Source organism: Grampus griseus, assembly GCF_964374135.1.
Source record: "Grampus griseus genome assembly, chromosome: 8".
NCBI lineage: Eukaryota > Metazoa > Chordata > Mammalia > Artiodactyla > Delphinidae > Grampus > Grampus griseus.
Genome location: NC_139002.1, coordinates 4,332,659 through 4,404,168, shown reverse-complemented (window position 1 = coordinate 4,404,168; position 71,510 = coordinate 4,332,659). Strand labels below are relative to the sequence as shown.

At 46.7% G+C, this 71,510-nt stretch overlaps 1 protein-coding gene across 6 annotated transcripts; it reads right to left on the bottom strand.

The window, feature by feature from the left end:
* Positions 1-19,944: 19,944 nt before the first annotated feature.
* Positions 19,945-56,055, bottom strand: SNX19 (sorting nexin 19). 6 transcript variants are annotated; one of them, XM_082660620.1, is made up of 12 exons: positions 53,938-56,055; positions 52,009-52,147; positions 50,780-50,880; positions 50,555-50,674; positions 48,178-48,308; positions 46,885-46,981; positions 46,229-46,409; positions 43,650-43,779; positions 23,444-23,628; positions 22,578-22,665; positions 21,481-21,643; positions 19,945-20,515 (listed from the first exon to the last, which is right to left on the bottom strand). In XM_082660620.1, the coding sequence occupies exons 1-11, from the start codon at positions 55,648-55,650 to the stop codon at positions 21,511-21,513; spliced, it is 3,018 nt and encodes a 1,005-aa protein (XP_082516746.1). In that variant the 5' UTR covers positions 55,651-56,055; the 3' UTR covers positions 19,945-20,515; positions 21,481-21,510. The 6 variants fall into 6 exon arrangements, with proteins under 6 accessions (XP_082516746.1, XP_082516747.1, XP_082516745.1 ...); XM_082660621.1 differs by having other exon boundaries at positions 21,505-21,643; XM_082660619.1 differs by lacking the exon at positions 19,945-20,515 and having other exon boundaries at positions 21,372-21,643.
* Between the last annotated feature and the right edge of the window lie 15,455 nt (positions 56,056-71,510).

Genomic DNA, 71,510 nt, shown 5'->3' with positions numbered 1-71,510 from the left:
AGGCCTTAATCGGAAGAAGAGAGAGTTGAGATGCTGTTACTGTCCCTTCTTTCTCTTTCTCCCCTTTTATTGACTCCTCCCCCTGCTGGTCTCCACCTGCTCCTGGGGCCCCAGGACCTTCATTTTAACACATCTTCCAAAGAAGTAGCAGGGAAGCCCATCTGATCCGGAGAAACTTGTTCCTGGTTCTGGAAGCAGCGATGCAAGAAGCAGCCGAACTGCACAGAGCGAATCCGCTGAGAATCTCAAGAGGGAGGCATCTGACAGAGTCATACTAACAATGACAGTATTTTGCTTCCTTTAGAAGCACTCCAAGTGCTTCACCCGTATTAGCTAATCTCGTGTGGTGAGGAGGTGTGATTACACCTAGCCAGGGGGTTATTGTCAAAGCCATCAGGCCACAGGAATTCCGTTGGTCACAGTATTTATAGTGGCTTCTTTTCCGTGTCTGATTCCCCACCCCTTCCTCTTTTTTTTTCTTTTCTTTTTTTTTTTTTTTGCGGTACGCGGGCCTCTCACTGCTGTGGCCTCTCCCGTTGTGGAGCACAGGCTCCGGACGTGCAGGCTCAGCGGCCACGGCTCACGGGCCCAGCCGCTCTGCGGCATGTGGGAACCTCCCGGACCGGGGCACGAACCCGCGTCCCCTGCATTGGCAGGCGGACTCTCAACCACTGCGCCACCAGGGAAGCCCCTCCACCCCCTTCCTCTTAAAGAGCCTCAGTATTGGTGAGAATGCATTTGTATCCTCACTCTTTAAAAACTAAACACGAGGGCTTCCCTGGATTCCCAGGCCCCCAGTGCCCTCCTGACTTCCCAGAGCCGTGGTGCCCTGACAAAGCTTCTGTTTTCCAGGGAATAGCTGGTATTCCCATTGTCCTATTCCTTGTGTATTTAATAAAGATTTGGAAGCGAGAGTAAAAGCAGGTGAAAGTTATGTGTTTGAGCATCAGACACACCTGAGTTCCATTCTTGCCTCTGTCACTTATTAGATGTGTCATCTCAGGAAAATCGTTTAATAACTCAGAGCCTGTTCTTTATCTGCACAACGATGACAGCACAGACCACCCCCAAAGAGTGCTGTGCAGAGACTGGGGACATGGGGCCCCTGCTCCACATCGTCACTCAGGGCCTCAGGCTGAGGTTGCCGGGTGGCTGAACCAAAAGGGAAAGAGAGCTCCCAAGCGTCTCTCGTTAGCATTTTAAATGGGTAACAGGCCCACCTACATCGGATGGGCTAGGACCAGTCACACGGTGCCACCTACCCACCCACAAAGGTTCTGGGAAGTGCAGTCCCCACGGGTGCCAGGAAAGCTGAGAGCCAGAAACAGCTGGCACCCCGTGCAGCGTGTAAAGCGGCTGGCACTGTGATGGGTGCGCTCTAAGGGCTGCATCCAGGCTAGCTAGATTTTAGTTTGGATCTGTTATATATAAAATGTTGTTTACGTACTATCTTAGTACATTCAGGAGTGTCCACGGCTGATAATTCATTGACGTATTACGTTCTCCCTTTCAGACGTACCCACAGTTGAAGAGAAGATTCATGGAGATGTGAGAGTAAACCTCGAGGAATGAGTCTCATCGGTAGCTCAGATGGTGGAAGGATTCAGGTTTCCAGAGGAGGCAGCATCTGGCCTGGTTTGGGCGTGTGGGTAGCATCTCAGACACAAGGAGCCAAGGGCGACCTCAGCATGGGGCACGGAGCACCCGAGTTCTCCGCTTCAGGCCTGGGAATTTATCTACAACTTGCTCATTTGTTTATTCATTGACTGGTTACTGAACGCTCCTGTGTGCCGGGCACCGGGGCTGTGGCCCTGAGAACAACAGACACTGCCTTCAGATGATGCGTTTTAGGGGAGAAGACACATGAAGCACAAGTAGGTGGTGGTAACTGCAGAGCCAAGGGTGTCGGGTGTGCCGGGGTGCGCAGGGTGGGAGGGTGTAGCTGCTTTATCTGGGGTGGTCAGAGAAGGAATTGAGGGAGCAGGCCCTTGGGGAGCTGGGTGAAGAGCATCCCGGACAGAGGGGCTGCAGGACCAGGGAAGAGTGCCACGGTGGAGAGAACAGGATCTAGGAGTGGAGTATCAGAGCTTCGTTGGTTCTGCTACTGATTTGCCCTGGTTCTTGGACCCAGTGACAAAGCAACGTGATTGTGAGGGTGGGCTAGGAGCTGGACCACGTGGATGTGAATCCCAGCTCTGCCACTTATGACTAGATGAGCTGGCAAGTTACTTAACCTTCCCAAGCTTCCATTTCGCCATCTGAAAATATGGGGGAAACCCCCGTCCTCCAGGCCCTCTTTGGGAGGATTAAATGAGTTAATTCATATAGAGCACAGAAACCAGGGCCGGACCTGCTGTGAGCCCAAGCTGACAGCAGCTATTTCTATGAGAGCAAGTTGTTTGCCCTCTATGGGGTGCAGTACTGTCATCCCAGATTGTGAGCTTCGGAGAGGTGGTCTTTTAAGTGCTCAACCCAAAGATTCTTGGAAATCTGATGTTAATTTACATGTTATTTTATGGACCATTTCATGTCATTTGTTAACTGCTTTTTTTTTTTTTTACGGTCTGCCCCCATCACTGTCCTCTTGCAGGGTTTAGCTTCCTTCCAGTGATGTTGAGTATGGGGTCCTTCACTTGTCTTTGCTAGAATTCCACTTCTCTCTGCCTCACTGGTGGGCTTTATTCCTTCCGGGATCTTTACACAGCACTCAGTGCACTTAGTTGATTAAAAACATTTTCTCTATTAATTTCAATACACTGGCAAGGGATCTCTGTAGCAGAAACTTCAAAAAATGAAATTTCATTAGGTCCCAAATTGAGCTATTTGTAATGAGGTGGATGGACCTAAAGTCTGTCATACAGAGTGAAGTAAGTCAGAAAGAGAAAGACAAATACCGCATGCTAACACATATATATGGAATTTAAGGGGAAAAAAATGTCGTAAAGAACCTAGGGGTAAGACAGGAATAAAGATGCAGACCTACTGTGGATAATGGACTTGAGGATATGGGAAGGGGGAAGGGTAAGCTGTGACAAAGCGAGAGAGAGGCATGGATATATATACACTACCAAACGTAAAGTAGATAGCTAGTGGGAAGCAGCTGCATAGCACAGGGAGATCAGCTCGGGGCTTTGTGACCGCCTGGAGGGGTGGGATAGGGAGGGTGGGAGGGAGGGAGACACAAGAGGGAAGAGATACGGGAACATGTGTATATGTATAACTGATTCACTTTGTTATAAAGCAGAAACTAACACACCATTGTAAAGCAATTATACTCCAATAAAGATGTAAAAAAAAAAAAAAGAAAATGAAATTTCAGGCCTGTTTTCTGTTTGGAGACCAAGTGTCTGGGTCCACAAAATCACAGACACTCATGGATGACCCTCCCTCCAACACTGTCCTGGATGCCAACAAAGCTTTGTACGGCCCACCTGACTACTGCCCTGGCCACGGTGCCCCATACAGTGGGACACTTGAAAATCCCTCCAGTCTCTCCAGAACTCATGGTGCAGTGCGATCCTCAGTGCTGGGGACCAGCTGGTGCTCATATTGGATGGAAAGGGGGTTTAGAATGAAAACTGAAACCAGGGATCCGATATCTCTGGGTACCAGAGACGCCAGACTTCACTTCCCCAGCTGGGTGGTCAATTCCATAAGGACCCTGGTGAGGAGGGATCGGAAAGCCCGGACGGGAGTGCCAGTGCCACCATTTATGAACTCTGTGACCTGAGTCTCACATTTCTTATCTATAAAATGTGGGTCTGCACCTTTGTTTTGATGAATAAATGACAATATGTGGCTTTATAAATTCTTTACTTATTATCCTGCATAAATAATGAATGTGCATATTTATCTTGCTAAATAAATAGATGGTGGCTCTTCAGTTTTAGATCCTGACAAGTCCACAACCTACTGAGTCTATTGTATTTCTTGGTCGGGTTGGAAGCAGAGAGAACAGTGCCTGGAGAGGGCTCTGGGTCCAGGTAAACCCAGCAGAGGGTGGACCTTGTGAGGGTGTCTCCCCCTTCTCCTTCACCCTGGGGATTACTTATTTATCAACTAGTGAGTGCAGGTTCATGCACCTGTAAATAAATCATGCTCTCAGCGATTCTCCCTTGCCCAGAGCGTGTGGACCCTGACACCCAGGGAGGGACATCTGGACCCAGCCTGAAGCCCCCGTCTGGTTCCGCGTCCTCACCCGGCTCCTTTCCTGCCACCTGTCACTCACACGCGCCCGCTCAGCCTGCAGGCTGCCTTGGCCGCCTCTGCCCTGGCTGCCCCTCTGCCCACATCAGCTTGCAGGCCGTCTAGAATCTCCCCACACCCCTCCCCATCCTGCCCACCAAGACGCCGTCTAGCACAGGGATTGTCCTTTTCATTCCTAAGTCCTGAGCCCACCTGGTCCCACAGTATGGCTTTAATTTATGTTGGGCGAACACATGGAAGGTCGAAGAAGCTGCGGGGAGAGAGAATGAATGGACTTCCTACCAGGCCTCCCGGCAACAGCTGCGCAGCTAGAACCCCAAACCGAGAATCCAGTTCCTACCTGGAGCTTTCCATCGAGTCAGGCTAGCTGGGGCCTGGCTGTGCTTCTGGGGCGGGGAAGCCGCGTTTGGCGGGGCCGCGGCGTCATCTCCTTTAGGATCGCCCTCCGCCCTCAGGGGCGCCACCTGCTCGCCACGGGGACGCTGCCCTCGCGCCCAGCTGGGACCGCTCGCCCTGCTTGTGGATGAGGCAACAGCGCCACCTGCTGGCCTTGAGGCCCCGGACGCGGCCTGCCTCCGGAAGTCTCGGGCGCCCTCTGGTGGGCATTCAGAAGATGCAGCGCAAAAGTGGCCTGGTTACCCCCAGGGCGCCGAGAACCATGATGTCCCTGGGGCCTTTTCCACCTTTGATGTTTGAGCCATGCTATGGGCCCGCACTGGAACCAAGCCTAGAAAGCAAGGCTTTATAGCAACTTAGGATGCAGACGACCAGAGCCGTATGATGGAACAAGTTTCCAGACACAGATGACATGGCATGCTCTCTGGTGACAGAAGGTCCACACAGCTCCCCCAAGTGGCACATAGAGCCGTGGGAAAGGCGGTGGTGGTGAGAAAGAATTGTGGAGGAATTGGGAAGTAAAAAGAAGTGGAGGGAAAGGAAGGGGTGCTATTCTGACCTCCACACCCCTCCTCCAGGACTGAAATCACCAAGGAGGCCATTTGAGAAGAGCAGGCTGCAGTGTAGACAGCCTCTCCCCAGGAGGAGGTCTGCAGCATGTCCAGTTACCCTTGTCTGAGCCCTTCAGGAACACACCCGGCCCTGAGTGTCCCCTTGTCGCTGTCCTATTACTGCCGATCATTGTTGGCTCTGCTGGAGCTCAGCAGAGCTGAGCCGCCCTCGGCTCCTGTGTCAGCCATGTAAGCATCTCAGAGGCTTGGGAACGCGAGCCCAGCTTGAAATATACTTCCCTGAAGGGCTTATTTTGTTTTGGGACAAGTCTCATGCCAGTCTGTTCTGCCAAGAAATGATTGGTGTTGAACCGTTGGTTTCCATTGCTGTCAAACACAATCTTACACGGAGAGTAAGGGGGCAGTCACTCTGGAGGGCCAGCTGGGAAGGAAGGCTTCTGACTGGCTGGGACTTTCTTAGAAGCCCCTGGAGAATTTTTTTTTTAAAGGAACATCTGGAATGGCTGATGTCCGATGAGCAGGACACTTTTCCAGTGGGTCCTGTCCATCTAAAGTGGCTGCAGTCAGATTCCACAGGTGTCCAGGGAGAAGGGTGAATAGAGGCCCAGAGCCCCAGCTTAGCTTTGGGCACAGGCTTGGATTTCCTCTATTCCAAATGCAGACAGTCCTGCAGGGTCCCGCCTAGCACACAAAGGTCGGGAAGAATGCAGAAGCAATGTCCCAGTGTTTGTGCAGGTCTTAGGTGACTGAAGGGAGTCTGGACAACATTGGTAGAGAAGCTTGCTTTCCATTCATGCCTCTTAAGACACCTGAAGGTGTGAGGAGGTGAAATTTGACGCTGCTGGCCTTGTTCTCGTGTTTGTTTTGTTTTTCATCCTCATACAACTTAATTGAATGCAAAACTAGTAGAAAATTCATAGCTCAGAATCTGTTCAGATGAATCGTCCCGTCAGACCCTGTTTTAGGAAGAGCTGACAGTTGGTTAGAAGTCAAAGACACTGACTTTGTGAGTGTTCACTGCATTCATTCTCCCTCCCTGGGCCTCAGTTTCCTACTCTGTACAGTTGGGGGTTGACTGACTTTCAAGGACCTTTATAGTTCTGATGCTCTTTGGTTCTTTAAAATGAAGCCTCATGTCATGCCGTGGTTGACTACCCATCACATTATCATGCACAATGGCCCTTACTTTACCAAGGAATGTTCATCTGCTCATGCATTTCCCCACCCATTCATTCAGCAAACGGTGAGTGCCTGCAACGTTCTGGCACTGCTGTGGGCACCAAGGACAAGCTGGGAATAAAGCGAGGTCCTGGCTCACCTGGAGCTTGCAGTCTTGTGCGGGTCAGTCACACACAATAAAAAAAACAATCTAAAAATGTGTAGCGTCGTGTACTGTCCTACAGCGTGAGACAACGTGATGACAGCCAGCTGGTAAGAAGTGCTAGGAAGACAAAGCGGGCAGGGGCCGTGGGATGAGGAAAGCTGTTTTCTAGACAGCGTGACCAGGAAAGTCCTCTCTGAGAAGAGAAGGTGGCATTTGGCCAGAGACGATGGATGAGGGCGTGAGAACTGCACGTCCGGGCAGGCACGCGGGCAGGAGGGCCGCACAGAGGCCGGACGTGAGTGTGCTGGGCCTGGCGGGGGGAGGTAAGGAGGCTGCACGTGGGAAAGGAGGCTGCATCCCTGGATCCCATCTTGGGTTTTGATACCAAGTGTGATGGATGCCATTGGAGCTGGTGTGTTCTTGAGTCAGTGTTGTGAGCACGCCTCCCGGCACTGGGGGCGCCGAGAGGTAAACTACAGTCTCCGCGTGCAAGGGCCTCGAAGGCACCTGGGTGCCCACATGTGGCGGTAACGGGCGGTGGCAGGAACTGTGTGCGGGATGGAAGCAGCGGTGCAGGCTCCCGCCCTCGAGGAGCTCCGCCTAGGGCCTGGAGGCTGGGCGCTCCGTGCTGTGCCCATCAGGAGGCATGGCCCGGACCACCGAGAAGCGGCTCGAGCAGCCGTCTGGAAGGAGTCAGTGGGGCAGAGGCAGGAGTGGGAGGGACCCGTGTGGGCAATGGCTGGGCTGCCACAGCAGTTCTCACGGCAGAGGTGGCGGAGTGAGTGAGTAAGCAGGCTGGCCAAGGAGGCCAGGGCCCGCCCGCACTCCTCCCCGAGCTGCATGGGAAGGGGCAGATCCCCACCCAGAAGTTCATCACGACTGAGCGGCCAGGCCCTGCTGCCCTCTCTTGTGCACAAGCGGTGCATGGTCCCCCTTGAGGCCTCGGCCCCTTCAAGTGCTGAAAGGGATGGTTCCTCATAGACCACCAGGCCCCACCTGCCCTGCGGGTGAAGCCGTCGCCCCCAGGGGCCCAGCTAAGGAAGGATAGCATCTCAGCGTGGCCGTGAGCCCACGCATTTCATCGTGTGACCGGCCGCTCCCTGCATCTGACTGAGCCCTCCAGATGCTCAAGGGCCTCCCGACCAGGGACCGCCTTTCTGTGAACCAACGTGATTGTCCAAAAGTGAGCCTGTCTGCACCTAGGCCTGTGTTTCCCCGTGTCTGCTTCTGGGCGGGAAGAGTTGCAGGACCCCAACTTACTGGGCACAGATCGGAGCCTAGGGCCTCCGGCCGTCTGTCCGCTGAGAGTTGGGACATGCAACACTCCCGGGACCAGCCGCCTTGAGCCGGGGCTGCCAGCAGCACGCCGGTGCCTGCCTGCTGCCACCGGCCATGAGATAATGTCTCTCCATTTTGGGACTGTGACATAGTTACATCAGACCTCAACGGCCAGTGCGCACATTCCAGGCCTGAGACCAGGGTGGCAGCAGAGAAACCTGAGCTGTGAGGAGACATTCTTAGGCTCAAAAATCACAAACCCGAGAGGGAAAGGCACTTGATCAGAAAACAACACCATTCAGGTTATTTTAATGCCCTGGATTTGCGCTGCCCTTTAAGTGGAGCCCCTTCTGTTGCGGGACTTTGGTGCCGAGTGACCCTGGGTCAGATGACTTTCCCTTGTCGTTAACTGAAGAATAAGGTCACGTCTGGCTGGGTGCGCTCCCCGAGTTGTGGTTCCGTCTGCGTTTTCCGTGAGCACACCTTGCTCTCAGACGGTGGCACAGCCCAGGTTCTGAGGCTCAGCGGCAGCCGGCCTGGTGTGAGTATACAGAGAACTCTCTTCCCTCCCCCAAGACAACTCCTGAAACTTCTCCCCTTTTCAAGCACTGTGGTGTTGAACGCCACCTGGGCAAGTTCTCTGACCACCTGAACTTGCAGCCAAGGCGTGGGGATGATTGTCACCTACTCGGAGAGTCCACCGCCAATCCCTCAGACAGTCCGTCCATTCGTGAATTAAGCACTGTTTATGTCCCTGCTGAGTCCTGAGCATTTGCTACGTGCAACGTAGAGTACAAAGCCACAGACAACATAGGTCGTACTCGCAAGAGGCACATAATAAAAGTGCAAAAGACAAAACTTGTACGCAGAGAGTCAGAAACCAATGGTCCAGAATCAACTAGTCTGGCACCAACGAAAATGGCAAGAGGAAGGAAGAGAAGAGAGACTTTTCCAGTGGACACTTGGCCTGAGCGAATGCTGGGAGGTAGGAGGGAGAATCACCATAGCAACAAGTCACCCTGAGCCTTGTCTCTTAAGACTGAAGGAAGAAGGCCTTTCCCCAGGACAGTGGGAGTGTCTGCCTTCAGGCTGTCAGTAATACTGGATGAGAGAGCTTGGTTTATACACTTTTGAAACTTTAGAGGGTTGACACCCTGCCCAGAGCAACGGGAAGCAGCTTTGTTTAATGGAGTTCCAGGAGATGTTAGCTCTGGACCCAATAAACGGAGACTTGGATGAGCTTTTCACTGAAACGCGGATGGCCTTAGGTTCTGGTCTGCACGCTGAGGATGACACCCGTGGGGGCAGTGGAAATATCCCTGAGCTGGAAGCTGGGGGACTCGGGTTCTAGTCTTGGCTTCGGCAATGAAAACGACAAACATTTATTATGCACTGGTGCTAGAGCTTGTACTAAGGGTCCTAAGTGTAACCCCTTCTCCCGCCTGTTCTCTGTGAGGAGAGCTCCATGTCATTCCCATTTAATGAATGAAAAAACTAAGGCGCGGAGATTTTAAATCACCTACCGAAGGACACAGAGCTAAATCAGTGGTGGGGCTGGGATTCACACCTGCTTGTCGGTCGGCAGAACTATTTAATCCCTGTGCTGCTGCCTCTTGAAAAAATGGGTGACTGACCTTGGGCAAAAGTTTCTTTTTCAGTAAAATGAAGACACTAATAACTCCCCCAAATTACCTTAAAAAGTGATTGTCAAGATCTAAATAAAACATTGGATATGAAATACTTCATAATTGAGAAAGTCCTATACATGTGTAAAGTATTACATTCCTCAGAGGAATGATGAAAAGATAAAATGGAAGAAGAGCTGATGGAAAAGACTCTAGAAAAATGAAAAGCAGAAGTGTGTACTTTGATGATCAACCCGAGACAGGCTAATTGGGGATGAATAGGTCCTTGGACTCCATGGAAGTCTGGGGGTGTGGCTTATTCCTCAAAGCTGTATGGTAGCCTTAATCCATGTGCTTTTGGAAGGTTTAGAGAGGGAGAATGGAGGACAGGGACTTTTACTCTAGGAGCCCAGAGAAAGTCAAGACAGTCCTTCAGAGTCAAAGCTACATTCTTTCCTCCCTCACTTTCATCATGCTTCGTTCCTTCCTTCCTTCTTTCCTCAAACTGAGACCCAAATGAAGTGGAAGAAAATCTCTACTGAGATAAGAGTCAAGATGAAATATAATCATTCATTCGTTTTGATGACAAACATTCAGAAAGCATCATCACTGTTCCAGAAATTGGCCAGGAACTGGAAGGCACAGTCTTTGCTCTCTATCTGATGTGACAGAGCTGGACAGGGTTTCATCCAATATCCAGCCCATCCTCTGTATGGAAAGAAAGAAAGAAAAGTCCAGGGAAGTGAAGAGGTTTGTTCAAGGTCACCGTGCCCAGGCAGATGTGTGTTTCCTCCCCATTTCAGACATTCCCTTCTGGGTGGATTTGGGGTGAGGGAGGGGGAATTTGTTCACAATCCATATACTGCCCTGTGACAACAGTTCCAAAGAATGCCAGGTGATGTTTTTAAAGCTCACCTTTGAAATGGTTCTTTCTCTGCCTGTATACGCCTGAAGAGTTGAATAGGAACAATCTACATAGGGGTCTCATGGACTATCGATCGCCTGCTTTCCCGTGTCAAGGAGTGCTTCCCTGTAAGACTGAGATCAGCACCCACGTACACGGAGTTGTGTGTTCCTGTGAGGTGAAACAGTCAGTTACGGCCACTGAACACCTAAGCGGTCCCCGTGGAGCTGACTCTCCGCTCCTCTCCCGTCTCACCTTCCCTTATCACGTGCTGGTGGCCGAATCTCCCCCCCTGACTGCAAGATAATTCACATCCTCTGGTGTGACCGCTCCCTCCCATTTCAGCTCAGCATTATAAACAAGACAAGATGTAATAAAAAGGTAAAAAAGACAAACAAAAATACCTTTCACCAGGGGCTGGGTTGGGGACTAGAGAGTACCTCTCTCATTGGGGGAAAACAACACCCCTTTTTAGTCCAGAATTCATCAGATTCCTCCTATGGTGATAGAGAGGTCCTTTCACCCCAGCAACCAGGAGGCTCCAGCTGGGCATGTGCTTCTGAGATGGGTCCTGGCTAAGGGCCGCCAGTCTGGGGCCTGCTTCTGGGGACGTCGGCACCTCCGATGAGACGGTCAGCCTGAGAGGCATGGGAGGTGGGGCCCGGTGTTACTGCTGCAGCTCTGAAACCTACTCAGACAGCCTCCTCCCACACTGATCTGAGAAGCTGGCAGATCTTTACAGCGGGGGTGCTGACAGACGTCTAAGGCTTCACCTCTGCTCAGTGGAAGGTTCCTGCTGTCATCTGGCATTTAAGGGGGGTTGCAGGGGTGTGGCTCCATTGTGGGCAGGAAGATGGAGAGAAAATTGCCAGATGGTGTTGAGGATTCCAAGTCTACCAGAAGAGAAAGAAAGACATTACTCACTGACACAAGAAGGCTGCCAACTCCACTTACAGATGCAGGCCTTTGTGTGCAGGCAAAGTCTGTCCCTAGCCCGTGTGAGAGGATGAAGGAACCAGCCATGGCCTCTGAGAATTTGTGAGACGACAGAATATTTAAGGGGAAACTAGGGAGATGCCACGGTGTAGTAGTTGGAGAAATCACAGTACGCAAGACAATCTGCCCCCAAGGGCTCTACAGCTGCTGGAGAGGACAGACAGGCACGTCCTCAGGGGCAGGTCAGGACAGACCTACTCCAGGTGCAGCTCCATGAGCACAGCTGGATACAGTCCAAGCAAGGTGTGCTGAGCCCAGCCAATTCAAGGGAAACTTCTGTTTCATTACGTTTCAGTTCTTAAAAAGGAACCTCTTCATTACACATTGCTTCTCAGGGCAGCAGGTAAAAGGCACGCAGAACTATGAACAGATACAATCAGCAACCACTTCTGCTTTTACATTGCATCTTTCCCACTTGAGCATTAATTATTTGGCATTTTCTCCCTGCTTTTCAGAAAGTTTTCTCTAGGAGGTTGAACTTACAGAGATGATTTAAGGGAGAGGAAAGCTTCAGCAGTATCTCCAGAGGCTGTTTTGCATTTTCTAATGTCTGAAGTTTTTACAACAGGTTTTCCATGGAAAACTCAACAAGTCACTAAAGTCTCTGAGTCTCAGAACCCAGACTTAAAGTCAGGGGAAGAGATTCCCATGGCTAACCTTTCTAGTCATCTGTCCTGTCAGTTTGGACTGCCATAACAAAATCCCACAGGCTGGGTGGCTTCAACAGAAATTTATTTCTCGTGGTTCTGGAGGCTGAGAAGTCCAAGATCAAGATGCTGGCAAGGTAGGTTTCATCCTGAGGCCGTTTCTCTTGGTTTGTAGGTGGCCACCTTCTCACTGGGGGCCCACGTGACCTCTTCATGTGCGTGAGGAGAGGAAGCTCTGGTGTCTCTTCATGCAAGGGCACTAATTTCATCATGGGGGCTTCCACCCTCATGACCTCGTCTAAACCTAACTACCTCCCCCTGGCTCACCTCCTGATACCATCACACTGGGGGCTAGGGCTTCAACATAAAAATTCTGCGCTGGGAGGGACACAAGCATTTTGTCTACAACATTGTGCGAATAGTTTGGAACATGTAAAGAAAGCATTTATGAAAATGTTTAATCTTAGGGTCGATGGTTATTCTGATTTCACAGAAGGGAATACTAGGGCAATCTTCCTCACAGAATATCAAATATGGAGTCAAGTATAAGAAATATCATACATTTAAGGTTTACCTGTAATTTTAAGTTGATGTCCATATTAATTTATCATAGAGACAATTAGACTAGTGGGACAGCCGAGTCAACCCACAAAGACTGGTAAGCTGATACAGGAGAAAAATTTAAGGAATAAAGAGACAGCAATTTTTGAGTTGCATAAGAAAGGAAAAATGACAGAGCTATGAAGTCTTTATAAAATTTTTTTTTCCTGTTATTATTTACTTAGTTTGGTTTTTAAGAAAAGGGTTTCAGAAATAAACACAGGAAAGGATTGGGTGAAGCAAACTATTGGTCCAAGGCTGCCTGCTATGAACAAGACTAGATGAGGAAAATTTCTATCACTTGGGAAACCTCTACAGAAACCCTAATCTTATATAGATCTCAGGTCACTCCACTCCAGCAGTGGGCATTCTCCACATCCCAAACCTCAGGACGCGGAGCCTGCTGAAAGACAAGCTCTCACTCACCTCAATCCTCTCCAGACTGCTAGAAGGAGGTGCACAGCCCTGCTCTCCAAGCACTGAGGCCATGAGTATTACTGCCGTCTCCACACATGCATACTTATCTCCCCTCTTATCCGTCCAGACAAGCTCTCGCCTTGTAAGCAAATGCTGTATGCCACTCACAAGCCCATATCTGTGCAAGGCACACACCTGTACATGGGGGAAAATTCTGTTTCAAACATTAAAACAACAGCTTCTATCTCATCCAAACAGATCGTTGAAAAGGAAACTTTCTGGGTCCTCACCCATATGCAGGATATACAAAGCTGTCTGGAACAGATCTGGTATTAATTACCTAGTGCTCTACACTGGAATAAGTGCTTAATCCCAAGGAGGTTTACACTGGAGACTGACCAACCTGCCCTGGGGTGGATACACAACCAATCTTGGCTCCAGAGACTATTCCACATCATGTGTTGTGCAAATGTGCACTGGCACAGGAATGGACTTCATTCCTCAGCAGATGGGATCCTTCTTCCGTGGGCCGACTCTTAAGATAATATATGACCCAAGCACTACATTGTCTAGAGCTTCCTACTTTTCACGAAATGCATCACTGTCTTAATTCTCAGACTGAACTTCTTCCTCCTTTACCTGCAGTTGCCCTTTTTCAAGTCATGGCCTGGAGGCTCCTTCTGGGGCCCAGAAACAGCAGGCGACTTTCATGTTGACCTGCAGCTAATTTGGATGTCTTAGGTTCCTAAGTTTTCATTCTGATGGCAGCTGCCCAGTTTTGATCTGTGTTTGGGCAAAGAGTTGCAGCAACAAACCTGTTGGGGAAGATAGCAAACACCTGTGAGAGTGAAGCGGCATTTATGCTAGGCTTCCTTTTCTTCATGGTTATTACTGTGTCTCTGAAGAGCTTTCCTTGCCGTATCTTAGACATGACTTAAACTATTAGAGAAGGTGTGAAATAGAGAATTTTGGATCTGGGACCAAAGGATTTCCAGAAAGCAAATGGGAGAGAAAGTTGTCTTTCTCTTCATGGAAACTGCATTCCTTACAAATCTGTGTCTGGGGCAGGAAGAAGTTGAGAATATTTCTTGCAGGCAGATTTTTGTTTTGTCTTCTGATCCCAGTGCGGTAAAGAGTAGGTGAAGGTGGGGACTTGGAAAGTAAACAGGGCACGCTGGGTGTTTTCGTGGCTGGATCATTTTAGAAACCATTTTCAAATCAGGACCAATTTTCTTTAAAAAGCGTATAGTTTTAGAACCTTACGGCCTACATACTTAGATGGCAAACAGCACTCTTATAAAACTGTGTGGGTTTTGGCGATAGAAAAATGAACTTCTTTCACTTGATATTTGCTTTAGAATAAAGATATAAGCTCCTAAAAAGGAAAACCTGGCTTCGCCTCATCCCTTTCTCCACCTTTTGTCCCCAGCAAGTTCTTCTTTCATTCAACTTATTCACATGCTTTACCTCCTAAGAGTTGATAAGCATAATAGTCTTTAATTAAACGAGCTTCAGTATTTATTTTGCACTAGGTAGATAAAAGGGTTGAGAAGGCACCGGGATATAACGGGAGTAGAACAGATACAATGTTCGTTGCCCTTGAAGAATTATAACCTCTTGCTGAAGACCCCACATGTATGCACAAGGACCTGAGAGGCAGCGTGTTGATAGGTAACTCTGAGTGGCACAATCAGATAAAGCTTTAAGGAGAAGGTTGACCTTGAATGGCTCTGACAGATAGAGGGTGCCCACCCACGCACAGCTGGAGGAAGGAAGGGCATCTACCTGGAGAAAGGGCATGGGCCAAAGGACAGAAGCAGGAGAGAGCAGAACACTGGCCCCTAGACTTCTGTGAAACTATCTCATCCAACTTCCTGGCTAAACCAACTCCATAATACATTCTGTCCCCAAGTAAAAGTCTTACTGCCAACCAAGCCCACATGATTCTCCTAGAGACACATGAAGCCTTAATGAACGGTGCCCTCACTGTTCTGGAAAGAATCTGGTTTGCCATCACTATGTTGAATTTGGACTCTGTGTATTTGTAAAGGATATAAACTCTAAAGAAAGGGCTGGTTTTTCTCCTCAATAAGGTCTGTCCTCCCTAATGGCAAGATATGAAATGAAGTGCAGACATTTTGCTAAATCATGGTAAATCTTTCTGACAGCTACAGGGGCAGAATGATTCTTTATCAAGGGGCACAGACAAAAGGGCTGATGCCCCAAGCTTACAGATCACCACACAATGCTATACCCAGCACAGAGAAGTCACAGCTTCTGTGGTCACGATAGTGCCTTTATCTGCAACCTCAGACTTTTGTGTTTATCTGTCTTGGTCTTTATCCCTCATTGATTAATCCAAGTGTCTGGAAGTAAGTATGACCCACTCTCCATTGGTCATAATAATATAGTGCAACAGTAACAGGGAACATATGGAGAAGAAAAAAACGTCGAAGTGTGCACGTGACCACATGTAAAATAAACAACAAGGATTTCCTGTATAGCACAGGGAACTATATTAAATATCTTGTAATAAACTATAATGAAAATAATCGAAACATTAAAAATGGATATACACATATATACGTATAACCAAATCACTTTGCTGTATACCTGAAACTAACAAACATTGTAAATCAACTACACTTCAATTGAGAAAAAGTCAAAGTGCGGATTATTTATACATAAGCCGCAGATTTACCTCCTTAACCTCTGTGGCACTTTAATACCAAAATTAGCTTGCATTTCCTAAACGAACATTGGTGAGAAAGAGGCCTATCTGGGATAGGCCTGCCAGTCACTTGAGGGAAATGGCAGAGCTGCCCGCTACCCGTTAGTGACACTTAAAATGTCACTTAGGAAACGTTTTCTAAGTTTGCATCTTGATTCTATTACTTTCCTTTCATTCCCCTCCAGCCCTCCACACCCAGAAGCAGTGTGCCAGTGGCCCCTAGAGAAGCGCCTGTGGGTGAGGTCTGCAGGATCAAGATGTGTGGGGAAACCAGACTCTGTCCTACTGGTGAAGACGTCAAAGCCAGGAGTAGTTCTCTGTATCCTATCACTTGCTTGTGTGCACTTCCAGAAAAGCCGAGTTCACAGGTACTTTCAGACCAGAGACAGGTGGGAGTGCGCGGGACGCGGCAGGAGGGCTCAGCGAATCTGAGAAGAGCGCAGTGCACGTGCCACGGGGGCTGCTGGCGCCCGAACTTCCTCCACCGCTTCGTGCTGCCTCTGCTTCAACCCCGCTGCTCCTGGCTCACGGCCGGGAAACGTTATGATGATTTTCACTTGTTTCTTGCTTGACACATTCTTCTGAGTTCGTGTTTTCCTGCCTGTTTTTAAGAAAACCAGACCCTGCCGTCTCTGTGCACTACGAAGTAGCAGACCAGTCTCAGGGTGCGGGAGGGGCTTTGGGGTAGCTGCCAGTGTTCCGTGTGTAGCGGCCTCCTCACCCTTTACGCCACAGAGGAGCGACGGAGGCTTGCTGGCTGGAAACCCTTCCGCCTCCAGCGCTTTGTTCTCTGGCCCACCAAGGCAGTGCAAGCAAGCGCTGCCCTGTGACTTCCGGCTCTCCCGGTGGAAAGGGGACAGAGGAGCCGCGTTATGGCGGAGCCCGCCCAGCGGGGCTTCAAGGAGCGCAGCATCATGCTTTCCCTTCTCCCCCGTTACGGCTCCTGCTCCCGTCTGCAGCGCGCAGGACGGCGAGGAGCAACTGCAGGCTCCCGGGCCGCGGCGGCGGGGTCTGGCCAGAGCGCGGCCGCCGTGGGTCCGGAGCCAGGCTGCTCCACGGCTCCGTCCAGGAGCTGAGGAGGGGCCAGTAATGGCACCGCTGCGTCCCAGGAGGGCGCCGGCGCTTGACAAACCTGCTCTTACACGTGATCTCGATTGACTCTCAAAAGGGTTTTAACGTTTTCGCCCCTTTTTCTACCAGAGACCTGAGTCTCGGTGCAGGTGAGTTACCCAACCACATGGCGTCCTCAGAGCCGACTAGGTGGCAGGGCGAGGACTCCGCCACCTCATATGCAGGCAGCGGCGGCAACAGGCCGGGAGGGAGCAAGGGGGTCAGGAGGGGCTGAGGCAGGAGCCGAGTCCCAGGGGCAGGACCAGGCCGGGCGGTTCGCGCGCGTGTGGTCGAGCCCCCCGTTCCCGGTAGCAGGCCTGCAGATGACAGACGCTCTCAGGGGGACTCTTCCTTGACCCCCGCCGTGCAGAGGGAACCCACCGAGGTCCCTCACCAGCCGGGCCCTCGTGCTCACAGGCCCCCTCCGCCTGACCCCCCCCCCCCCGGGGCTCCCGCCTCGGCTCTCACCCCTCCCTCCCCACACACCGGGCTCGCCCTGTGCTGGGCTGCACGCAGCTGTCTTTAAAATGTCTGGATTGCTGTAACATACACCAAAATGTGCCGTCTCAGCCACTTCGAAGTGTGCAATTTAGCAGGGTTACAAACACTCACACTGGTGTAGACGGGTCTCCAGGACTGCTTCCTCTCTCGTGAGGCGGAACCTCCGCACCCGCTACACAGCCACCCGTGGCCCTCGACCGCCATTACATCTGTCCTGTGGGCCTGGCCGCTCGGGGCACCTCAGATAAGAGGCCAGACAGGATGTGTATGCGGGGGACTCCCCGTAACTCTACCCACCTGGTTCACTGTGCTCTCCACCTGGACACCTCCCCATTGCTTCACCGGCTAATTCCCGTTAATCCTTTAGGAGTCAATTCAGATGTTATCACCTCAGGCTCTCCCTGGCTCCCCAGCCTCAATTAAGTGCCCCTCCTGTATATTTAGTGGTGCATTAGCTGCACCCAGTTGGAGGTGGCGACCGAGTCCTAAGCCCCTGATACTTGAGGTGCGGTTGAGGGCCTGCATTCTCACTGGCTACCTCTGGGAGCTTGTGAGAATGCAGTTCGCTAGGCCTTTACCGGGGCGCCAGGTCACTCACGCACACACTCCAGTTCAGTAAGCACTGTTCTCACTGGACGAGGGGCCTGGGCCAAACCCGGCCGCCGCCCTCTGTGTGAACAAAGCTTTATGCCAACAGCCGGTCATCTGAATACACACTGCCTGTGGCTGCTTTCACACCACAGTGGAAGGGCTGAGCAGCTGCAACAGAGACCACCATGTGGCCACACAGCCTAAAATACGTGTTCCCTGGCCCTTTACCACAGACGTCTACTAGACCATAGACTCCTTCAAAGTGAGAACCCGTCTTATTTTGCTTTGTAAGAAGAAAGGCAAATTAGCACAATGGTTATGTGTGTGGGCCTGAGGGCAGACTGACAAGATTTGTATCTCAGCTCTGCCATTTCCCTCAAGTGACCGGCAGGTCACCGTCTCTGTGCCTCGTGTTCCCTTATAAAGTGGGGACAGAGAGTAGAACTACCTCACAGGGCTGATGTGTGGGTTGTGTAAGGTAACGGACGTGAAGGGCTTCACGTGGCACCTTCCGCAAACATTACCCTTAGCTGGTTCGCTATTTTTAGAGCACCGGGGACTTTGGTGATGTTGGCGGGATGGCCCCTGCACCTGACACTGTTTATCAACGCCCATCCTCTGCTTCTTCCTTGCTAACATCTAATTATTTTTTCAGGTATCTAACCTTCCGGGAGAGTGACCTCCTCCCTGGGCGACAAACACGACTACGAGCCAGTCGTGGTCATGCATCCTCAATGTCAGTGGACTGGCTTAGGGGTGGGCAGTTCTGGCCAACGAGTCAGGAGAAGAGGAATCTTGGAGGGCTTCTGGAAAACGGTTTCCTCATTCTTTAGAAGAAAACGTGGGAGAGATGCCCCCGTTCTTTCATGGATATTTGTTATATGTGAATGTGATGCCCTGAAGCGCAGCAACTATGAAGGGAAGCAGTCTGAGGACGAGCTAACATGTTTACAAGGGCAAAGCAAAAAGATGGGAAGAATCTGGGCCCTCTATGAGGTCAGAGTTGTTGAATCCATCAACCCCTGGGCCTCACCCACTCAGGTACTGATCTGAGGGAAGACAAATGTTTCTAGTAATTTAATTTCAGGCTAAAGCAACCTAACTCATATAGCCAGGGACCATGCTGACACATATTTTTACTCCGCCCAGGACCTCACAACTGTTGTTGGGTGCCATGAGCAAAGGAAGAGTGGAAGTTGGAAATGAATGGGCTGGGTAGGGCAAAAGGAGAATCACGGATGTTCCAGGTTAGTGTAGGTCCAATTCTTCATTCATCACTCTCTCTCTCAGCTGGAGTATCTTTTCCTGAGACCTGTGGCTCGCTCCCAAATGCTTATCTCCCTTGTTGTCTGAACCTACTACCTAAACATGGGAGGTCGTTTCAGAGCCAGATTGGGTTTGATTATTTCCTTGACGATATCCATTATTTCCCTTCTGGGTAGGAGGAGGGTCTGCAGACAGCTGATCTTTTTGAGGCAGAGAGTATGGAGGTGGGGTCTCTTATAGAACACGAAATACAAGGAAGTGTTCTTTGGGCTGGAAGTATCAAAAGATTGCTTAGAATTTACCGTTATAGGGGTTTAACGGTGTTGTCAGCTTGTGTACTGGTTTTGTGTCATATCTGAGCCAGAACTAGTAGCAGAGATTCAAAGCAACATAGGTGGCAAGTACACATGAGAGCAAAGCATGGGGAGAGAAGGGCAGCAGAGCACGGGGCTGCCCCCCACCTCTCCTGGAGAGCACCCTGGCCCTGGCGGTGGGAGGGAGGGGCAGCACAGTGTCGCTGGGCCCCCTGCAGTCCCTCACCCTGCAGACACTTACCACAGGGAGAAATGCTGAGCGGCTTCTCCTGTGAGTGCCCCAGGTTGGGAGATGCTCTGAGAACTCTGGAGCCATAAAGTGACTGTAACAATTAACTTTTTGTTTTGTTTTGGTTTTGTTTTTTTTGCCGTACGCGGGCCTCTCACTGTTGTGGCCTCTCCCATTGCGGAGCACAGGCTCTGGATGCGCAGGCTCAGCGGCCATGGCTCACGGGCCCAGCCGCTCCGCAGCATGTGGGATCCTCCCGGACCGGGGAACGAACCCCTGTCCCCTGCATCGGCAGGCGGACTCTCAACCACTGCGCCACCAGGGAAGCCCAACAATCAACTTTTAAGGCAGAAGGAACCAAGTGACATGACCTTATTCATCCCCTTGCCTTTAGGCACTAACAGTACCACTAAAGCCCCCAATTACCTCACTACATGTTTGATGGTTAAAAGCCTTCCGGGGTGGGGTGTGGGGAAGCAGAAAGATTTCACAGGTTTCTCCCGTGAGCCGTTTTAATCTAAGAGAACTTTGACACTTGTCCTAGACCCACCCTGTTCTCGCCAGTCCAACCCCAAGACCCTCTTCCAAGTGGAAGGGTCCCAGTTCAGTGGCATCAGGCACGCCCCAGCAAGCGCAAGCTAAAGGGACGAGGGTGAGCGAACCCCCCGCGGTGAGACCTATGTGCAGCGCCTACCTCCTGGCTCTCCGTCCCTCCTTTCCTTCCACCAATTTCTACGAATTGTCCGTCTTTCTAATGGACGCCATGCCTTTGCTTTCACCACTGGTGCTCTTCAAGACTAATTAGATCCTGAAGGAACAGGAAGTAAAAAGCGGTTTCTGGGTAAGCTGCTAATGTTCGTGGCTTAGAGCTAAAGTGGCCTGCCAGAGACCTGCAGAGAAGAGAACCCTCACTCCTCCCTCCGGGCATTCTCAGCCAAGAGGCAAGTGCTTCCCTTCCCTCGGGCAGCTCTGGGCTGAATATGCAACTTGCCATTTGATTGGGTTGAAGGAAGACTGAGGAGGCCACAAAGGTCAAAACTCACTTGCTCTTGGGGAGGGGGTTAGAAAGCTAGTAAAGAAAACCTGCGGTGCAGCTGTCTCAGGAGAGGGTACGGAGGGTTGGGTGGATCTACCAGAAGTGTTGTCAGTCTGTGCTGGGGTCTTTGGGACAGGAAGAGTACAGCCACCCAGGGAGAAAGCCTGCAGTGACACCCTCTACGGGGCCGATGTGCTGGAAGCACGCCTTGAGAAAGGTTTCCCTCCCTCTTGCGGGGCTGTTGGGAAGCTACGTAGGACCAGGGGTCTGGCTTTCCAGAGTGGTCCCAAATGAATTTTCAGTTTCCTGGTGGAAACAGCGAACTCAGAAGATTGTCTTCTCTAAGAAAATCTGGCTATGGTTTTTCTCCTGGTCTACCTAGAGCCTGCACTGGTGGGTGAGGCACACGTGTGCACAGGGCCAGGCTATCGGCAAACAACCTTAGGGAGGAGGGCAAAGGAGAGGCAAAAGGGGCTCATTCCTCTACCTCACAGCTTCCTTTTCCAAAGGAAGCAGGATCCGCCCACCAGCAACAGTCCAAACACCACCAAAGAGGCATGGAAATGGGTATGCATGCAACTGGTCCATATACCCCCTTATCGCCTGGTACAAATGGAGTATAAGTTGGGGGAGAACTGTGCCACTGAGACCCCAGGCCTTCTGAGCCACAGCCCAGTTCCAGAGACACAGCCCTCCTGACTGGTCTCTGGGTGGCAGAGTAATGCTCCCTTCCTAACCTTCGAAGAAATGGGTGAAATAACCTCTGGCTAAGGGAAGATGCCCATCTTCTTGGGGCTGCCTGGGGTGTCTGCGGCAGAGCTGGTTATGGCGGACTCCTCAGCAGAGGCACTGAGATCCAAGAATTCCAGGATGATGTCCCAAAGGCAGTAAATCAAATGCCTGAAACAAATGAACAAAACAACTCAGAGGAGGGTCTGGCTCGGTCTAGAGACACCAGATCCTGTTTATGACATTTATCTTCCCTCTCCCTTTCCCCTCTACTGATATCCTTAGTGGACTCCAAACATCAACAGCTGGACAAAGCCTCTGTCATGAAATGAAAGTCTGTTGAACTCATAAAGGCTATGACCCCAGTAAAGGTGGAGATGGTACTCGAGACTAGATGTTAGGAAATTCCACATTGCTTTGTAGCTAGCTACATTAGCACATTGGCACTGCTCTGAAGAACTCTGAAGGAGGGAAAAATCCCTGTGATAACAACTTACTAAGAATTTTCAGGTTACCTGTTATGAGGTAAAGCCAGGAGCCTTGAGGTGCGAGAGTGAGCAGACACGGTGAGCTGCAGGACGGGGGTGAGAGGGGAGTGGGCGAGCACTCAACACGTGCAGAAGATTCCACCCCAAGGTACCAGCCAGGGAAGCACTGACCTCTCTGCACTATTCAAGGAGGTGCACCAGCATTTCTGGTCCCCTTATCAGAGGCCAACTCATCATCTTGTCTACCTCACATCAGGCAAAGACCCATGATGAAAGTACTGCCCAGGCCAAGGGCTGCTCTCGAGATGCTCACAGGGGCAGGCAGGTGTCAGGAAGGACAGGCCTGGGGGTGACAGGGCCTTTTCAGTAGCTCACGTCGGGGCCTGCATCGAGTTCTTCCAAATGCAAACGGTGGCTGGTCCCACCAGCTTCCGACCACCTGACACCTGCTCAGAAGCCAGCACAGTGGGTTTTACCCAGTGTGTGTGGACCTGGTCATCACACTCTGGGGCCAGGGCCCAGGGCAAGGAAAGACTGCGGCACCGGTCCTCTCAGTGAAGCTGTTCACCCAGAAACCCGAGATGCCTCAGACCAGAGACGGCATCAGCCGTGCCTACCGGTTGATGAGGGGCTGCCGCAGTGACTCCAAGACAAGACTCCAGCTCAGCCGGCATTTGTTCACCCCAAGGATTTCTACGACGATATCTGAAGAGGAAAAACAGATGTGGTTTTAGTGTCACCGCTGAAGCTTTAGCTTCTAAGGGGTTTGTCTCCTCAAGATATCTGCTGTCTTTAATCATATTGGGTACTTCTGGCACACCTCTGAACCACACAGCCAAACTAAAATCGTCAGAAAATAGGGAAAAGCCGAGAAAAATGTTTCTTAACTTTAGGTATCTAAATTAGAATGGGCCTCAAGAAACAATCTGGTAACCCGTCACTAAAGTGCAGGTACTTCTGATACAACATGTTAGGCTGGAGAACAGAGGTAAGTAAGAGTGAATAACACTGTCCAAGGCTAAGAGTTCACTACTGTACCCTGCTTCCCCCAGCACAACCAGAGGCAACAAACTGCCTTCCCCGCCCTCCAAAAGACCATATAAAGCAAAGGGAAAAAACCTTCTTCAGAGTTTGTTTTTATCTACCGCTAAGGACCATGCCCTTCACTCACTGGCCCCAAGTTACCAAGCTCAGCTTCTGCAGGACCTGTATCATTTTCTTCCCTGGTCCAAAGCAGAGACCCAGAGGTCTTCATCTGGTGGGAAAATGAAGAGACCTGCCCTAAAGTGAGCCTTCCCATTCCCTTAGCATCACTGGAAGTCCTGATCATTTTCCTGTTAGCCTCAGAAATGGTGGGTCAACAAATTTTTGCGTTTAGCCACAGTCAAGGTCCTTTTAAAAAACGGGGAAGGGTGTGGCTAATGGTGGTGAAGCGGAGGGGAAGGAACAGTTATTGGTATAATCAGTCTCACTGTCCAATCACCTGGCAGGACTCCCATCAGGCTCTGCAAAGCCTGTTTCTCAGCAGCCGCCTTCTGCTCCTGGGTCCTTACGGGTCGAGGATACTCAGGCAAAAGCCCGCCAGGCCAGATGGATTCCTGAAGAAGCCGGAGGTACTGCACCCAGCGCTGAGGACACGTCAGAGTAGCTACCTGCACCTCTAGCCACCTGTGGTCGAAGACAGAAGGGTCAGGTAAACCTGGAGGAAAGGATGCAGCGAGGTGTGAGTCATGTGAGCAATCAGAACAGAGCAAAGCCAAGTGAGCACCGACTCTCACAGGTGAAACCAAGCCAATCCACAACTTGGGATCACAGAATTTGAAGATGAGTAATAATACTATCATAATTATTCACTGAGTGTCTGCTATGAGGCACGTGTAGTATTAGGGGCTTTAGAACAGAACATTAAAGGGGCCTGTGGCTCTGGGGAAGCCTGCACCTTTCCAGCTGTCCTCCACTGGAAAGCACCAGAACTTCTCAGTAACGTGTACACACAGCCTTCAGAGTGCAGGGTTTGGTGATTTTGTACAAATTCCTCTCCCCAGCCACCCTGTCCGTATCCAGTTGCTCTTCAAGCCCCCAGGACCTGTCCTGAGGACTCCCTTCGTCTGCCCCTTGCTCCTTACACACCGTTCCAGTAACAGAAATCTGTCCCTCTGGCAAAACCTGTTCAAACTCCACCTCCTCCACGAAATCCTTCCTGAGCATTCCAGCCAGAAATGCTCTCTCTCCTCAGGCCTCCTCTGGCACTCAGTTCTAGAACACAGATTTGGCACCAGAATTTCACTTTGGAACATGAATTATCTTCTCATGTATGTACAGCTTGACTTTTCCAGCTGAACTGTAAGCTCCACAAGAGTCCCCATAACAGAAACTTCCCAGGTGAAATAGTGGTTGACTGACTGGCAATTGTTCTTATTACAATGACAATTTACCCTCTGGCTTGCTTTCAAAAACGAGTCAGTAACTCTGAGGGGGCAGGTATACCAAACCTGCAGTTCCTGCAAGGCGTTTCAACGTTAATTCTTCGTTTGTCTCTGCATTTTTTCAGAGTGATACGGTCACTAGCTGGGGTTTAAGACTGCAGAGGCCTCCTTCGCAGGTCCCATTTTGAGACTGGCATGGCTGTGGCTGTGATGAATGAACCATCAGCCACGATACTCACGCACAGAAAACTCTATTTGGTACCGCACCACATGCAGCTCATGCCATCACTCTCAACCCGAGCTACTTGTCGCCCATCCAAGAGCAGAGGGGGCTGCCAACGCAAACTTTATTTAACCTCCACTCTGCCAGACAGTCTGCATTCCACTCAAGCTAGGCATTCCAGCTTTGGGGGCTGCAATCCCCCAAGCCCAGGGCTCACAAATGATTCTAAGAATAGGAAGTCTGAAAGGTAATGGCAGGGCAAGAATGGCAGACATCGATGGACATCAAGAGCGGCACAAAGCTGCCCCTGCCTAAAATAGCCACCACAATTGTATTGTTATTATTAGGGCCGCATCTCCTTCTTACAGGGCTTTTCATTCAGTGAGTCTAAGACGCCTGATGAAAGGGATCCAGTAGCAAGAATTCCTGTTCCTGTTTATGGAAGAGGGTCACCAAAGGGAGGTGGATGCGATGACCTGATCAGGTTCTCTGCAGGGAATCAAGTGACCCAACTCGTCTTCACCTCAAGTCACATACACTTGTGTGACTTTAGCTAAGGTGAAGGACCTGCACCAGCGTCTCACCTAAGTGATTTGAGGGAGAGGGGCAAGGACCTGAGAGTCAAAAAATTTAAGTCCTCCAAAGGAGCCAGGAGAATCCTCAACAAGAAGGCTTCAGCCAGCATTGGTTCTAGCTCAGCTTCTCATGCACAGACGCATACAACAGGCTGGCTTGCCCTTCTCTTTGTCCTCAGGAGCCAGTAGTACCTGTGACTCAACTCTTCAGAGAGATCTTAACATCCACTCAACCCTTCCTCGGCTAAGCATAGCATACGACAGCAAACCTGGGCACCTCGGTCACCTTCAGGGCACGTTTTACAACATATGAGTCTCACGGTTTTGAATTAATGGTCATTCACTCGATGGGAACAGGACCTCGAGCTGCATTTGGGCAAGGAGGTCCTCTTTGTTCCCTCCCACAGTGACTGTCTCATGCACACATCCTTGATGCAAAACAAATGTGTGCACGTGGCAAAATATAAACTTATACAAATATACTAGACTGTACCTCATCAAACTCTAAATGGGGGCATTGGGAAGAAGAACCAAAGCGTGAAAAAGTTAAGAGTAAGCTGTTCTTAACCTAGGAGTGGGAAGGTTAAAAAGAAATCTGTGTCTTGAAGCAAAAGGAATGGAACTTATGTGTCTGCAGTCCAGTGTGTCACAACAGTTTCCCAGCATCAGTTTCTGGAATCTGCTGCTATCACTATTAAGCTAACAGACAGCTCAAGTTTCAAGGGGGACACACACACATATCCCTTGGACTATTTACTATTTACAAATTATTTATAAGAAATCATCTACTAAATACAAATGTTATTGTTTACGTAATACAAGATGCATGAGGTAAATACACTAAAATAAATATGGTAGAGAATAGCCTCAAATAGCACTGGTTTTATTTTCTACTACTATTCTAGTTCTGATATTCGATTTAGGTATCTTCTTCTACCATCCTACCTTTTTCCCAAAGAAAAGAAGAAAAAAAGCCAAACCACATCTGTTCCGTCTGGCCATCTCTGAATGATTCAGAGCACAAAGAAGCCTTACTAGGGGGCCCAGAATAGGCAATAAAATGAGAAAAAAACAACAACAGATGTAACTGAGACATGCAAGAGCCTCTATGATGCCAGACGTGGGATGCAGAGATCAGGGCATCTATTCCACTGGGCGCGCATGTCCAGTCCACGCTCAAAGGAACCTGGTCTGAAACAGCTATACGCAGAGGGATGAAGCAGTGGCTATAAAGGAGACAGTTTAATACGAGGGCTTAAGATGGCACTTCAAGGTTAGCAGAAGGTCATTTTCTATCAAAACAGCAGAATCAAATCTCAAGAGGAAGGGGAGAAAGCTTTAAGGGACCACATCTAATTAGCCAAATTCCCCTCACTTCCTTTCTAAGATTGCTGCTATGGCTGAGTAGGAAGGCCCTGAATGAGTATGGCTTAATGGGGAGGGAGGGGGAGAAGGACAGTGAAATAATAACCGAAAATATTCACAAGAGCAATAACTATATTCTAACAAAAATGCCTGGTGCAGTCTAAATGAAAGACAGTAACAGACTGCTTCCTGAATCCTCTTCACCCACTGGGCTGTACCTCTGTATCCAACACAAGGGCGATGATGCCTCAGCCACTTACAACCAACCGGAAGTACCAAATACAGGTCAAAGAAAGAGAAAAAGAAGATGACGTTAAAGCTTCTGTCACTTTAAACAGACCTACAGACTGCAGGTGTCCACTCATCCTGTCACCCTAGAGCAGGGTTACCAGTCATCTAAATGGGTTGTTGGGCACAGGATGTTTTTCAAACTGTGGCTGAACAGCATTAGAGGTCATGGCGTCTACTCTGTGGTTTGTGACAATGTTTAAAAGAACACCTAAATGTTAATGGATAAGAACAGAAAACATAAAAGTGCACCTCAAGTTTTGGGACCCTTTTACTTATGCATGTATATATGGATATAGCAGATCTGTATTTGTGTGTGTGTGTGCGTGTGTGTGTTCAGAGTGGGTCATGATGTAAAACGTATTTTTTACTGTGAGATGAAGTTTAAAAAAAGTTTGAAAAACATCGATATGGTACAAGGAATTAAGAGTTCCACGAGAAGGAGGAAAAAGCTCAAGCCACATCTTTAGCCTCCTGGAGAGAGTCCCCACCTCCACCCGCCCCCAAGCGGCATAAACCCGAACACTGTGTTCTGTAGCACAGTCCTAGCACACTGCTCTGAGCATTTGCTCATGAAATCAGTAGGCCCAATCTACTGGGTGGAGAGAAAGGAGATCTTGAGGATGACGGTGCGGATCCAAGGTATTTCCCATTTTACACAAGTTGTTTTTGCCAACTTCACACCTGATAAAAGTAACAGTTCCCTTCCCTCTGATTCCTTTCCCAGGCCTCTGCCTTCCTGCTATGGCCCCTTCGTGTGTTTACAGACAGTCCCTCCCGGTCTCTGCTCAGCTCTAGGCTTCCCAGTCCTACAGCAGCCAGACCCAGGTTGCTCGGCTGTGCCTGAGAGAGTTCAGGCCCTCTGAGTGTGTATCTAGGTCACCATCCTTTCCTGCCCTGTGTGGGGAGAAGAATGAGGAGGAAATGAACTTCAAGGGCAAGAAACTCCTGCTTCTTCCTCCCCGTGACTGTTGTGAAATCTGAAGTGGCTTGCAGAGTCTCACACAATTTCTCCTTTGATTTTTGCTTTTTCATGGTTTAAATCATGGATCCACATCTTTAAAACATGTGCTTCAAAGGAAGACTACTGACTGAACATCATGATTTAAGAATCTGAGTTCTATAGTTTTATAACTAGCCACAAAGTTTTTGTTTTTGATTAGTAACATATAAGTTGCAGATACAAAATTAATATGCTTTAATAATTGAAATATTTTTAACCAGGGAGGTTAAAGAAATCCTCTGTTGAACCTTAGAGGTTATCTTTTCCAATCTCACCAATTCACGAACGAACACACTGCGAAAAAACAAGCATTTCATAGCAAGAGGCTTATAGAAACATACAACTTTAGAGCTGGAAGGAAAGAGGTTACCCTATCTAACCTCCTCCCGAAGTAGAAATCCCCTGTGTGATATCGTGGCAGAGCCAAGGGTTCTGGCCTCTGACTCCAGAAAGTTGGGCTTTTATCTTAGCTCTGCCACCAATGAGGAATGTGACTTTGGGGAAGTTGCTTAACTCCTGAAGAGGGTAATTTCAATTTATTAGGGATGCTTCTTAAATACTGGCACCAAAATCTGCCTCCTTGTAACTTCCAGTCATTGCTCCTATTTATACCCTCAGAAGTTTAACAGGAGGTATTAAAGTTGCTTGGTCAAATCTCTTTCAAAAGACAACACTATGCATTTTTAAATTCAGCTATTATGCTAAGTCTCCTCCACAAGGTATACATCTTTGATTCTGCCAACGTCAAGGCTGAGCACACAGAACACACTCAACATCAGACGAATGAAGGAGAGAAATGAACCATTCCTCATCCTGGTTCCCTCCTCTGGGTGTGGGCTGCTTTGTTATTCTCTTAAAACGGAGTGCCCAGAACCAAACACAACTTCCAGATGTGCCCTGACCAGTAAAAAATGCAGATTAGTGTCTTGCTTGATCCAGACACCATACTTCTATTAATATAGTCAAAGACTGTGTTGGCTTTTTGGGCACACACATCAAAGCACTGACTCATACTGAGTTTGCAGTCAATTAGAACCCTAAGTCCACGTATGTACTTTAACAAAAAATCACATGCGCCTGTTAAGCCTAGACTTGGCCTTTTGTACTTGTGTAATTTTTTAAAAAATCTAAATTATGATTTATAATATTTATTTCTATTAAATTCCGTCTTGTTTGCTTTAGACTATCACTCTAATTCTTTTAATCCTTTTGAATCTTGACTTCTGTCACCCAGAGTATTAATTATACCTCTAAGATTAGAGTTACTTACAAATTTCTGATCAACAGGATCAGTTCAATGCTCTGTCACTAGAAAATGCCCTCCAGGCTATCAATCTATTAGCTACTTGGGCTAAAGACACTCAGTTAGCCATGGACCACTTAAAAGTACCACAGTCCAGACCATGTGTGTCCATATGGATATTAGGAAAATATGGCATAAGCTTGTGGAAATTCACAGGCAATATAACAACCAATGCACTCCTTTCACTTAACGGTCTGATAGTCCTGCTGAGCCAGGAAAGAAACCTTGCTAATCAGGCAGGCGCATTCCCACTGAACGCACACCGGGTTCCAGGGCTTGCTGCTTCTCTTCCCGCGTGTTCACAAAACATCTACTTAATAATCTACTTCAGAAACTTCCAGAGATAAATGTCAGGGTCAGGAGCCTGTGTCCATTTTTTAAAAGGCCAGATATTTGTCCATCTCCAACACAACACATCTCTATATGGAAATTTTCTTAATGATCTTAGGTCTTCAATGATAAATACAAATTCTTTCAGTTCCATGGAACAGAATTCATCTGGGTCAGGTACATGAGTTTTAAAGCAGACTGAATGCTCTCATTATTTTCATTCCTATTTTAGTCTTCAATTCTAGTTTAATCACATTTGCTCAATTCTTCTCGTTAGACCCTTTTCCTTTACAGAAAAAAACAAATTAAATACCCTAGGCAAAAAGTATACCAATTCATTGTTGAATAAATGATTTCTCAATGTAACCAGTTAATACTACAGCATCTGTTCCAAACAATTTATCTGTATTTTCTTTATTCTTCTTGTTTTTAACATGTGCCTTTTTTTAAAAAAAATCTTTTCCACTAACATTTATCCACAATGTCAGCTCCTTCTGAGTCAAGCTTTTTGGACGCCATTCTTATCAGTTTTCATTTCTGTTGTCTGCATTACTCAGTATGTTTCTCCTTTCTCTGTTTTTTATATGTGCTCAGTTAACTACTCTGGTTTCATCTGATGCTGATTCTTTTCCTTTCTCACTGGAGTCATGTGTTTGTTTATTCCATTCACTCAGTACATACTGGTTGAGCTTCTTAAAAGTGCCAAAAGAATAAGACTGCAAACTTTTGAGGGGAGGGATCTCAACTCATTTTGGTATATTCCTCAGCATTTACTGTAAGAGTGCCCTTCACATAATAAGGCATCAAATATATACTGAATGAATCATCCTTATTCCAAAACTCTCAGCGATAGCTTCCAGTGTTAAAACTTTAAGTTCACTTGTTATTATGGCGTATAAGACAGGATTCTTTGTTATGTTCTTCTGTGAATTCTAGTACCTCTCACCTACCTCTACTTTCCTCTCTCTGTCAGCTGTTTTCCATTACATCCACTTGTAGCTGTATCTGAGTTTTTCTTGCAGCTTCTTCGTCTTTGCTGAGTTGACGGGTCTCCTGTCAAGTATACTCTTCCTACTCCCCTTGAGTTATGTTTTAACTGCAGTCAGGAGTCCACCAGGTGAGCATCATTTGCCAGAGGAAGAAAATTTAAAAACCTTTCCTCTGTACCAGCTACACAATTAACTATTCATTCCACATTTTCCTTTTTCTTCCAAAGACAGAGCTTACGGCTAAAAGAAAGGATGAAAATCTAGGCCTCCAAGTCCTGAAGTTTTCTACTAAAAATCTCAAAATTGTTAGAGATATAGTCCATGCTTCCTCGTGTGTCATTATTTCTTTTTACACAAAGGTAGGTAATAATCTATTGATTTATTGATTTAATAAGCAACAAGAAGCTTTCAGTATCACAAGTCAGACATCCTGTTGAGAGGATACTATGCCGTTCTGTTAGTTATGCTTCTCAATCCACAGGTAGGAGACAGAGTCGCCCTAAACTTCTCCTCTCCTCCATCCCTAGTCCATGTGCCCCACGCAAGACCACATAATTATTGCAACAATTACTGAATCTAGTTGAGTGACCTCCTCAGTACTCAGTTTCTCATGAATTCATCACCCCTTTACTCTCGCTGTAGCAATCATCTTAGTTTCAGTCCCCATCACCTTTCATTTCTGTCAGTGTAACTCTTTCATAATTTGTCTCCCCGGCTCTAACGTTTCTTCCTTCCATTAACCCTCGACAGCACTATTTAAGTGCTTTTTCTAAGTTACAAAGTTGATCATGTCATCATCTATTTAAATTCTGTACATGGTTTCCTAATAAATGGGGTCAAATCCTACATTCTTTGAACAGCGCACAGGGCTCTGTATGGGTCGGTGCCTACTGAACTCTTCGGTGTAATCTCTGGCCACTCTGGTTGCATGTCGTATATTCCCAATCGTACCCGACTTCTCCGAGTACCACAAACAGGCCACACTGCTTCACAACTCTGCCTTCAATGCTCTTTTCTACAATGTCAGCTCTCGATTTCCCTTCATCCTTTAAATCCTATCTCAGATGTCATCTCCTCTATAAGCCTTCCCTGGGCTTCTCATAATTTACTTAGTCCCTTCTCTTAATCATGTGTAGAGTTCTTTTTAAAGTCCTAACTTTATACTATACCTCTTTATTTATAAGATTGCAGGGTAGGAATTTGGGGTCTTTTTTTGTATTTTAATCACTTAACATAGTGTCTGGCACATAGTAGGTAATCAATAAATATTAGTTACTACGTGAATTAATGATGTAAATGGGACAAACACTGGTCTTAAAGCATGGCGCACAGCTCAACCTAAGCTGCGTAGAAGGCAAACCTCCCAATACTTAAAGCAGGAAAAGAATAGTGAGCTCTTAATTATTTGTGCTTATGGAGGAGGACAATAATTTAAAAAAAATATAGACAATCTAGAATCCTTTGTATTTGGCATTTGAGATGTATTTACATAAACATTTGGCAGATTTATTTTCCTAAGAACTTTTTGTTTAGGCTAATATTAAAATTGAACTGTGTGCCAATACACTAGCTGTAGGGTGGATACTGTAAGAAGTATACTGGGTAATAAGTCCGCTGAGCTACAATTATGAATTCGTCATGAATAATCCAAGCAATTTACACCTGGTTATGTACTCCCCCGGAAGGGAAGAGAGGTGGAAGGCAAGGGAGTGGGTCAGCTGGGCTTCGTGTCTGGCACACTCCGTAAATCCTAGAGAGGAGAGACAGCTGCCAGCAGTCTGTGTTTTTGTTAGTTTTCCTGGCAAATAGGCCCAGAGGACAGAAGGGACTGAAAGTCAAACAAAAGCAAAGGGGTTATGAGGGCTGTGAGTCACACTTGTATTTTGGGAAGTGCTCCTGATGGATGGGGCAGCATCGGGCTGATTCCAACCCATTACTTGAATCTAGTAAGAAGAATATAAGGTAGCAGAATGTCTGGGTACAAACGGCCAAAAGCAAAGGTCTGCCTACCTTCATAACAAATACAGAATGAGACGGAGCCGCTTGGGGGTTCTGTGCTCATGGGATAAATGAGATTGATGGCAAGTGGAAACGTTTAGAAATGTGCTCTACACTTGAGCAGTGTGACACTTGTAGGGTTCCAGTTTTAAAGATGATTACACAAATCTATGCCCCTCTGAAGGCCTTCAGGACAACTTTTCTCAGCCCCACACTATGTGGCCATAAATGTACCATAAACCAGCTCTGAAAAATCGGGACCGACAGACCTCAAAGCTGGGCAAAATCAGTCACACGTTTTGGATATCCGCCCGTTCTTCATCTGACCCAAGTAAAAGCAGCAGCAGGACATCTGTCTCACAATCAGTGACTCCCTCCGAGTCTCTGGAACCACCATGTCTCTCCTCCAAGTCTGAGAGATTCCTGTCCAGAAGAGGCCATCACAGTTTTCACCCCAACACTGCACATAAAACTGGTCCATACCCTTCAGGGCAAAAAACCCTCAGTAGCCAGAAGAGCCACAAAGGCTTCACATAGCGTGCTGTAATGAGTGAAAACAGCACTGAAAAGCCACACAACGCTGGGTTCTGGATTCCTTCTTAAGACTGATTCTTGCCTTGCTTCCTTCACAAAGTTATCGAGATGAAAGGAGAAAAATGAAAGCATTTTTGAAAGTGCTTGTGCGTTTGTGTATGTGTCAGAGAAAGACTCCTTTGGATCCTCTTGAAAAATTCTAGCAGATCCAAGGGACTAAATGATGGCAGGATGCTGAGGGGGCTTGGCACTTCATGCTTTAGTTTTCCTTTTGTAAGACTTACTCTCCTCCTGGCAGGTTCAGGGATGTAAATATTAGAAGGGCGAACCATCTTGGTACTGTCTACAAAGGTTGAGGAGGGGCTCCCTGGGGTGATGGGTAACTTGAGGACACTATTTCAGAATCCTTCCTAAAACGAGACCTATCTACACTAAACTATGAAACAATCACCACAGGGATTGCAGGATCCGAAGTGACTCCCCTTCCTTCTTTCCTTGGTCCCGTGTGAACAGCAAGCCTGGCTGGTTCTCAGTCACCAGGTAGTTATCCTGACCCTTTCCTTTCTCAGCACCTACGGTAGGGAGGTGGTGGGGAAAGGAAAGGCTGATTAAAGTGGCCACGCATTCAGGAGAATCCTGTGTCTGGTGGAGGGTAAAGGTCAGGGAGAGGGAGAGAAACACTAGAGCTGGAGCACTGGGAAGAAGGGCAAGACACAAAGGAGGGCGGCAGCGGGAATTTAGTGGTTGTCTTGACAACCAGACCCCTGTTGTTCCCAGTGACTCCACCTCACAGGGAGATCTCCAGGCTCTGCTCTGGGCAAAGACGGTCACTACAGGAGGGGAGAAGGAGGGGGATTTCTGGAGGAGGGAGAGGTGATGAGGAAGCGTGTGCTCCACTCGATGCGCCGGCTCCCAACGTCCACAAACACTAGCGATCACAGATTTAGAGTACGCTCAGCCACGATGTGGAAGAGAAGAATGAGGGATGTACGTAAACAAGCAGACATGGCAGAGTTTCAAATTACGCTGTGAAAACGGGAGAGTAAGCTGGAAAAGACTAGCCTTGAAGAGAACAAAGGATGAACGTTTGTTCTCTGATGAAGCAGATGTGGAAGTTAAGAAAGCAGGACAAACACTGGCAGAAGATGGGGAAGAAGGAAAGTGAGTATAATGAACAGAATCATCTTGGAGAAGAACTACCCGAAGGTATCTGTTCTAAGTTAAATGTCTACAGGCAGAATTTAAAAAACCTTTCCAAACAGGAGGCTATCCATCCTGACACTAAGAATACAGGACACAGCAGTGACAACTCCAGAGTCTCCACACAGCAGAGATTTGGGGGGCCCGACTTGTGGTTGGAAAATAAGAGGGAGAGAAGAGGTGGCAGAGGGAATACCTTGAAGCTGCATTTACACAGCAAGCACACTGTGTTTACATAGGTTCTGTATTTATGGGGGTTATATCACCCCAAGAAAACCTTTGGTCCTATAATTATATCAGTGTTAGATAAAAGTATGTTTCCCACCAGTTCACCTCAACTCCCCCCCCTGCTCCAGTACCAGACAGGCTGCAGGACACTTGGTGAAGTCTCTGTCTCAAGACAGAGGTAAAGGTCAAAACTGAGGCATTAACACTGGCTCCGTCTCCAAACCAAAGCTGATAGGAAAAAGCCAAACGATATCCACCCGTGGCTGAAAGCAACAGGCTGATAAGGTTCCCAGTAGCAGTGCAACCTGACAATCTCTACCTCAGTGACATGTGTATCTAGGACTTTGGTATCCTAGAAAGGCCTTCTTGAGCATAGGACCAACTAGCTTACAGAGAGTATTGACAAAATTTTTCAACCTCAGATGTCCAGCTGATTTTATCAGCTATAACAACCCTGGTTCACTCTGGGCTCCTGAATCAAAACTGTTCTCAACAAAGCAGCTCTGGCACTGAATCCCCAAGCGGCTGCTCCAAGGGGCATCTTCTGGCAGCACACACTGCTCAGAGAAGTGCATGCTGAAGGACAATCAAAACGGGAGGAGGGGGAAGGATAAAAGAAACTGGGCTGGTCTCAGAGTCAAGGGCACGAAGGAGAGGGCAGATAAGCTGCCTCTGAATCATGGAGTGGGACAGCGAATGGTTTCATTACTATCACCACCAGGGCAAGGACCTAAAATTGCAGAATAAACAGCTCCCTCAAAGAAGGTAAATAGGTATCGTTTAACCTGTAGCGCCACCTGGTGCCCAGGGAGAAATCCCATCCTAACTCCCCCAAGCAGCAATGGCAGGCGGGCTTTCCATAATGTATTTAACAAAACAAAAGGATCTCTCTCTCCGCAAACAGACACTCAGAAAGGGGCTGGCTGAAAATATTCAAAATATGTTTAAAGGTTACTTTTAATTGTAAAAGTAAAAATAATGTCCCTTTCCCTCTTTAAAAACGTTTCAGTGCCTGGGACATTCTTTACCCTAAACCGGTCTAAATGATTCCTATAATGCAAGGTCTAGCTTTAAACACCTTCCTCTCTAACATTTACCCCCAAGAATCCTTACGATTTTTTTTTTTTTTTACTGTGTTTATGGTCTACACTGTGTCATTTGGCCTCACACTGTTCAGTATTTCTGATTCTTATGGATTATCTCTTCTCTTAGGCTGAAAGGACCTTAACATAGAAATGATGCCATAGTAGGTCTGAAGAGCTAGCTCCCAACAAGTACTTAAGTAGACACAGGCATCAAATCTTACACAGACTTTTCAAAAATTATCTGTAAAGAGATCACCATACAAGAACCAAACGAAGTGAGTTTCCTAGAAAGTAAAGGAAGAGGGCTGGGAGTACCTGGGTTAAGGGGCAGCTCCCTGGTTCTGAAGCTCTGAGTTTCTGCTCTGGGTATGGCTTGGGGAGATGTTAAATATGTGAGGAGGACAGGATGGCGTTCAGAGATAGCTAACATGAGGGAAGAGACCCTGATCTGAAGGATGCAGAAAAGGCCATCTGTCTCACGGGGTCTTTGCTACTAACAGATCACAAAGCAAGCTCACTATAAAGACCTCGCCAAAAAACCACTGCAATGTAAACACATTATGTCCTACATCAGACGTGTGACTGCCCTAGCAAATAAGAGTCCCAAGGAAATGCAGAGCTGAATTGAAAGAGAAATTTATGGAGCAAAGGAAGAAACCATAATCCATGTTTCCTGAGAAACTCTGAATCGTAACTCTGATAATCTTTTTCTGACTGGATGAAGGATTTAGAAAAGAGATACCATAGGGAGACTATATAATTTCTGATCCAGAAGTGCTTTAAGAATACAGATGGAAATGAATTTATATGCTACCATCAAATACATGTGTCTCTGAGGCCGGTCAGATGGAAAGTAAGAGAGATTAGATGGAAGTAGTGCACAGGGACTTTCAGGTGAGGCCAATTCTAGTGGCCACTGCTTCGTGAGAAAGCTTGCTCAGTGGGGAGGCCCGTATGCAGTGGGAGGAGGGGCATAGGCTTGCAGGCCAGGATGACTTAAGTGGAATCTCAGATGTAGCCCTTACTAGCTCTATGATTCTGGGAAGCTTATTTAATCTGAGTATTATCTTCCTCACTTATAAAATACATGTCTACCTCAGAGAATTGAACTGCACCTTAGTATATAAAGTACACAGCTGCTTACCTGATATAGTTAGTATTTAATAAATGTCAGTTCCTTTTCTGTTGTAATTGCTCATGACCTTTTAGTGGTGGGCCCGGAGCTTCCCGTAAGATATAACCATCGTCAGAAAGACCATTTAACTATCTGCTACTTAGACATGCCCACCGAGAAAGAGGCCCTTGAACGGACTCCACTCAGAGAACATCTAAGATTCTGGAGTGACTGAAGAGAATGGCAGAGGCAGAAGAGCTCACGGTCATCCGTTCATAATTGCCCTTAAGGGAAATGAATGTTCCCACCTGCGAACACAGCCCTCTCCAATGGTCCCATACACTGTCCATAAACCTTCTCCTGACCTTTCCTGAGAGATGGTTTGTAGAGACCTCTTTTCTAAGAAAACGATTCCATGGCCTGGCACAAGGTCCAGAGCTTGCCATTTAATTTTCTCCTGGACCCACTGCTTGCTGAACAACTTAACCTGACATATTCTTTTTTTTTCTTTTTCCTCTCTGTCTGCTTCCTGACTTCATGTACTTTTCTACTCTCCTATACCCATAGATCGCAGAACTTTCTCTTTTTTCCCAACTCTTCTGCCATGCTACTCCAATCTCACGTGCCCTCAACACACACACATGCTCACTCACCCACACTCACTCTTTAAGAAATCCTCACACAGATGCCAGGAATGTGTCTGCTGCCCTTTGACACAGAGTCTGATGCCATCTTCGGGGCCATGGGGAGGGCAGAGCCACAGGACGTGGCATTCGTGTACTCTGCTGCTAGCCTGGCTCGTATTTTTATCGTGGCTTTGCTCTGGGCATCCAGGCAGGGAACCGGGCCAGCTTCTTCTCATTCCTTCACTCTACATCAGGACTCCATAATAATCTCACCCCTCACCTTGGCTGGGTCTTCCTGCCCCAAACCTTCTACCGTCAATGGAGCACAGTACATCTCTCCTCCTTCCCTCCAACCCAGTCAGTGTCTGAGTGCTTGTCCAGTTCCCTAAACCTGATTCTCATGCAGGGATACTGTCGGTTTCTCCTGTTTGCGGACATGAGCAGCGTACACAAGCTGCACTCACTCCCTGGCTTAGACTCTACCCCCACTCCTCTCCCCTCCCTTAGACTCTAAGTCCAAATAAGGAGTGCTCCTTCTTACATAATTGGACGTTCCCAGCACAGAAGCTGACACACGAGGTCAGGCGCGCGTGTGTGCAAGACTTCCCTTTGACTTAACGATGCCTTTTTTGGGCATCTAACTTCTCTTCAGCTCCCTGCCCCCTCTCTCTCCACACCACCACCAATCAAGGGAGATTTATGGAGCCTGGCTCAAATCAGAACTCTTCAAACCTTGGCTTGGAACGAGGGGTCAGAAGGTTGAATTTACTCTCTCTCTTCTTTTTCCCTTGCAGGCCAGAGATAGAGAAGGAGGGGGGAGGGGAGGGGAGTGAGGGGGAGAGAGAGAGATTGAGCCTGTGCAGGAGAGAGAAAAAGTGAGAGAGCGCATGCTTCTGATCTGGCAGCAGTCCCTGCATCCCAGGCAGTTAGTTATGCATACAGGTCTGTTAAGGGAGCAAGGAGAATAAGGAAAGCTGGAAGCCGAAGAAATTAACTTATCTTCTTGGAGATGATAATGCTGGAGGTCGGAAAATGATGACATTTTTAAAAGGAGATGCGTCTAAGTCTAGATGCCATCAGGGATGGCAGTGTGTTCAGGATAACCAGAGAAGTGGCGGTAGCTACCTGTGGCATCAACACCAACTCTCCTTCTCTTTAGAACTTAAAGAAAGAGAATCCAAGTATTCTGCGAAAGGATATGGCTCAGACACAAGTGGTTTCAGGGAGGGAACAAACATGCTGCCTCCAGAGGAGCAGTCAGGGGACAGTCTTGGAGGCCAGCACTGAACCGGCTGCGACCACCCACACCTCTCTGGCGTAGTGAGGACAGGTGGGGCAGGAGGTGCTTCGGCTTTGGGGAGGTATCACGTTCCAGCATATTTGCTTACCAAAGCAAATAACGCCCAAGAATGTTCCCTGCATGAACCTCTTTTTAAAAATAAAAATGCAAGCTGCCCAGGGAACAAGTAACATGGGCTGACTTTAGGGTGCTGCAGAGTACTCTGTGTTATATGTGAGTGGGCGTATGTAGAAATGCAGTTTTTGTTTTACAAACTGACTGGCAGTGTCCTCTTGGGGAATGTATACTGCTTTGAGTCAAAGATTTTGGGGCTGGCTTTTATCCTTTCAAATCATAGGGCAAACATGTGATCCTGAGAGACAGTCACTATAGCTGAACATCAGACAAACCTGGGTTCAGACTGCCTGTCGTATACTTATTAGCTCTGTGATCTTGAGTGAGCAAGCACAGTTCTTTGTGAGCCTTCGCATCTCTGAGATGGGATCACAATGGGTCTTTCACGCGGCTTTTGAGGGCATTCAGTGATATGCTTGTAGTGCTCAGCACAGTGTCTGCACAAAGTAAACTCTCAACAAAAGCTTGCTGCATGGTAAATCCTGCAGCTGATAAGACTACTAATGTCTACACTCTGAACCCTGAACTAAGACCTGTCTTTTCCATGTGTACCATGCACATGGAACTTGCTGGTGTAGACCATGGGCCACAGGCATCAGATCCTCTGAGCCTCTGGAGGGGGCACTGGGATTCCTTCTCCGATGTCCATGACTTCTTGACTGCTATCTTAAGGAAGCTTCAAGAACAATGCGAACCCAGCACAAGATAGTTGAGAAGAGGGCCAAGTATATCATTAAAAAGGCTGGGAGTAATGATTTATAGAGAAAGGTGAAAGGCCTTGAACAGGGAGGAGTGAGACTCTTCATTTAATTCTAGTTTGTAGAGGCTCAGGGCAAGGAGGGTGTCAACAGCTGTGTTCCTATTTCTGTTGCTGCTCATACAAAACAAAATGGACTTAAGAATAAAGTTTTATTAGCTATAAGAACTTTCTGACAGGAAGAAATATGGGGCAAGTCAACAAGTACAAAACATCATCACTTGGAAATACCTAGGATGAACAGAGGTGAACAGACCACAGTTACAGAGTTTTCCAAAAGTAACTAGCCCCAAAATTCTGTTCTTGCACAGTATTCATTTTGGCTTCATTCAAATTCACTATAAACATTCAGAATTTTCTCCCTTTAACAACAAAAAAAGATGCCGCCCAATTAAAAAAAAAAGTGAAAAGAGAAGAAAGTCAAGGGAAATTCAGCCACAAGCCCTCTCCCTGATTTTGTTTATGGCATAAGCTACCTTCACCAGACAGCCATCTACCCAGCTAACCAGGTGTGGTTCCAGTGGAACTGTCAGGGTATGGGGACGGAAAGGGGAGGAACTTAGCCTGACTCCAAGTTCTTCTCGTGAGGAAAGGTGCGACTTGATTCCAGCAGCACCAGTAAACCTGCACCCTGTACAGAACCTGTGCTTGTCTGTGCTGCAGGGAGACCAGGTGGTCTGCCGCCTGCTGTCAGATGCGGGGATGCTCTGGTTGTCGCCTTGCAAGTGAGTCCATTGGTATAAAGTCACCTTGAAAGGCCTCACACGCGGTCCTGTTTAGAAGAACAGGGGTTCTGTGCAATCGCAGAGACAGGCACAGTAGGAGCAGTGGATGCTGCAGAAGGAGACTGATCTGGGTGGGGCATCCTGAACAGGGGAGAGACTTTGGGGCCACTAGCTGGAGGAATCAGAAACAGAATGCACTTTTTACCCTTCTTTCCTTTTCCTGAAGCGCAAATATGAAGAGCTAACATTTACTGGACATGTTCTATGCACCTAGATATCTACTGATAGACATCATTACTGTTCCGACGCCCAGAGACATTAAAGACAGCAGAGTCGTAGTATACTGGAGTGGATAAGAACTTGGGCTTTGGAATACCTGGGTTTGATTTCTACCCTCACCAAGCATTCATTTTGTGATCACGGATAAGGTCCTCAGTTCTCACCCCTGCTAAACCGTAAAATATGTAAAAGTAGGGATCATGTCTTATACTGACCAGCTCTTAATATTTTTTCAGTGAATAAAGGAATAAGACCAAAACAATCACCCAGCTGGAGAGAGAGAGGAGTATTTTAAGGTAAAGTGGGATGTTTGCCACAATGCAGGCTTACCCATGTCTATGGTCGGGTCAAGTCAGTACTTACACCAGAGAGCACCGTCTATTTACTTCACACCCCACCCTCCACCTTACTGTCTCCTCCCTATCACGAGGCAATTTATGATCATCGCCCACTGAGGTAATGCAGCCCGGCCTGGAATTCTCACAGCCTGCAATTCCCCCGGATTTAATTCTTGTATTAAAGCTCCCTAGCTACATAAAATACCATTTCTTCAATGACCTTCCTGTAATTCCCCAAATACACTTCTCTCTCCTTTCTGGCCCAAGCTCTTTAATATTCTGGGTCATTCAAACTTCAGGTAACCTTCCTACCTTTTTTATATATGAATCTCAATCCTTTTTGAATTTCTCCAGATTCATCTGTACTTTTCTGTTACTACTGAGTAATTTCTTGTGTTCTGAAACCAATTTATCATGTAAATGACTTCAGGAGGTGGGGAGTCAACGACGACACACTAGCTCGTTTAGGATGTTCCCATTTTGGGGGAAGGTGAGCAAAGATAAGCCTAACAAAGGAAGAGAAATGAAGCCTCAATCAGCAACATTCACACATGACTGAACAAAACATACGAAGACTCTACTTTCCAGTATAAAGGTATTGAGAAGGGAAATGTTTATTCTTTTGTCCAATATTTAATGAGCATCTTCTATGTCCCAGGCCCTGTGGAAGCTGCTGGGGACATAAGCCAGTTCTGGCCCTTAAAGAACCACTGGTCTAGGGCAAGGTTTCTCAACCTCTGCACTACTGAGGATGTAGATACATCCTATTCAGCGTAGGATAATTCGTTGTTGCTTGGGGCGGAGAGGGTGCTCTCCTGGGTGCAGGATGTTTAGCAGCATCCCTGGCCTCTAGTCACATCCTGCCTCCCTTCCCAGTTGTGACAACCAAAAATATTTCCAGATATTGCCAAATACCGTGGGGGAAAACTGATACGCTGGGTGGTTCACTAGTTTTGGGAAAGTAGACCATTTCTCTAATATACTGTGTTAAGTATTATTATCAAAACTTTGACTAGAGAAGAAGACTCCTTAGATCCAGGGGAAAATGGGAGAGGATGCCATAAAAAGTTTCACAGAATAAATGACACTGAATGTTAATTTTTAAAAAATATTTAGCAGTAGGCCAAGAAGACAAGAAGACGGGAAGTTCAGGACACAGGGAGAGAGCAGGAAAAGAACGAGTAGAGAAGACAATCAGGCAGAGACCAGAGGATGAAGAGAGGCCTGAAGGAAGAGCATCCACAGAGCACTGAGGCCACGGTGGGTGGCGTGCATGGGGAGAACTGAAGTGAGGCTGGGACCAGATCACACAAGAAAGGAGTTGGAATTTTACTACAATAAATGAATATATATTTTAAACACAGTGGAGCCCTTTTTCAAACAAAATCTTATCTAGACCCCCAGTCTATTTAACTGATCAAAATGGTCCACTCGGTTTTCCCCGTGGCTTCCAAGTTGGCTTCTGAAGCGCCTCTGTGGAACCCTAGAACTCTGGAAAGCATGTTGGGAAAATCACTCTTGTAGGCAACAGAGCACCCTGATGGATATTAAGTGCAGGATATATGTTCATATTTGCTTTTCAGAAAAAGCAGCCTTGAGGCAGAGCTGAGTATGGAGGAGGGACAAGGGTGAAAGCGAGGCACAGAGACCAGTCAGCATTTTATACGTGGGCTTCACACGGAGACCAGTCTTCAGGCTGCGATACGTAGGAAGAAGCACGTTGGCTTTGGAGTTGTGCACATCCAGTTTCAAATTCCACTGTGTCATTTACTATGACTTTGGGTATGTTGCCTGACCTTGCCAAGCTCTACTTTCTTATTCTGTGAAATGGGGCTACCTACCTCACTTGGTTGCTGTAAGAAAATATATGCCAACAGAGGTCAGGTGCTGGAAATGATAAACACTCAGCAAATATAAACGTGCATCCTCTTCTTTCACTTAGTTTCCTAACGATGAAACCTTATTAAGACTCCCTGATCCTATGTAACTTTAAGTGTGGAAGGGGCAATTTAACTGCTTGTTGTTAATGGATTTCCTACTTGTTGCAGGATAGATACATAATTCTTAAGTTTTTATTTTTATTTTCTGAGTGGCCTATTAGCATGAGCCACATGCTAACAGAAGAGTTCAGGATTTGGCTTCTTCTTACTCTGGGATCTGCCAGGATGTCTCACGCAACAGTGGCCAAAGCTCAAGCACTATTGCGTCTGTCTGGTTCAGAGACAGTGTCTCTGGCCTTCAGTTCAGCAAAGCTGCATCAGTTTCATGGTTAGGAAGTCAGTAGCTAAAAACTCCATCTATGTACAAATCTTTCAGGAGATTCAAGTGGTGTTGGGATAACAAAGCCTGAATTATAAAATCTAAGTTTTAAATCCAAGTATCTTTCTATTCCTTACCATCCTGTGTCAGTAAGTGCTTCTTCAGTAGTGAATATGTACACCCCTCCCGGAGAAAATAATCTTTATTTTGAGCACTGACCAGTTTTCTCCTTGTCTTTCCTGTTGCTTATCGTCACAGTGACTATACACTGTTAGTTAAGAGACACATCCACTGTAACAAGGTGGAAGGTATAGGGCCCGGGGGTAAAACTGGGTGGAGAACTGATCCTAGAGGAGGAAGAGTTCAGCTGAAGTATCTGAGATCACAGGTAGTGCCTGTCATTCAGTGGATGAAGCCAGAAGTCTTACAGAAGAAGCAGACCCATTCACACTTTAGACAACAAGGTGATACTCTCCAGGCACTCTTCATCCCTGTACCCCTAGAACAGAGATTTTATCTTGTCTTATGGCCACAGGTTTCCTGGACTCTATACTTTCCCTTTCTAGTGGAGAATTGGGCATCACATCCAACCCCTGTCCAACCTGAGACTCTAATGTGAAGCAGTCCTACCTCTGAATCAGGGTCCCAAAGATGAGATGAATAACTTTCTGCACGTTCTCCGTACATAGCCATCTCCACTGTTCCATCAGCAGCAAGAGAAGCAGATCCAGGGCTGTGTCAGCCAACTCTGTCTCTGTTCCTGGGGAATGAAAAGGCATCAAGAGTAACTCAGAAGAGACCCATACTTGAGGAACACATTTCAGTGCACTGGGTCTTCTCCATCTTTATATCAGTCGTCTTAAATTTTTGTAATCTATCTGTTTTCAAGAGATGTTTACTTCATTTCTACCAAGTTCAGTAACAGGCTCTGTATTTCTTTACAATTCTTTTATGTTCCTTAGTCACTTAGTAAGTATTGTTTATCTTTAAAAAGATTTTCCATATAATTATTTTGCCTCCCTAGCTTCTGTTTCTTTTGTACTTCCCCCAGGAAGCTGAATACATTTTGTTCCAAGGAAGTGCTCACAACTGGTGACTAACGGGAACCGGCAAGGTCCACTCCCTTCCATCCTTGTATTCCACCAGCCTCCACAAAGTAGCAAGGAAATGTTGTGAGCAGATCTGGGATTCACTTTTCTGTAAAAAAAGTTGCTTTGAAAGCATCTCCATTACACAGAGCTGATGGGTTAGGATCCAGGAGACTTCAGTTCCATTTTGAGATAATATGTGGTTGTAGGCAAAACACTATACCTTTGGTAAAATGCTATGACAATTACTCATTTCTTTCCTGTTTCAAAGACTGGAAGGACCACAAATACGCTCATACCCGTGCTGAGCTGAACTCTCTTAAATAGATGTATTTTATGGATGCAAGCGCTGTTCCCTAACCCTGTTCATGGGGTCCCATGTCACTTCTGATTTGCTTCACAGGAAACTGCCCCAGAAATACATACTGTTCCTGAATAAACCTCAGCTATAACCACAGCTACAGCTGTGATTAATGTTATAATTAATCACCAACAATCATTTTATTAGCCTAGGACCAAAGGGTATTCTCTGCACCAGCTTGCCCCAGCATTCCTTGCTTAAGGGTTCTTTAGAACATGAATGATTTCAAATTTGGATAAATCTGCTAGAACTGAACCTTACTTTCTTCTTAATCCCATCCAGTATACATTTTCTTTTTTCTGTACTGTATTTCAAGGGGGCATGGGAGCTGATGTGTCTGCTTTCTAGTCATTTGCTCAAAATGGGATATTCAGTTCCTTGGAAAATAGCATTCCTTATTCACCCTCTTCAATTCTATCATTTTCTCAGGTTTAGCATTTACCCAGAGCTGCCATCACGTGGTGACAATTAGTCATAGCAGTAAAAAATAAGCGAAAGCAAACAAGGCACCAGGTCCTCTTGATAAAAGTGGTAAATTATCTACCACGTGAGCATGTTGAGTCTCTCAGGGCTGGTAGAAGGGCTCAGGCATAAATTATCCCTTTAGAGATATAACGTTCAAAATTTAAAGACTTGATTTTGGCTAGAATTATATTATTTTACCCATCCCATCTTATTTATAATTTCTTAGAGCTCTCTGATGATTCTGCTGTCGTAACACTTCATTTACTTAACCAGTGAGATGTAAGCTCTGTGAACAGAGATGGGGTTGTAAACTCCATTTTTCACAGAGTTAAGCTGAGGTCCGTAGAGCAGAGGTCAGGTGACTGTGGGCACCTGAGAAACAATGGTGAAATCAGTCCTTTTTCCTTTTCTGAACCCAAGATTTTGTGATCTTTTATTTTCAGCGGGAGCCTTTGTTTTGGGGGATTTGAAAAACTTTCTTCTTATAAAAAGTTCTAGTTCTGCAAACCTACTAACATCCAGGGCTCCCAATTTTTCCTCTGTAGAAAACATCTGCACTGCTGGGAAGTAAACCTGCCCTGCCTCAAATGCTTACGAGGCGAGAGTGGTGTCCTCACCTCTTCCTCTCTGCTCTACCTTGGGTAACTTGGTGGTGTCATTTGCCACAGCAGTAAGTAAACCAGAAGGAACAGATCCAGGGGAAAAGATAAATTCCATTCTGCGAATGCTGTATTTCAGCTGCCCTATAGTACATCTACGTGCAGACTTCCAGTAGGCAGTTGGAAATACACCTCCAGTATTGAGGCATCACCAGCATATGTGTTAGGGCTGAAACTAACCAACAGATGAGATCACCCAGGAATGCGCAGAGTAAGAACAGAGAGCCAAAAATAAAGCTCTGGAAGGCTGAGGAGCCAGTAAAGGGGACTGAGGCAGGGCCACAAGAGGGGCAGAAAGAGAACCAGGGAAGTGGCACCACAGACATCAAGGGAAGAAAATTTCTAAATAAAGGGAGTCGCCCAAAGATATGCCAAAGCATGCCAAAAATAAATAATGATGGTATTATAACCGTAGATCTTATCTTGCTGGAACTCCCCGTTTACGAGCCACGCTCCTCTGCTCGACTCAGCTCTGGGACTGTGTCGTATTCCTCTCCGTATCCCAGCAAAGTACCTCAAACATTAGTGTTTAACACCTGGCTTGCTTAGCTGAACAGATGAGAAACTGAAGCAATGAATCCCAACAGTCCCAGGTCCCAGGTGGACTGTACCCTGGCTCCCTTCTCTGTCACTTACCTGGATCACTGTTGCTGAGGTCTTGGGCTGGCACGGCTGCACCTGACACGCAGTCATCCACACATCCCTTGGAGATTTGTTCAGAATCTTTTCCTGGGGCTTCTGCTGGCTGCATTTCTAGTAACTTTGTCTGCTTTTCAATAAAGGATTCCATCCCAGACATGGAGAGGATCTCTGACTCCTGAAGAAAGAGCCAGTGGCATGTCACATGAAGAATGCAGAAAGCATCAGGCCAACTGCAGCACTTGTGGTTCCTCTGTTCCTTCCCTGCAAGTGTCATAAGTAGAGGACCCACTGACTCTGTGACCACCTAAGTTTTTTTTTTTAACCTAAATTGCAAGGAAAACCATGCCTCTGTAGTCTCACTTGCCACAAAAACTTTGGGTTTTCTTCCAGGAACTGGCTTTCTCATTCTCTCATCCATTAGTCCAAGCCCACAACTCTTGAGAAGCCAACCTGCCAACCCAGAGCTAGTAGGAATTCCAAACCACTCTGAGAAAATACTCCTAGAATAAAAATCAGAGACCCAGATGTTGGTTAAGTCCTTTAGGAAGGCACCTAAGTCCTTTCTGATTTTGGAGACTGTCTCAGCTGCCTATAACTGCAGATGCAACATCCCAGCTATTAAGTCCAAGAATTCTCCAGGGACTTCTTACCACACTGCCTTCCCGGAGACAATAGAGAATCTTCTCTTGTGTCTCAGTTATATTCAGTGCTGGAGCAATTTTACTGGATGAGAACCTCAGTCTGGACCTGGTACAGAAACGAAGAGCAGAAACAGTATGTAATTCATGGTCTTGATCCCCATACAAAAGGGCTGACAGGTATTAATACCTCAAGACAAGAACACCCATACTTATTCTTAGGAGCTTACTATGGTTCAGGGTCAGAGAGACCTAGCCCTGAAAACCCCCAAACAATATATATTCTTGCAATTCTTAATATACAGTGCAACACTTGCACTAAGCTATGCCTACCCTGCATTTGTGAAAGGACTTTTGCTAATGTAAAATAAGGACCAGTCAGTCACAGTTGTATTCCCATAGGCTAGAAGAGTGGCTAGCACATACTATGCACTCATTAAAAATGTGTTGAAGATTAAACAGACAAGTGGCACGGACCAAGGTTGTCCTTGTTGTTCACACCTTTTTGCACATCCACTATTCCCCTTGTGTTCCAAATAAAACCAGGGAAAGAACCACAAGTGCTAACCTCAATGTTTCAAGGAACAGCGTTCTTATAAGCACAGGCACCATGGTTACCCTTCAAAAATGGGCCCAGTAAAAAAAAAAGGCTAAGAATTGTGAGTGTTATTGCCGGCCCATGAAACATGACACATGACAGACAGACAGACACACACACATTCTACAACCCCCCATCCCCCATTCTCTCTCTCCCTTCGTAATGGCCCAGATACAGATACGAAGTGTCGAGGAAGGAAAGTGTGGTGCCCTTCCTTTCTACATGCTGGCTCTGAGTGCTGCTAGAGAGCACCTGGGGCCCTAGTGCAGGACAGAGTAGCAGCAATAGCCAGTGACTAAAATTGGCCCTGTAGGTGTCCATTCTAGCCCATTTCTGTTTACTGCTAGTACACTCAACTTCTGAGCCAAGATTTCCAGAAACGATGACAAACAGAGATCAGTCATAAGCCTTAGTTCTTAAAGGGAAAGAAACATCTCAATTTTCCAGGGGAATAAAAAAGGAGAATATCCATATTCCAGAATTTTCCTTCTAATCAAAATTCTCTGGTCAGTTGGGGCCCTGGGTTCTCATGGCAAGACAAACATTCAGCAAGTGTGCCTGTGCAGGATCTCAGACTCAGTCTGTGGTCTGGCTTTGTATAAAAATTGGTAGGTATGACCCATCTCCTCTCTTCTAGGGCCTAAGTGTGGGAATGGGCTTTGGCTGAAAACTGGGGATTAACCTGAGAACTGGGAATGGTTTCTCACTTGGTAGCCTTCTTGCCTTCTGGCTGGGGCTTGCTTTCTGTCTCGGCCTCACTCAGCTCCTCTGTGGGGCTCTGGGGCTCAGAGCGAGGAAATGCTGTCTTCAAGGTGTCCACGATAGCGCTCACCACCACCTGCAGGGGTCAGAGATGCAGGGTCAGACAGAAACCACAAAGGTGCTTTCTGCACCCAGGACAAGTAGACGGCTGGCCTATCTAGCAGAGCCTTATCTATCCACACAGACACTAGCTAATGACTTAGTGGAAACTCTCTCCCCTTTTCTCTCTGGCCATAAAAATCTTCTTCCTCACAGAGTTAAGACAAACAATGTCATGGGAAAAGAAGCCAAAACAATGTCATGGGAAAAGAAGCCAAAACAATGGGATAAATAATAATCTGGAAGTTCTACAGGTTGGTGAAATACTTTTCATTTTCAATTTTTTTCTTTTCATACAGAAGAATTTTTTTTTTTTTTTGCCACGTTGGGTCTTTGTTGCTGCGTGTGGGCTTCCTCTAGTTGCGGCAAGCAGGGGCTACTCTTCGTTGTGGTGCGCGGGCTTCTCATTGTGGTGGCTTCTCTTGTCGCAGAGCACGGGCTCTAGGCATGCAGGCTTCAGCAGTTGCAGCACGAGGGTTCAGTAGTTGTGGCTCGCGGGCTCTAGAGCGGAGGCTCAGTAGTTGTGGCACACGGGATTAGTTGCTCCCCGGCATGTGGGATCTTCCCAGACCAGGGCTGGAACCTGTGTCCCCTGCAATGGCAGGTGGATTCTCAACCACTGACCCACCAGGGAAGTCCTCATACAGAAGAATGATTTTTCATTTCCAAACTGATAATACTTTCACCAAGATGTAACTAAGTGGAAGGAATACAGACAGGAATATATGGAGGAAAGAAAGAGTGATAAAGATTAAGAAATACCCTCTAGAAACACATGTGATATAAAAATGCTCAGAGCAATTCACACAGAGTAAAAAATCTGATTTTTCAGTTAATTCGAACAATTTCTCTTCTTTAACTAGAGAAAGAATAACAAAAACCACTCAGGTTAAAGTTAAAGAATCTGGAATTGATATAAACTTCTCTACTCATAAGGACGAAATGAAACAATCCTCACTGAAGATTAAAAATTATTTCTATTTCTCAGAATGGGAAAATGACATACAGACATTTGCTAAAAAGAAAAAAGAACAAACAAATGAAACCCTAAAATATCCAAATGGAAGGAGACGTTTACTTTTCCTTTGGTGCCTCTGGCTCATTAATGAACACTGCTGGCTCAGAGCAGCGCAGCACCTGCTTGACTCTCTTCTGTGCTAGTCCTCCACGAGCACAGCCAGCACAGCCGAGGCAAGGCTGAAATGGTCAAGCAGGACCACAGTAAAGACCGGGGAACAGCAACCCAGGGCAAGAACACAGAGAACTGCATGAATGCGGATAACGTAGCTGAGAAAGTACAACTCGCTCTCTCAGCTCACAGGACGGTAGTCTGCGGTGAGGGTGCATATCTGTCTTGTTCACTCCTGTATCATCAGCAACGCATACAGTACGTGGCTTTAAGTAGGCATGCAGGGGGCAGATGTTGAAAAAATCAATGAAGGAACACGTCAGCATGGAGGAACACACCTGCAGGGAACTCTGGGGATTTTACCTCGTCTATCCCTTTCTGATTTGCAGATTTTTCCTCACAGCAGTGAATGTCTCCTAACTCCCACCACATGAAGTTCCACTGTATCACTTTATCCCCTGAAGTCTAGATGAGAAGAGGGAGTGGCCTCTTCTGCCACAAAAGTCAGTGTTTTCTAACCTCTTAAAACATATGCATTTTTTGATAAGCAGAAACCTCAGCCTTCTGCCCTGGAGGTGCTAAAATCAATTGGCAACCTCTGCTCACAGGCTCCAGTGTGGTGCTCAAATGTCCTTCTCCTACCGTCTCCAAAGGTTCTGAGTTACCATCTCGAAGAAGGTACAGTTCTCTCACACTCTGTTCTCCAGCAGAGAATCACTACACAAACCTAAGTCCAGCTCGGTGTCCTGTCTTAGGGCTCTTTCCTGAGTGACCGACCCTGGGAATGACCTTCGTCTCCGGGAGAGACCTTGCTGCCCCACCTATCTGTGGAGATGCAGAAGCACCCTTACATGCCTCCCCTGGAATCGCAACGCCATGACATCCCTGGGAGACGTGTGTACACCGACTGTGGCGGGGTATCGTATCCTCATTAGCTGTTCACTGTTGTCCGGCAAGTAGACGACCTAACCAATACTGGCAACAGGTCTTGAAAATCCCAGTGCGTGTTCCACTTACTGCTGGGTGCTGCGTCTCCCACCCCCGCCTCCACACTGATGAGAAACTAAGGTTGAGCACGGCGGCCCCGCTCGTACCTTGTCTATTCTGGAGACCATGAACGGTTTCTTGACAAAGGCAATACGAGCATCTGTGTTCAGAGCAAGGAACTCCTGCATCTCCTCACTGTTAGCGATCTCAGGAATGGCACAGAGTTGCTGCAAGAGACACAAGGACTTCAAAGAGAAATTCTGGTCCCCAGCTCTCTCCACCTTGGCTTGGGTGTCTGCCTGGTGGCTGGAACGAGAGCAGAGGGTGCTGACCTTCAGGAATGATTCCAAGAGGCTCTTGCGGGCTTCCACTCTGTCACTATCCATGTTTCCAAATGGAAGATCTGGAAAGAGCTTCTTAGGACCCTTCACATCTTAAAAAAAAACCCGAAGTTAATTCATTAACATTCATTATGAGCCATTCCATATAAAAAGCGTCCTGTGTGTAAAGGAAATAGAATTGTTGAATGCATTTCCCGGGGATTTGTGTTCCCTCACCTGCCAGCGGGAGCTGAGAGGCGGCCCGAGGCTGGCGAGGGGGCTGGGTCCCAAGGCCTGGGGCTCATCCCTTCAGAGTCCCTCCCCGGGTCCTGCCCTCCTTCGGATTTTTTTTACTTCAGGAGTTCCAAATATACCCCAGGGATATAATACAGACAACCTACTTTCCTTATTAATGATAATATTAAGGTATAAGAGGCCAAACACTATAGTGGTTATGAATAAGGGCCCGGAAGTTTAAATTTTGGCTCCAAGCCCTACTATAATAATGACCTTAGGCAACTTGCTTAATCTTTCCTTGTTTCTTTTCTGTAAAATGGGGATAATGATAGTATCTATCTTATAAGACTGTTATGAGAACTAAAAGAGCTAATAAGTATAAAGTGCTTAGTAGAGAACTGGGCATATATTCTCGGTATCAATTATTGTTATTAAGAAAGAAAATGTGCAACTGAAATACACAATTTATGCCCAAACTTATTAAAATGTTTGAGTGATCGCTGGCATTTTTTTAAAAAACAAAGTAGCTGCTTACTAGCTTATTTTTCGAGTAAAATTTTATGTTTTCTTATTGTTCCTGTGCCTCACAAGTACCAAACAGCACACCAAAAAGCCTGTTGTTAAAGGAAAGCTGGCAAGGATTTCTAGATGATATTTTAATATCTAAGCGCAATCGACCTATGAATTTGGAAAAGTTAATTTAACACCTCACACTACCTCACAGGCACAGGTGGACTGTGGAAGTTTCCTTCCTAAGCTTAAACTAGATGGGGCCCCAGAACAAAGCATTCGGTGGCAAAGAAGCACCTCGGAAAGAATGTCATTAGCACCGTCCAGCACTAAAACCCAAAATACCCAAAAGCAAACTGGGGGAGCACAGGATCCCTGAGGCTGCACTCTCCCCCTCCACCCTCCCCACAAACCAACAGGCCTCCAGCCTCTCAGATCAGGGTGGCTGGATGTGAACAGCAAGCAGGCATTCTGGGGCTGGGGTAACTCCTGACTTTTGATGAACTTTCGTAGATCGGATTTCTCCTCCAGACGGGTCTGCAGATTCAGGAACTCTCGGTAACGGCGGTTCACGGTGTGGTAGGCCAGCTGCTGCAGGCCACTGCTGCTCTCGCAGTCAAGGGCGGTCTCATACTGCCAGGTGAACAAATTTGTTTACTGCATCAGCTTACTGGCCACACAATAAGAGTAGAGTAGGGGTAAAGGGAGCAAGATGCTCCTATTCTGTTCCTGAACGTATTAGATCTGACTGTTGCTCTAAGTTGTAATGAGTAACTCAAACTGAGTGAATTACGGAACGACATGCATTTCCCAACAGACGTGGCCTAGGAAGTGAAAAATGAGTTTTACTGCCCTCCACTCCTTCTTCCATCTCAAAGCTCTCCCTGCAAACACTCTCTTTACTTATAACTCTTTTCAAATCCCGAAGACACAGGATAAAAAAGAAGGTACAACACTGATAAAAATGACACTGCCTCTTTCATCCCTAATTATGGGATAGGGGATAACCATCTTGTCATTACACGCAAGCAGTGATTATCTGTATTAGTTGGGGGAAGAAAAAATAATCCAAAACAGCTGATGAACAAAAATCATTTGTTTGCCTGGAATGCATTAAAGGAACATGTGTTTTTGTTTTGCTTTGGGCAAATTAATTATCATTCTTGGGAGTGACGCTGAATTTTTTTCCCGAGCACAGGTCATCTGTATGATGAGAAGTCATGTGGAGACTAGAGATGTTTTAAGGGGTCAGAGTCTGCTGCCTTCATAGGCTTGGAGAGCTGGTATGTGGGAAATGATAACGGTGCTGAAAGTTCCCCCAGAGCGAGCACCCTGAACAGCATGAAAGCTGCAACTTCATACCTACAGGGGGAGACTTTTTGACAGAGTAGTTAAGATATAATAAATTCTGTGCAAGAACAATATATGTGCTTGTTCTCATTAAGAGTAGGTTACTGTTATTGTTTGGTTAAGGTATTATACTGTGGCAAGTGACGGAAGAAGCGATCTCCGTGTTGGTGGGACATGAGGCTGGTGTTTAAAATTTTTCTAGAGGCAGAGAGAGGTATTCCTTATGAGCTGAAATGAGCAAAGTAGTCCCTGAGACCAGTACTGAGAAGGAAGGGTCTAGGTAAGACATGCAGGTGGAATTCAGGTTAGAGCGCTCAGACTTGGAGCACCTGGGAGTTATGATGCTCTCTGTGGAACAGTCTGCTCCTTGAGGGACACTATTTGATACTGACACGGTCCCAAGCTTGGCTGCACCTCAAAATCACTTGGGCTACAAACTCTGCTGTCAGAATACGGATTCTGATAGGCGCTGACGGATTCTGAATGAGAATTTCCCAAGAATGGGCCCCAAGATTCGTATTTTTTAAAAATACAAGTCTCCAGTTGACTTGGAGGCAGCTTATCCCCAGACCAGCTTTAGGGAACTGCTGCTTTAATCGAACCAGCCACCTGATCCATGAACCCCCTTCATATCATTTCTGCCAAGCAGTTCCTACTACTGCTCTTAAACATCTCTAGGAATGAAGAACTTGCTACCTTTCGATGTATATGTAGGTAAATAACCTTCCTTCCTAAAACAAAAAGTATGAAAGATACCCGTACTTAAAAAAAGAAAGAAATTAGCACGGAAGAAGTTTGGAAAGCGTCTCTGGACAAGACTGTGTCCACTGGGAACCACTGAACACGATGACCCCCAGTATACGAGGTTCTAGGAGTGTTGGTGGCGGTGTCAGACGGAGGCCCACTCTGCTCCACAAACGAGCTTCAGACCATTCACATTCGGATGCTGGCTGAGTCAACCACAGCAAACTAAGCAAGAGGAGCCTCTCCCTCTCAGAACACCAGCTTCACTGACTCTGCTTTCCGACTCATTCCCAGACCAGAGTGGACAACCACAGTTCTAACCCTGTTACCTTCACCGTGTAGAGCGTGTATGGGTGGAATCCGGTGCCGCTGTGCTCTCGAGCAGTAATGGTGCCGGTAATACGAAGGTTCTGGATGATAACGGGGCCATCTGGACTGCTCAGGGGCTCAAAGCTGAAGGTGGCTGAGCTGAGGGGACCAGGTGGAGAGGAGGAGAGCAGTACCTGTGGGAGACTAGGATCTAGGGAGCTCACACCATTGGTGAGATCTTTCTCTAAGCACGAGGGTCGTGGGGGACACATCCTTTCTGGACTGGCCAGCAAAGTTGCAACAGAGGTGACATCTCCCTGCTCTACGTCCTTGTCTGCTGTGTCAATCTGGATCTCTGGGCAGGAATTCAGCATGGAGACAAGCAGGCCGGTCTCTGTTTCTGTTCCTGCACCCTCCTCAGCTTCTGCCCCTTCAATTCCTTCAGATCCCTCTTCATCCTTAGACTCCAGAGCCTGGGAACCCCCTAGGGCACACAGGGAGTCCTGAATCCTGGCAGAGAGGAAGGTGCCTGGGTTCACGAGCATGATGGTTTCTTTGCCCAGTTCAGACAACGGAGACTCCAGCTCTGCGTCTTCGGACAAGAACAGAGGCTGCAGGAAGTGAGAAGAGTTGTTTCCTACTTCTCTCTCTTCTAGCACTCCCCCCAAATCTCCCTCCAGTGCTTCATGGCCTTCTTCGACTTCTGGGGAGGGGTGTGAAGGCTCACTATAGTTTAGGAGCACTGGGGCTGGAGAAGGGGCTCTCGCATCTGCTAGACTCTGGACCTCCACAATCAGTGGCAGAGATGTGGGCACTGAGGGCTGTTCCAGGGCACTGGCTGGGCAGAGTGGTTTACCCACTCCTGCTGGGCCAGTTCTGGCCTTGGAAAAGATGCCCACTAGCACAAGGTGTATCCAGTCCGGATCTGAGAGCTTGCTGATCAGTGGTAACATGACATTGCAAGTAATGAGTTCCACCACTACATGGCGGCCGGTCCGGGTCTCCAAGTGGGGCTTTGGCACTAGGCCTTGAAGCAACACGTTCACAATGCCACGTGTGTAGGCGACCTCAGCCCTGGGACTCTGTACTGCAGGATGTGGGGCGGTGGCCTGGCAGTAAGCCTCCCAGAGCTGGGAGGGCTCAGCTGTGCCACTCTGCTTCCCCGTCGTGGCCTCCTTTGCCTGAAGATAGCTCTGCAAGTGACAACCACAGAGAGTGAGAACCCTCTGGGCAAGAGCATGGCTGTCCACCCTGGCCATCCTCCTCCGGAGCTCCTGGACCAACCCTCGCATGGCTGCCTCCATTTCCTCCTCGAAGGCAGGCTCCTGGCTCACCGTGCGATACCAGGACGACACGAAGTCCCGCATGACCATCCGGATGGTGCGGTCGATCTCCTGCTCCAGCTGCCTCTCGGCCTCGGGGTTTGGGGGGCAGACAGCCATGGGGATGAAGCGCTCCAGGTGCAGCCGACCCGAAGGCCCCACGATGGCGTCGGCGCCCAGCCATCCTCCCAGCACCAACAGCAGCGCAGACAGAAGGCACAGGAGCCACACGTTGACCAGGAGGTGGATGACCAGAAGCCAGCCGAGCACGGCCCCCAGGGCCACCAGCTTCCGGCTACTCAGCAGGTGACTGACGCTGGGCCCGGCCGGGGGCTCCTGCGCCGCGGTCGCGGTCTCTGCCTTCATGGCGGGCGGGAGGGGGCTCCCCGGACCAGCTGCCCCCTCCTCCATGTCAGAGCCGGCGATGGGGCGCCTACTGCGGCGCGGACACGAGAGCCGGGCGGCGGGCCCCGACGTCCTACAGGCAGGGCCCGGCGACAGGGGTGGCTCGGCGGCTCGGCCTCTCCGCAGCCCCCTCCGGCCGGGGCGCGGCCCTCGAGGAAAACCCTTCGGCCTTCATGGTGCCAGGGCGGCGGTCCGCGGCCTCAGAGGGTGGGCAGGGCCATGGGCCCACAGAACACTGACGGACGCCGAGGACCGGGGCGCCCGGGAACGGCTCGCGCTGCGCCCCGCCCCGCTGAGTCCCACCTGCAGTGAACTTAGCGGCGTCTCCTCCGCGGCCTCACAGGGTTCCTCGCCGGGCTGGAACGGCCGGGCACCGGCGCTCCGCAGGCCGGCTTTTGTCTAAGCGGCCGTCCGGCCCGGCACCGGCGACCACTTCCGGGTCGGCGGGAGCGAGGCATGTCGGGAGAGCGCCGCGCGCCCCGCGGCCCGGTGCAGCCCGGCGCGGCCCGGCGCGGCCCGGCGCGGCCCGGCTCCCCCTGGTGGTGAGGAGCCTCCGTGACCGCACAGCGCGAGCTAGCCAAGCGTGCGCCCACTTCCCAGAGATGGGGACCTGCGAGCAGGCTTCCAGGTAAAGACCCTCCGAGACTCACTTCCCGCTCTAGGGATTAAATGAAGTTTGCAAACACCGGGTACCGTTTAAGCAAACTCAGTAGTCCAATTACTTTAATCTCATTTGGGCATATTTTAGTTGGCCTGGTGATACATTTTAACATTCACCCCCCACTCCCCAGCGCCCGTCTCCCAACACCCAGCTCAGCTCAGCGAACTTGTGCTCAGGAATTGCTGAATACAAGGCATAAAACATTAACACAGAGATAGATTTATTCCTAAAATTTCATAATACCGTATAATAAAATCTTTTTTTGTGATTTGGGGTTATTTGCTGGTGGCATTGCCCGAGCAATTAAATCTTTTGAGCATCTGCTAGGTTCAATCCCTGTGATAGGTAGTGTGGAGGAGTAGAAGCGGTCCTTGTCCTCAAGGACCTTGCAGATAATTGCGGAGACGAGTTCTTGGGTCATGAGTGCATATTTAATAATGCACGTCAGTATGGGATATGGTCAAATGCAAATTATTATACGTATGAGGGGAAGGAAAGGTCACCGTGGGTTGTAGTGGTTAAGGGAGACCTCAAAGAGAAGGGAGCCTTTCTGCTGCCTTTCTATTCCCCTCCATCTCTTCTTCCCTTTTCCTCCCCAAATATATAGGAAAAGAAAGCAGAGATAGAGATGTATGTTCAGACAGTCTTCTGATAGATTTGCTTGGGAATGTGCTCTGTTTGATTGGTTTGGGGTTTTTTGCCTTCAGTTGTCCACACAGACGGAATTACCTGTAGGAAAATTAAGTATTCGACAGTAGCACTGACCAGGTGTAAGAGTGTTGGTGCCAGTTTCATGTGAAGCCGGCTTCCTTCTGCATTTTGGCCCCCAGGAGCTCTGTGTGCATGTGGCTTTCCTTTTTATTTTGGCACGGGACGTGTATCATTTGTACAGGGCTGTTCATGGTTGTCTTCAGCACTCTCTGTGCTGTTAGCAGCTTTTCATCATGATGGCCTTAGTCCCCACATATTTAGAGGAATCTTCAGGCAAACTCCAACCCAAAATTGTGCCAACAGGAAGCACATCGTGGCTTCTCCTCTCATCTCCGTTTCAGCTATTGGGGTAAAGATCTCTTTTGAATGCAAAGGGAACCATTGTTTAGATGTGGGGCATAGTTCATGACTATCACTTCTAAAGCAAAAGTTGGATTTAGCATCAAAGTGCCCACAAAGCGAACTGGGCACATTCCTGAGCTCCCAGAACGCTGGCCACTTCACTGGTGCTCTGCTTCTCACAGAAAAGGAGCCTCAGAAGTGAGTGCTGCTGTCTTTGTCCTCCCAGACCATTCCATTGTCCTCAGGGGCAGTTAGAAGATCACAGAGAAATGTCCCTGCCACCGAGCCAAGAACTAAAATAAGAACTGGATGATGAGGACTTCCCTGTTGGTGCAGTGGTTAAGAATCCGCCTGCCTGTGCAGGGGACATGGGTTCGGGCCCTGCGCCGGGAAGATCCCACATGCCATGGAGCAACTAAGCCCATGTGCCACAACTGCTGAGCCTGTGCTCTAGAGTCTGCGAGCCACAACTACTGAGCCTGTGTGCCACAACTACTGAAGCCCGTGTGCCTAGAGCTCGTGCTCCACAACAAGAGAAGCCACCACAGTGAGAAGCCTGTGCACTGCAACGAGTAGACCCCGCTCGCTGCAACTAGAGAAAGCCTGCGCGCAGCAACAAAGACCCAACACAGCCAATAAATAAATAAATAAACATATATATATAAAAAAGAAGTGGATGTTGGAGGGACTGAGGATGAGTCTGAAGAATTCCCCAAGATGGTTCAGAGAGGAAGTTTACTCTGCAGCAGAATCTGGAATGCTCCGGGCAGGAAAAACTGACCTTGTAAGTGGGCGCTGTGCCACCTGACCAGATGGTCTGGAGCACTGAGGTAGCCGAGAGTGCCTTCCTGCTTCTGAAGTGGATACGATGAAGCAGCATCTGCAGATGAACGTGCCAGCGCACTTGTCATTTTGACTGGTGTGAGCTGCTGCCTGGGGGTCTGGGGCGAAGGGCCTCAGTCTCCAAACAGATTAATCACTGGGGGGAGGTGGGAGCAGGACTGGTGTCTGGTGGTGGTGACGGTGTGTGGACATGGCGGGGGAGGCTGGCTGTTTGGCCATATCATTCACTATCTCTGAGATCCTTCTTTCTTTCCTTCTTATCATTTCTCAAAATATTCTAGGCATCTTGCCAGAGTGCTGGGGATAACAGGACACATAGGACACTGTAATTCACCTAAGGGGACTCAGTCTAGTTACAGGACAGAGACACTGTTGTTGTGAGTTTGTTTTTGTTTTTTTACATTTTGGCCATGTGGCATGTGGTATCTTAGTTCCCTGACCAGGGATCGAACCATGCCCACTATGGTGGAAGCACGGAGTTCTAACCACTGGACCGCCAGAAAGACACTGTTGTGTATTGTTTTTCTTACACCTTTATTGGAGTATAATTGCTTTACAATGTCGTGTTAGTTTCTGCTGTACAACAAAGTGATATGTATACATATATACATATCCCCATATCCCCTCCCTCTTGAGTCTCCCTCCCACCCTCCCTATCCCACCCCTCTAGGTTGTCACAAAGCACCAAGCTGACCTCCCTGTGCTATGCAGCAGCTTCCCACTAGCTGTTTTACATTTGGTAGTGTATATATGTCAATGCCACTCTCTCACTTTATCCCAGCCTCCCCTTCCACCCCGCTGGTGTCCTTTTTTTTTTTTTTTGGTACACAGGCCTCTCACTGCTGTGGCCTCTCCCATCGCGGAGCACAGACCCTGGACGCACAGGCTCAGCGGCTGTGGCTTACAGGCCCAGCTGCTCTGCGGCATATGGGATCCTCCCGGACTGGGGCACGAACCCGTGTCCCCCGCATTGGCAGGCGGACTCCCAACCACTGCGCCACCAGGGAAGCACCCCCCCCCCCACCGGTGTCCTTAAGTCCATTCTCTACATCTGCGTCTTTATTCCTGCCCTGCCACTAGGTTCATCAGTACTGTTTTTCTAGATTCCTACATATGCGTTAGCATATGATATTTGTTTTTCTCTTTCTGATTTACTTCACTCTGTATGACAAACTCTAGGTCCATCCACCTCACTACAAATAACTCAATTTCATTCCTTTTTATGACGGAGTAATATTCCATTGTATATATGTGCCACATCTGCTTTATCCATTCATCCAATGATGGACACTTAGGTTGCTTTCATGTCCTGGCTATCGTAAATAGTGCTGCAATGAACATTGTGGTAGATGTCTCCTTTTGAATTATGGTTTTCTCAGGGTATATGCCCAGTAGTGGGATTGCTGGGTCATATGGTAGTTCTATTTTTAGTTATTTAAGGAACCTCCTTACTGTTCTCCCTAGTGGCTGTATCAATTTACATTCCCACCAACAGTGCAGGAGGGTTGCCTTTTCTCCACACCCTCTCCAGCATTTATTGTTTGTAGAGTTTTTGATGATGGCCATTCTGACTGGTGTGAGGTGATATCTCATTGTGGTTTTGATTTGATCTAATGATTAGAGATGTTGAGCATCTTTTCATGTGTTTGTTGGCAATCTGTATGTCTTCTTTGGAGAAATGTCTATTAGGTCTTCTGTCCATTTTTGGATTGGGTTGTTTGTTTTTTTGATATTGAGCTGCATGAGCTGCTTTTATATTTTGGAGATTAATCCTTTGTCAGTTGCTTTGTTTGCAAATATTTTCTCCCATACTGAGGGTTGTCTTTTCATCTTGTTTATGGTTTCCTTTGCTGTGCAAAAGCTTTTAAGTTTCATTAGGTCCCATTTGTTTATTTTTATTTCCATTTCTCTACGAGGTGGGTCAAAAAGGATCTTGCTGTGAATAATGTCATAGAGTGTTCTGCCTATGTGTTCCTCTAAGAGTTTGATAGTGTCTGGCCTTACATTTAGGTCTCTAATCAATTTTGAGTTTATTTTTGTGTATGGTGTTAGGGAGTGTTCTAATTTCATTCTTTTATGTGTAGCTGTCCAGTTTTCCCAGCACCACTTATTGAAGAGGCTGACTTTTCTCCATTGTATATTCTTGCCTCCTTTGTCAAAGATAAGGTGACCATATGTGCTTGGATTTATCTCTGGGCTTTCTATCCTGTTCCATTGATCTATATTTCTGTTTTTGTACCAGTACTATGCCGTCTTGATTACTGTAGCTTTGTAGTATAGTCTGAAGTCAAGGAGTTTGATTCCTCCAGCTCCATTTTTCTTTCTCAAATTGCTTGGGCTATTCAAGGTCTTTTGTGTTTCCATACAAATTGAAAATTTTTGGTTCTAGTTCTGTGAAAAATGCCATTGGTAATTTGATAGGGATTGCATTGAATCTGTAGATTGCTTTGGGTAGTATAATCATTTTCATGTGTATTGTTTTGGTATGGTTTCGAATCCACTTGTTTGTGACTTAAGTTGACTTAATCCACTTCTTTATGACAAAAGACCCAAAAAAGTTGTTTTTAGAAGTAAAGTTGTTTTGATATAAGAATAAAGTATGTTGTGACGTCATCTCATCACTTGACCTTGATAAGCACTTAGCAGCTCATCTGCTGAGGGAACCCCTGGGGGCTTATCAATAAGAACATGTGGGGAAGCAACCCTGGGGAGGGGACACTGAGACTCTAAATACTGAGAGTTTGTGAGGAATATCTGAGAGTTTCTGCGTGGGCAAAAGCCACCGTTTGCTGATCTAGGTCTCTGAAGATCCTGAGACACCTGCTCCTGCCGTGGCCAGGCTGCTCTGGGCCGGCAGTGGTGGGAAGCTGTGCAGTGGTCTCAGGCAGAGAGGGGACAGCGTTCCTGCCAGAGGGGTGCTCCTCTGGGCAGTGGCGCCAGCACTGAGAAGGTCCCTGGAGTGATAACCCTTGGAGCAGCCTTGCCTGGCCCCAGCACCCGCACGTCGTTCCCTAGCAACGTACGCTAGCAACAACGGACTCTAGTTGTGAGCTGGCAGCTGGAAGTCATCTCTTGGTGGCTTTCCCAGGTACCAGCTCGTATAAAGGTACAGCTTGAACTACATTTGGTCTTTATTTCTTTCATCTCCCCTTGCCCGGAACAAGAGTGAAATTGATCATTTGTTTGGTGTCTATTATTTCTTTATGGGCTTATTAAGAGACATTACCCTGTGTGCTCTTTGCTTGTACAATTCCCACAGTGAACCTGTGCTCAATAAACTATTGGCAAAGACAAGCTCAGTCTCTGAGCTTAATTTTGCCCCCAAAACAAAACAGACATGTAAGTAGATAAATATAACTAAATGTTATCCCGTGGGGTATGCTAGTTGCAGTAGAAGTACAATAACCTGGGAACTCAGAGGAGGGTGGTCAACTGGGGAATTGGGTGATGCCATTAAAGTCTTCATAGAAAGTTTACTCTTCAGTTGGAAAAAGAAAAAGAGGTAAGCTATTTTAGGTGAATGGAGGGTACAGAGAGCAAGGGGAATGGTGGGGGGGCTTTTAGGCAGAGGCAGCCGTGAGAAACAAGCAGGGACGAGGCAGGGGTGCTGTAGCAAGAGGACAGGACGGAGGCAGCTCATGTCCCACCTCGATTTTCTCTCAAAAAGAGGAGTCATGGTAATGCAGGGAAAAGAGGGGTAGTGACGGGACAGGTGACTTGGGAAGAGTTGATGGTTTGGAATTATTGCTACAAGAATTAGAAGGAAGTAATGAAGGTTATGGAGAAAAAGGAAGGGGGACCAAGGGCCAAGCTGAGGTTAAATATCATGACTTTGTAGTGGTGCCAGTATGTGTTATTGAGCTGTTTTCTCCCGAGGTGTTTAGCACTCTCAGTATAGGAGAGGAGAAGGAAGGAGGCTGGTTTGCTGTGATATTTGAGGTGTCTGGGTAGAGGAAGTGAAAGGATGAGGTGTTCAGACCTTGACATCCTGAGGAGAGAGCTGTTCAGATTTAAATTCATGGTATCTGGGTGTCCAGGGAAGGAAATGCAATAGGAGAGGGAAATGAGTTGTGAGAACAGGGTTAGGGGTCCTGGGAGAGAGGGAGCGAGCCAGAAGAACGGGAGTCTGTGGTTATAGATTTGTCTCTTGGAGCCTGGGTTTGTGTGCTGATGGTGCTCTACCAAATTACTACAAACTCAGTACATTTATTCTCCTACAGTGCGAGAGGTCGGAAGTCTAGGCTGAGTTGGCAGGGTGGCATTCCTTTTGGAGGCTCTAAGGGAGGGTCTGCTTTCTTGCCCTTTCCAGCTGTCTGCATCCCCTGGCTCACAGCCTCATGTTACATCATCCTCTGCGTCTGTTGTCACGTCTCTTTCACTCTGACCTTCCTGTCTTCCTCTTACAAAGACCGTTGTGATTGCATTGAGCCCTTCCAGACAACCAAGGAGAGTCTTCCCATGTCAAGATTCTTACCTTAATCACACCTGCAAAATCTCTTTTGCCATGTATGGTAACATAGTCACAGGTTCTGAGGATTAAGGTGAGGACATCTTTGGGAATCCATTATTTGACTTTCTACAGAACCTTCGTATCTAGAGATGAAAATGTTTCTGTGATGGTGAAGTCTGGGTGCGGCAAAGTAATGAGTTCCTGAAGTAGGGTATGGATAACGTATTAGGGCTGAGGAAGAAACTCTGAATCTGTTTTTTAGAGGCTGATCCACACAGGATTGGCAGTCACTAATGCTAAGCTAGGGAGAGGGACCATGGTCTTGGTACATATGTTCTCAGTAAATGAGAAGGACGGCCAGGAGGTTGATGGATGATATAATGAGAAGAGTAAAGTATGGAAATACCAAAAAAGGAGGAGGAGATTTTGCATAAATTAGAAAACGAGTCATCTGAAAGAAGCTATGCAGGGGCTGGGACATTGCTGTGACATCTCACACCCTGCCTTAGACGCAGTGTTGAAAAATAAATAGGCACCAGAAAGCAGCAGGGAAAAATTGCATATTATTTATTCATTCACTCTCTATTCATAAATCCATCCATCCATTCATCCAACAGACATTAACCAGATATTGAGAATTTAAAGCTGGATTTTATATGGTTGCTTTTCTTAAAGGATTCACAGTCTAGTGATAGGCACTGACACAATGTGTAAAGTTCTATAAAAAAATGTGTCAGAACATGGGAATGCAGAGAATTAGGGGATGTTTCATGGAAGAGGTGACATTTGAGTGGGCCTTGGAGGATGGCTAAATTTCCCATGAAGATGAGAGGAACTGGTCATTTCAGGAATAAGGAGTACTGAGTAAGCTCCCGAACTAGTTTGCTGGGACTCTTATAATAATATATATACCACAGACCTTCAGCAACAGAAATTTATTGACTCACAGTTCTGGAGGATGGAAGTCCAAGGTTAAGCTGTTGACTGGCCTCTATGGAGGCCTCTCTCCTTGGCTTGCAGATGGCGGTCTTGCTGTGTCTTCACATGTGCCTTTCCTTTGTGGTGCCTCCCCGGTGTCTCCCTCTCTTTTAAGGACACCAGTCATGTAGGATTAGGGTCCACCCATGTAACCTCATTTAACCTTAGTCACCCTTTAAAGGCCTGTATCAGTCAGGGTTCTCCAGGGAAACAGAACATATACACATATACCTATATGTACATGTAGCTGCACGTTTATTACGAGGAGTTGCCAGTGAGGCTGAGAAGTCCCAGGATGTGCCATTGGTGAGCTGGATGCCCAGGAAAGCTGGTGGTGTAATTTAATCTGAGCCTGAAAACCTGAGAACCAGGGAGCTGTGGTATAAATCCCAGTCCAGGAGCCAGAGAAGATGAGATGAGATGTCCCAGTTTGGTCAGTGAGGCAGGAGAAAAGGGGTAAATTCTTCCTCCTTCCTCTGCCTCTTGTTCTGTTCAGACCCTCAGGGGATTGGATGAGGCCCACCACGTTTGGGAGGATGCTTTACTTTACTGAGTCCACTGATTCAAATGTTAATCTCTTCCAGCAACACCTCACAGACACACCCAGAAATCATGTTTACTTTGAGCGCCCTGTAGCCAGTCATGTTAACATAAAATTAACTGTCACCAGGCCCTGTTTCTAGATACAGTCACTTCTAAGGTATACTGGGGGTTAGGACTTCAACATAGGAATTTTAGGGGGACACAATTCAGTCCCTAACAGTTCCTTTCTATCTGTGGGTTCTCTGAATGGTCACATTTTGATGATCAAGATACTGAAAAAGACAATGATAATTTTTTTAAAAAAAATTAATTTATTTATTTTTGGCTGTGTTGGGTCTTCGTTTCTGTGCGAGGGCTTTCTCTAGTTGCGGCAAGCGGGGGCCCCTCTTCATCGCGGTGTGCGGGCCCCTCACTATCGCGGCCTCTCTTGTTGCGGAGCACAGGCTCCAGACGCGCAGGCTCAGTAGTTGTGGCTCACGGGCCTAGTTGCTCTGCGGCATGTGGCATCTTCCCAGACCAGGGCTCAAACCCGTGTCCCCTGCATTGGCAGGCAGATTCTCAACCACTGCGCGACCAGGGAAGCCCGACAATGATAATTTTAATAGTTTTCAAGATTTGTTTTCATGGCACATAAAAATGGAAATAACAATGACCTGCAAGTTAACGAGACCTAGGCTTAAATTCTACGTCTGGCTGTACAAAATACTAAGTGTTCTAACAGTCTCTCCCATGGCAGAACAACTAGGTCCCTATTATAGAAAACACTTTCTGATGCATTGGGCTCCTAAGAGGATGAGAAGTATGTGATGAGTTCAAGGTACACTGTCTTGGCCCACTCCATTAAATTCCATAGTCATTAGCTACATTAACAGTTAAAAGAGAAAATTCATATTATCTCAGCAGATGCAGAAAAAGCATGTAATAATATTCAATATTCATTCATGACTTTAAACTAAAAGCAAAACAGAGAAACCTCATAGCAAACCATGATAGGAGGGTGTTTCCTTGACTTACAATATCATTCTGAATGGGAAACATAAAAGCATTTTTTCCATGCAGTCATTCTATTTAAATATGTTAACAGATCTATTGAGGTCTAATTGACATAAAATAAATTGCACATACTAAAAGCACACAAGTTGATAAGCTCTGACATATGTATACACCTATGAAACCACCACCACAGTCATGATAACGTATCCGTCATCTTCACAAGTTCCCTCCTGCCCTGTCAGCATTGCCCTGCCCCCTCCCCCAGGCTTTCTTTCACTTTAGAATAGTTTGAATTTTGCAGAACTTCACATATATGAAATCATACACAATGGATTTTGGTGTGTCTGGCTTCTCTTACCCAGCATAGTTATTTTGAGGTGGATCAATTGTTTATTCCTTTTTATACCTGAGAAGTGTGTTCCACTGTATGGATATATGATAACGTGTTTATTCATTAACCTATCGGTGGACATTGGATTGTTTGAAGTTTATGACTATTACAGATGAAGCTGGTGTGAACTTTTGTGTGCAAGTCTTTGGAGAGTATGGAGATATCCTTTCATATCCTTTCATTTCTCTTAGAAAAATGCCTATGGGGGCTGCCGAAGGCTCCAAACAGCATCCCTATTGATCACTGACATTCAAGCACCATTGATCTGCTGGGTCATGTGGCCCAAGTGGCAGAGCAGCATGCATTTCAGCCTGGACCGGTTGCAGAACCTTCTCTTGTTCTGGGCCCTAGTCAAAACTAGCAGCTTTTCATGTCACTTGGAAGTGGGCCAGAGTAACGACCCAAATGAGGAATAGGTTGCCTCTAAAATCCAAAGTGGGCCGCTAGGCATTGTGCCTGGGATATACAGGAATATCTCAACATGTACCACAGCACTGGATTTCTAGAAATTTCACGGAGGTGGAAGGCATCTGAATTTTTCTTGTATTTATTTCCCACCCTCTGATGTGCAAATGTCTTACCAATAAGTCTAGAATAGTTGCCAGTTCTAGCCTGCTAGCTCATCAATGTCATTAATATTATCAGTGGACTGAAACAGCGTGATGTTCTGTGGAAGGTAAAGGCAGCCAAGTCTCTGTGGACGAACTTAACGACGTAAGGCTGGAGCACGGATGTACCCCTAAGTTAGGACAGTGAAGGCATGTTGCCAGCTTAACTGCTTCTGGTGGTCTTTACTTATAGCCATGAAGAAAGTAGCCTTTCCCAGATGAACAGCTGCATAACAGGTAGGAGGGATGTGTTAATATGTTCAAGCAGTGAAATCACATCTGGATATTACATCTGGAACAGCAGATGTAATTGGAGTCCCCACCTGATGAAGTTTATGATAATCCACTGCCAGTCTCCAAGATCCATCTGGTTTCTGCACTGACCAGATAGGGGAGGTGAACGCGGATGTGGTGGGAGTCACGGGCCCTGCATCCTTCAAGTCCTTTATGGTGGCGCCAATCTCTGATCCATCCAGGAACATGGCGTTGCTTTTGGTTTACTGTTTTCCTAGGAAGAGGCAGTTTTAGTGGCTTCCGCTTGGCCTTTTCTATGATAATAGCTCTCACTCTACAGGCTGGGGAGGCAGTGTGGGGATCCTGCCAATCACTCGGTATGTCTGCTCCAATTTCACATTCTGGAACTGTGGAAATAACCACAGGATGGGTTCATGGGCCCATCGGACCCACTGTGAGATGGACCTGAACTAAAACCCCATTGATCATCTCACCTCCACAAGCCCATACTCTGACTGATGGGCCACAGTGACATTTTGGGTCTCCTGGAATTAATGACAGTTCAGAACCTGTGTTCAGTAATCCCCCAGAGTCTGATTATTTTCCTTTTCCCTAATGAACAGTCACCCTGGTGAAACACGTTCAAGTCTGAGAATTGATTGAAGGGGCATCACCTTCTGTTTTGTTGATTCAAGTTAGACTTCTATACACTTGACCTAGAGCTCTTCTGCTTCATTTAGCAGGTTGCCCATCTATTTCTCCTCTAGGGATGATGATCAACTAGCCAATGCCATAGGACCCTGTGAGTCAGATTATTCTGACTACTGCTTTGACCCGGCTGTCCTATGGTAATCACACCCACCTTGTCTTTGACGGTTAAGTGCCCCCACGTGACCCCTGCTACCATGGGATCCAATTATCTCTATCGCATTTAAGTATCTTATTCAGAGACGGTAGATCCTGCTGTCCTTTCTGGGCTACAGAGAAGAGTGACCACAGTTAAGGTTGCCAGGGCCCCCCTCACCATTTATTTCCCCCTGGTTGTGGCGAAAGGCATGTCACTTGGACCCTCTCACACAGAGCGAGCAGGTCTTATGTGATAAATTCATTGTAACATTCTAATCTCCCTAATAAGCCTTTGGATACTTTCCTCTACAGTACACTAAGGCAGTTCTGGCATTTCATTTTCACGTGGTGTTGGCCAACTTTTTGTCCGTGTTTCAGCTAATCAACCAAACAAACAGTTAGGGAACTTTCAAACCCCTGAAGCTATAACATTGAATCCTGAATCTCTGCTTAGTGGGCCCATATCAATAAATTTGACCTGATCCAGTTCTACCATTTTTCCCACACCCTTAATGTCTATTACTACACATATTCTCCAGAGTTCTGTCTGTATAAATTGGAAAACTCATGCAGTTCTTTTCGAGTGTAGTACACCTCCTAACAGGTCACACTTTGTGTCTCACCGGTGGGGGCCTGCTGGGATTTGAATCCTGCTATAGGTCTAGAAACAAAGATGGGTCATCCTGGGGGGTGGGCCCTGAGGAGAGCCAGCAGCATCTTGCAAGGCAGCTACTCAGGACGGGTCATTACAGTTTCCTCAGGCAAAGTTGGGCTAACCTCTTCAGACGGGGAGAGAAGGGCTGCAAAGAAGACTCAGCGGGATTTAAGGGTTTAGTATTCCCAGCTGCATCAGGATCTGCCCCTATGTCCCCATTCCAATCTTCAGGATCCTGTTCCTTCCCAGACAGTGCTCTCTGTTTAACAGAGTGTATACCCTGTGAAGTTGAGAACTCAGTTTGCTTTGTAATTCAGCTGCTCGTAGGATGAGACTCTGAGTTAGGCTTTCAGAAATCTCAGTTCTGCCGCTGTAGGAGATGCAGTTTTCTTTCACGGATGGCATAGACACTTTCAGTTAATTGACGCTGCGTTTGAGCTGGGAACTTGAGGGCTTGAACTCTTCCTTTTCTTTTCCTACTTTCTCCAGTGCACTTAGGAGCAACCAGCCAATCTCATTATCCTTGTTATTTTAACTAAACTAGGTATCAAATACAGTCACCCAGCACCTTGCTTTTTATAAGTATTTGATTAGAGTATCCAGTGATGATATTTTGTATATTTTTTGCCACAGCACACCACAGACTATCAGTGCTTTTTACCACTGGAAGTGATGTCATTAATGCCTTTAAATATAGTCTGATTAGAGAACCAATTCCAGAGATCCCAAACCAATTCAGAAAACTTATACTTAAGATTCTGTTTCTCTCTCTCTTTATATATGTCCTGCATATATAGAGACTTTAAATAACAAATATACGTTTATTATAGTATTTTAAATAATACATGTTTATGAATATATTAACTAAATAATAAATGTATATATGTATAAATTATCTATCTGTCTAGAGATTCGTTTCAAGGAATTGCCTCATGCAGTTGTAGGGGCTTGCATATCCAAAATCTGTAGGGCAGATCACAGGCAGAAATTGATGCTGCAGTGTTGAGGCAGAATTTCTCATTTGGAAAATCTCAGATTTTGGTCTGAAGGACTTTCAACTGTTGCGATGAGGCCCACCCACATTATCAAGGACAGTCTCCTTTACTTTAAGTCAATTGATTGTAGATGTTAACCACACCTACAAAATACTTCCACAGCTGCACCTAGATTAGTGTAGATTAAATAACTGGGTGCTATGCCTAGCCAAGTCGAGGCATCAAAACTAACATTCACATCATCTAATAATTTTTCTATATCCATTGAAATAATCATATGGTTTGTTAATATATAAGTTTCTCTGACTAATGTTCTAATGCTAACCCAACCTTGGATTCCTGGGACAAGCCCCGTTTGGTCACAATATATTATTCTTTTTAAAAATATTATTCGATTTGATTGGCTAAAATTTTGTTAAGACTTTTTGCATCTGTATTTATGAGGGATATGTATAGCTGTAGTTCTCTTCTCTTGTAATGTCTTAGGTTTGGGTGTCAGAGGAATAGTCGCCTTAACGAATGAATTGAGTTCTTTATTTTCTATTTCTCTGCCATTATTCTTTTTTATGCTCTGCTAAAAATTTGGCTAACAAGATCCCTTTCAAGCTATGTTCTAGCTTTATTAGTGTTGGAATGATTATGTGGTTTTTGTGCATTTATTTCTAACCCATTTGTGTTATGTTTAAAGTCGGTTTCTTGTAGGCATAGAGTTCTTGCTTTTTTATCTATGCGGATGTTCAGACCATCTATATTTAATGTGCCAATTTATATGGTTGAGTTTCAGTCTACCATCTTGCTATTTGTTTTTCATTTGTCCCGTCTATTCTTTGTTTCTTTTCTTCTGTTTTTCTTCCCTCTTTTGGATTAAATGAACATTTTAACGATTCTATATCTTCTTCTTTATTGCCTCATTTGCTATAATTTTTTAAGTGTTTCATTTAAGGTTTATAAGACACATTGTTAATTTAATACAGTCTACTTTCAGGTAATATTATGCCACTTTACGTATAATTTAAGAATATTACAACAGTCTACTTCCATTTTTCTGTTTCTGACGATGGTGGTATTGCTGTCATACATTTAACTTCAGCATATTTTGTAATGCTGAAAAATATACATTTTATTATTTTTTTAAAAAATATATTTTATTATTTTTGCTTTAAAGAGTGAACTGCCTTTTAAAGGAACTTAAGTAATAAAAATATATTTTATATTTACCGATGTAGTTACCATCTCTGGTGCTCTTCATTTCTTTGGTAGAGAAGATATTTCCTTCTGGAATCATTTTCTTTCTGCCCGAAGGATTCCTTAATATTCTTTGTGGTGCCATTCTGCTGGTAATAAAAATTTCCACATTTTTTAATGCCTGAAAATGTCTTTATTTCACCTTTTAAAGGTGTGTTCTCTGGGGATGGAATTCAAGGTTGTTGACAGTTTCTTTTTTTTCCTCAGTTCTTTAAGGATATTGCTTCACTTTCTTCTGGCTTCCACTGTTTCTGATGAGAAATCTGTTACCGCTTTTATCTTTGTTCCTCTGATGAAACATACCTTTTATCTCTGGCTGCTTTGAATTTTTCTCTTAAGCTCTGGTTTTTAGTAATTTGATTATGATGTTCTTTCTTGTATATATCTTCATGTTTCTTGTACTTGAGGTTTATTGAGGTTCTTGGGTCTGTGGATGTATAGTTTTCATCAGTTTTGGGAATATTGGCTATTATTTTCACCTGTATTTCTGCCCCTTATCCTCTTTTTTTCAGATTCCAAAAATACATATATTTGGTCTCTTGAATTTGCCAAACAGCTCACTGAGCCTCTGCTCATTTTTTTTTGTCTTTTTCCTTTCCATGTGTTTTTAAAAAATAAATTTACTTATTTATTTTTGGCTGCATTGGGTCTTCATTGCTGCACACGGGCTTTCTCTAGTTGCGGCAAGCGGGAGCTACTCTTTGTTATGGTGTGCGGGCTTCTCATTGCAGGGGCTTCTCTTGTTGCAGAGCACAGGCTCTAGGCGCGTGGGTTTCAATAGTTGTGGCACGTGGGCTCAGTAGTTGTGGCTCACGGGCTCTAGAACGCAGGCTCAGTAGTTGTGGTGCACGGGCTTACTTCCTCCATGGCATGTGGGATCTTCCCAGACCAGGGCTTGAACTCCTGTCTCCTGCATTGGCAGGCGGATTCTTAACCACTGCGCCACCAGGGAAGTCCCCCTCTCCATGTTTTGTGTTGGATAGTTTCTATTGCTATGTCTTCAAATTCACTAATATTTTCTTTTGTGATATCTAATATACTGTTAATCTGTTCATTGTATTTTCTATCTCAGAAATTGTAGTTATCATCTCTTGAAGTCCAATTTGGGAATTAAAAAAAATTTTCCCCATCTCTAACATGTTAAATATTTCCTCTAGTTTCTGGAACTTATAGAATACAGTTGTGTCTTTGTCTGCTAATCCTGTCACCTGTATCATTTCTGGATGGTTTTTATTGAGATTCATTTTTTTCTTTATTATGTTTAGCATATTTCTCTTCTTCTTTGCATGGCTGGTCATTTTATACTGGATGTCACAGATTGTAAATTTTGTCTTGTTGTATGCCAGATATTTTCTATTCCTATAAATATTC

Bases quoted from the DNA above. Each gene is read 5' to 3' on its own strand.
- SNX19 (XM_082660620.1), bottom strand. From the start codon at position 55,650: ATGGAGGAGGGGGCAGCTGGTCCGGGGAGCCCCCTCCCGCCCGCCATG. The intron at 46,982-48,177 runs GTGAGAAACCAT...TTTCTGTACCAG, and splicing joins GAAGGCAAGAAGGCTACCAA to GTCCAGACTGAGGTTCTCAT. The intron at 23,629-43,649 runs GTAGGACTGCTT...CTTCGACCACAG, and splicing joins TTTGGGACCCTGATTCAGAG to GTGGCTAGAGGTGCAGGTAG.